We start from the raw sequence: 62417 nt of genomic DNA on the forward strand, positions 1-62417 counted from the left end.
GTTAAAATTGATGAACATACGTCAACACATCATTATCATCCAAAGTGCAGAGTTTACCTTAAGGAGTAGTCTTGGTATTGTGCATTCTGTGGATTGAGACAAATGCATAATAACATGTATCCATCATTATAGTATCATACAGAGTATTTTCACTGGCCTAAAAGTCCTTTGTGCTCTGCCTATTCCTTCCTCCCTGTGTGCTCCCACCCCTTTGCACCTACTGATCTTATTACCATCTCCATAGGTTTTCCTTTTCCAAAGTGTCATATAGTTTGAATCACATAATATTTAGCTTTTCAGATTGAATACTTTCATTTAGTGATAGGCATTTAAGTTCCCCCCCCCCATGTCTTCTCATGTCTTGATAGCTCATCTCTTTTTAGCACTGAAAAAAAAAGAGGTTAGAATGGGAGAGAGCCAAAGCATAAGAGACTGTTAAAAACTGAGAACAAACTGAGGGTTGATGGGGGGTGGGAGGGAGGAGAGGGTGGGTGATGGGTATTGAGGAGGGCACCTTTTGGGATGAGCACTGGGTGTTTTATGGAAACCAATTTGACAATAAATTTCATATATTATAAAAAAAAAGACATCTTGGTTTCTTGCAAGTTTTGGCAATTATGAATAAAGCTACTATAAATATCCACGTGCGGGTTTTCGTGTGGATATAATTTTCAATTCCTTTGGGTAAATACCAAAGAGCATGAATACTGTACTGTATTGTAAAAGTATGTTTAGTTTAATAAGAAATTTTCTTTTCTAATACATGTATTCCATGTTTTAAGTTTCCCTTTAAGAATTTGTTTTACTGCATCCCACAAATTTTGACAAGCTGTTTTTGTTTTCGTTTGGTTCAAGTTATTTTTCAATGTCTCCTGAAATTTCTATGGCCCATGGGTTATTTATAAGTGTGTTGTATAATATATGTTTCCATATATTTTGGGATTTTTCAGTTATCTTTCTGTTACTGATTTATAGTTTAATTCCATAGTGGTCTGAGAGCAGACATTATATGATTTCTATTCTTTTAAATTGTTATGGTGTATTTTATGGCCCAGATTGTGGTCTAGCTTGGTGAATTTTCCTATGTAACCCTGATAAAAATGTGTATTTTGATGTTGGATGAAATAGTCTGTAGATGTCCATTGTATACAGCTGATTGATAGTGTTGTTGAGTTCAACTATGTCCTTGTTGATTTTCTGACTGTTGGGTCTGTCCCTTTCTAATAAGGTATGTTGAAGTCTCCAACTATGATAGTGAATTCATCTATTTCTCTTTGCAGTTCGATCAGTTTTGCTTCACATATTTTATGCACTGTGGTTACGCACATACGCATTAAGTTATATCTTCTTGGAGGAGTGACCCCTTTTACATGTAATGTCCTACTTTATCCTTGATAATATTTCTTGTTTAGAGTCTGCTTTGCCTAAAATTGATTTAGCTACTTCTGCTTTTTTTTTTTTTAATTGAAGTGTAGCTGACAGACAATGTTACATTGGTTTCAGGTGTATGACATAGTGATTCAACAAGTTTGTACATTATGCCATGCTCACGGTAAGTGTAACTGTTATCTGTCACCATACAAGGTATTATAATATCACTGACTATATTCCCTATGCTGTGTCTTATTTCCGTGACTTATGTATTCCATAACTAGAAGGCTGTATCGCCCACTTGCTTCCACCCATTTTGCCTATCCTCCACACCCCCAGGCATCCATTTATATTTAATTAATATGTGTCTTTATAGCTAAGGTGGGTTTCTTACAGACAGTTAGTTGGGTCTTGTGTTTTCATCCAGTTGTACCATCTCTTTTTTACATTTAGACCATTGAAGTTCAAAGTGATTAGTGATATAGTTGTATTTATATTGACCATATTTGTTACTGGTTTCTATTTGTTTGCCCTTATTCTTTGTCCCTATTTTTGTCTTCCATTTCTGCCTTTGGTGCTCATAACTGAGATTTTTATATGATTCCATTTTTTCTCCTTTCTTAGCCTATCAGTTAAAATTCTTTCCTTCTTTTTTTAGTGGTTACTCTAGAGTTTGCAATATACATTTACTACTAAATATAGTCCACTTTCAAGTAACAGTATATACTATTTCATGAATAGTATGAATGCCTTATAAGAAAATAATTCTGAATTCTACTTTTTATTCCTCGTATCACTGTTTTTATTCATTTTACCTATATAAAGCATACTTAAGTGTGTATATATACATAAACAATAACAAAATATTAGCAACAATGTATTTGATTAGGTATGCTCATGTATTACATATGTATAAAATACTTATATATACTTACAAGTTTTATATATATATATATATACACACACACACACACACACATACACACACACACACACACCTGTGTGTGTGTGTGTGTGTATGTGTGTGTGTATAACATAAGCATTCCTAATCAAGTACATTGTAGCCACAATTATTCTGTGGTTTTTAAAAAACTTTTTATTTAAATTCTAGTTAACATACAGTGTAATATTAGTTTCAGGTATATAATAGTATACAATATAGTGATTAGATACTTCCATACATCACCCGGTGCTCACCACAAGCACATTTCTTAGTCCCAATCAGCTATTTCACCCATTCCCCACCCACCCACCATCCCCCTCATTTTGTTGTCTGTAGTTAAGAGTCTGCTTTTTGGTTTGCTTCTCTTTTTCCACTTGATCATTTGTTTTGTTTCTTAAATTCCATATTTGGTTAAAATTGTATGGTATTTCTCTCTGACTTATTTTGCTTACTGTAATAATCAAATACATTGTTGCCATTATTATTTTGAACAAACTCTTGTCAGATCGATTAAGAATAAGTAAGTGCTCTTTATGTATATGTGAGTGTTTGGCCTATATTACTTTCCTTCTCCTCTGAAGAAGTTCTTTTAACATTTCTTGCAAGGCAGGTCAACTGGAAATAAATTCCCCCAATTTTTGTTTGTCTGAGAAAGTCTTTTTGTCTCTCTCCTTCACCTTTGAAAGATAATTTCACAGAGTATAGAATTCTAATTTGGTGGTTTTATTCTCTCAACGTTTCAAATGTTACCCTCCACTCTCTTCTTATTTGCATGGTTTCTGAGGAGAAATTAATGATATTCTTATATTTGGTCCTCTATAGGTAAGGTTTTTTTGTTTTTTTTTTTTCACCCCCTCTGGAGTCCTTTAATTTTCTGTCATTTGAGAATGATATGCCTAGGTGTTGATTTTGGCAATTATCCTGTTTTCTGTTCTGTTACCGTCCTGGATCTTTGGCTTGGTGTCTGGTATTAATTTGTATAAATTCTCGATCATTACTGCTTCAAATATGTCTTTTGTTTCTTTCTTCTGTGATTTCCATTATGCATACACTACCTTTTGTAGTTGTCCCATAGTCCTTGGATACTAAGTTCTGTTTTTTTCAGTCTTTGTACTTTTTGCCTCTCAGTTTTGGAGGTTTCTACTGAGATATCCTCAGGTTGAGATTCTTTCCTTAGCGGTGCCTAGCCTCTAATGAGCCCATCAAAGGCAACCTTCATTTCTATTATAGTATTTTTGATCTCAGCTTTTCTTTTTGGTTGTTTGTTTGGAGTTCTGTCTCTGTGCTCACATTGCCCATCTGTTTTCATATGCTGTCTACTTTATCCATTGAAAAGTCTGAGCATATTAACATAGTTTTTTTTTTTTTTTTTAATTTCCAGTTGGGTATTTCTAACAGCCCTGGTATATCTGATTCTGATGCTTTGTCTCTTAAACTGTATGTTTTACTTTTTAGCAGGCCATGTAATTTTTTCTTGATATCTAGGCATGACGTACCAGGTAAAGGGAACTACTGTAAATATGTCTTTAGTAATGTGGTGATAGATATGGGGAGGAAGGGAAGCATTCTGTAGTTGTATGATCAGCTCTCTGTTTTAGTGAGCCTGGGCCTCTGAACTGTAAACCTTATAATGTTTTCAGGGTTTTTCTTTTCTCTCCCTAGGTGGGACAGGATGACTAGAGTGGGCTGGAGTTAGGTATATTCCTTCTCTTACATGGAAGACTAGAGCTAATTGTTGGTTAGTTTCCTTCCTATGAGTCAGTTAGGCTCTGATTATATCCCAGCAGGTTAGGGTCTCCTTAACTCGTTGCCCCTGAAGGCAGGCCTTATTAAGAAGAACAATGTGCTCTGGTCTCTTTCAAAATGGTTTCTTTCCCTTTCTGATGCCAAAACAACAGTGGGTTTTTCATGGATGTTTACTATGGGAACATGGTCAAGCTTCTGGAGATCTTACAATATTGTGGAATCCTCCCTATGACTACCTCTCCCTGGAGTTTTTCAACGTTTTTTTTTTTATTTTTTTATTTTTTTTATTTTTTATTTTTGGGACAGAGAGAGACAGAGCATGAACGGGGGAGGGGCAGAGAGAGAGGGAGACACAGAATCGGAAACAGGCTCCAGGCTCTGAGCGGTCAGCACAGAGCCTGACGCGGGGCTCGAACTCACGGACCGCGAGATCGTGACCTGGCTGAAGTCGGACGCTTAACCGACTGCGCCACCCAGGCGCCCCTCCCTGGAGTTTTTAACTTTTAGATTTGCCCACCCTGAGCCTTCAGCAGTTCGTCAATTAGAGTTTAGGTTTTCCTCCCTGAGCACTGGTTCTTCGGGGTGGTTTCCACTTAGGAGTCTCTGCTCCGGAAAGCTGTGGCTCACTGTATTCACTTGTCAGCTTCTATGATTTGGGGGCAGGAGTTTGCCCTGTGTCCTCTCCTCTCATATGGATCCAAGAAGAATTGGTGAGTTTTTAGGCTTTTCAGCTTTTTACTTATTGTTAGGATGGAGTGGCCCCTTATATGTAGAACCTGAAATTGGAAGTCCTCCCATATGTTTATTGATTTTTAAGAGTCTTTTGATTATTTAAAATTCACATAATTTAAGTACATTTATGAGGAGTCAATTAATTAGAAGGATATTATGAAAAAGTAATTATATTGTAGATCTATGAACTGGAGTGGATTTCAAGGGACCATCTGCCATACGAATGATTATTTCCAATATACTAAAAGATTCAAGTATGGAGAAGTGAAGGAAAATAGGAGGAGGGGCAGAGAAGTTGATATGATGAAAAAGAGTATCAATGGAAAGATAAGAGAAAATGAGAGGAGTTAAGAGACAAGAGCAGTAAGAAAGGTGTTCTTTTTGTATCCTGGGAATTGTGAAATCAGAATGTTAATCTAAATTCTCTACAGAAGCAAAAAATTAAAAAAGTAATGGAATATATTCTTTCTAGCCCAAATAGGAGAAATTAAAGATCCCTATTCATGTTCCTTCGTCTTCACTCGCTCATAGTGTTGGGAGGTCCCAAGCCGACTTCTCTTTCCTTGGCCTCACGCTGTTCATCAAACTGCTGACCTCATTACCTTTGAGAAAAATTATATGATGTCCTATTCATTTCGTTTCAGATCTTAAAAAATGATAAAAAAAACACCACAGTTGACTTGGGACGAATAAAATCACTTCTTCTAGATGATTATCAGTTCAGTTATATTTATCATTGTGTTTTTGCCCAATGTTTCATGTGGTTTTGTCCATCTTATGCTGTTATAATCAGTTTTATTTCTATCCTAATTTTTACATGTCCAAGTTATTTTAGTGATTACTGTCATCCACTTAACATTAATTAAGTACTATTATTGACTTATTAGATTATTTTAATCTTGCATAAATCTATCGGGTCCTTGATTATTTCTGTTCTTCTCTGAATAACCTTCAATTTGTAAACTATATCTGTATCTTTGATATATAGCATTATAACTTTTACCATAATAGCATGGCTTTTGCTTATAATAATTATAATTTAATAAAGTAATTTTAATGTGGTAACTCCTTGAAAGCTTTTAAGGTCTTTTTCGTATAGACTTTTAGAGTTGGGCATGGTTTGCATTAGAAAAAAAAAAAAAAATATATATATATATATATATATATATATATATGTATATATTATTGCCAAAATGTAGGTCAAAATATCTTCCTCTCCCACATTCATCATATAATAGATTTGCTACCTGAAAAACAAAAATTTAGGACTAATATTTAATAATGTTACTGACTATATTACAATGTAGTAATAAAAAGTGAGGATAACGTTTACTGTAAACACTGTTTCATCTTACAAAATAATTCCTTCATTTTTACTTCAGACATCATACAGTATTTCTCTGATATCATTTACTAATCTAATAGATGACCAGTTGATGATTAAAACTATTATTAGACCTCCCTTGGCCCTCCCATACATGTGTTTTATCTGTTTTTTGGTTTTGGTTTTTAAAACACTAACCTAAATCTTGCTACTGGTTGAAGAGTTTCTTAGGATCTTTGAGAAACTTATTAAATGTTTATAAAAATGTTATAGTAACTTTAAGATTTACCCCAGAAATCTTAGGCATTTTGTGAGAAAGTTAACATAGTAACTTCCTAAAGGTGAGTCTCCACCCTAAGAGAACGTTAACTGATCTACATTATTTGGCCATCACAGTGAACAAAATTTGATTGTAGTCACACAGTCCAGAGCATGCCATTGCTTTTCAAAAGATTATCTTTACCTCAAAAATTCCTCTCTAGGGAATGGAAGAATATGGATACCACCTGTTAATCATATTTGTAGCCCTCTGTATACTTAACATAAAACTTGCAATTAGTACCTTTAATACACTATTTTTAACGTGTTAAAAATAAAAATTACAAAATCTTTTCTCTCATTGGAGTTTTCCATCTACTTTAGTTAGTTTGTTACAAAATGGGGAAAGAAAGGGGAAAAAGATATTTACAAGGGAAGTTGTTATATTTTCAAATTACTGAAGAAATTAAGACCCATTCACATCTAGATGAGAGTTATTATAAGCCCACATGTTTCCCCCAAATAGTGAGTATGCTACACACTCACAAATGTGACTTCACAGTGCCCAAATATGGCAGGATAGTCACTAAACTTGACTCAAATGAGGAAGAAGGAGGAAAAGCTGACAGTCATATCAGTTGTGGATACCTATTAGAAATCCGAGCAACTTTTTACTATAAACAATATTTTAAAGACTGCTTAAACAATGCAACAAGTTTACTTACTTAATCTAAGTCAAATCCTTACAATAACCAGTCTCTAACAATAGTAAAGGGCTCTTTGGTTGCAAGAACCAAATTTGAATCTCATTAAGGGTACAAATTAAAAGGATGTTTATCATAAAGAGGAGAATATTCTCATGGCAACCAACAGCAGGAAATGTAGGTAGGCCTTACATGAAGTAGAAATTTGGCTGGCAGACAATCTCTCAAATGCTACCCTTCTGGGAGTAATCTGTCTTCTCACAGAAAACCAGCTCTTTGTAATGTCCTAATTTTTGCTTTTCAGTAATTGTATCTTGCACCAGAATCCACCTGATTATTTTTCTGACATTATTTCTACTCTCCATGAATTTACAGCTCCAGTCTCCACTGAATATGCTGATTTAGTCTCTATTTCTATATTCCACAGTCTTCAGAAAGATACATTGATTTCAGTTTGGATCATTGTCCATCCCTGATCGAATCAACATGGCTAGAAAACAAAGGCCTGCCCTTATTGGAATTGTGGGTCAAACCTGACTAGGTTAAAGAGGGTGCACATGGGAAGAGAGAAACTTCATTTCTAGTTATACTTTTTTTTTTTTTTTTTTTGAGAGAGAGAGAGAGGGAGAGAGAGCATGTGCGTGTGTGTGCAAGAACGTGGGGAAGGGCAGAGGTAGAGATAATCTTAAGCAGGCTCCACGCCTAGCATGGATCCCCATATGGGGCCCGATCTCATGACTGTGAGATCATGACCTGAGCTGAAATCAAGAGTTGGACACTTACCCACTGAGTCACTCAGGTGCCCCCCTTTCTAGTTATACTTAAGGTACATTTCTCTTATCACTTATTTGCAATAGGATATTAAGTTGCATATTCATCTCCTTATTCTGTTAAGTCATCTAGTTTCAATGCAAACTGTCAGACTAGGTATTTTCACAGACTTTTAAGTATTATACATGTCTGTGCTTTCAAAGAAAGCATAGGCAATCATTTAAATTCACTGGAAGATAAAATACCAAAAAAAAAAATAAATAAATAAATAACATCTGGAAGCTACTACATCAATATTAAACAGAAGGAATGCTATTTGATCTTATTATGATATACAAGTTAAAAACCTATGAATATTTCTTTTGTAATTTGAAACTAAAACAGATAAGGCATATTTAATGTGACACTTAATATTTTAAATATACTTCCCAATTACAGGTCCTCATTTATCCTTGATATCATTGATATTCAAATAATTATTAAGCAAACACCATTAACTGCTTCAAAGTAATTTCTTTAGATTATTGGCCAAGATTAAGTGATGTCAAAGATGCAAAGATGTAAAAGGAAAAATTGACTGTCTCTGAACTCATCATATGTCATTTTCAACTTGCTCACTCTGCTATAGCCACATAGGTATCCTGGGGCTGGAAAACTTTCAGAAATATGAAATCCAGGATACTTTTCCTATCTTTAGGCCTCTTCAGTGACTATGCCCCAACTCTGAAATTCTCTACTTCTGGATTCCCTCATCTTTAGATTCTAATTTCACCTTCTAATGATACTTTAATTCACTATCCTATTTAAAATTGCACTTATAATTGTTTTTTAAATTTCATTGATTGTTTTCCTCATCTCTAGTTGGTTCTTTATCTCTTTGTTAAGTGTCTCACTAGTGCCCTCTACTCTTTGCTCAAGTCCAGTGAGTATATTATGACCATTACTTTAAATTCTCTATCAGGCATATTACTTATCTCAGTTTCACTTAGGTCTCTTGATATAGTTTTGTCCTGTTCTTTCATTTGGGACATATTTATTTGTCTCTTCATTTTGTCTAATTCTTTGTGCTTCTGTGTGTTATGAAACTATGCTATATCTCTTGCTCTCAAAAGTAGTGGCCTTACAAAAAAGAGGTCCTATAGTACCCTGAAATGCAATGTCCACCTGTTTACCAGAAACTGGGGCTTCAGGAGTATCTCCTAGATGTATTGTGGGTGCCCTGTTGTGTCTGAGCCATGTTTTCCTTCAGTCCAGTTGTCCGCAGTGGCTCACTTTGCTTTTGTGGGGAGGGTTTTGTCCCTGTTGTGTTGGTGGGCCAGTCTGGGGCCACCTTAGGCTTGGGGTGAGATAGACCAAGCATTTCCCAGAGATGGAGTGGCACAGAACTGCATGGTGCTTTCCATGTGTTGTCCCCTGAGAAGCTTCATTGGTGGGCAGGACCTGCAATCAGATCAACCCACTGCTGGAAACACATTCTGACTGGTTTGTGTGGTTACCTTTCCTTCATGTGCCTCCTCCAGGGCAGGAGTCATGTTGGAGTAGTGGGAGCTACTTGGGGCTGTTTGCACACTGACAGGCTTGTGGACCTGGCTTGAGTGGACTCTGGCCAAGAATAGTATCGGAGGGGGGCAGATCGGCAAAGTGTGTGGGGATGCAACCCACGGATTTGTATATCCATTTGCAAGCCAGTCCTCAGTGAGAGGAGACCCACTGCTGCCAGGACCCAGGACCCACAAATACAGGTCAGCAGTCAGGGTTGTGGTAGGATTTGAGTTGTCCTCTGGGAGAGGGCACACATGGTGCTGAGACTGAGGCAGGCCTGGGTGAAAGGGGTGGATCCCCAAGCTCCAGAGGACAGGGCAGAATGTAAGCAAGTTAGACAGTGAATGTCCACAGTGCTGCTTCCTCCAGGTGGCCTTGTGTTTATATGAGGGAGCTGGGAGTAAAATGGCACCTTCTAGCTCCTTTGTTTTTGGAGGAGTCTCCCAGGATCTCTGTCCTTCCGGGGCACACTCTGACATGAGTAAATCATTCTCCATTGTGCCCCAACTGTTTTTCAAACTGCTGCTTCCATGCTATATCTCCATGGGCTGTTTGTTCTGCTGTCTCTTTAAGGGCAGGGTCTCAGCTTTCTCTGGCCCTCTGGGCTTTCCAGAGCCAAGCCCACTGATTTTTAAAATTCCAAGCTTTAAGTCCTGCTAGTTGTAAACAACAACAACAACAACAACAACAACAAAAACAAACATGAAATTCGGCCTCTCTGGTTTTCAAAGCCAAATGTTAAAGGGATCTAGCTTCCTTCTGTGGGCTTCCTGGTATGATAATGTTTCTTTCTCTCCCTTCTCTGTGCCTCAAGGTCCCTCCCTCCCTTAGACAGTCCCAAGGTCCTTTTTGCTCCCCACTGTGTCTCTGCCCTTCCTACCCTCTTCCATATGGCCTTTTGTCTACATTTACTTGTGGAGTTTATTCTACCAGTCTTGGGGCATTTGCTGCATTATTTATACTGATGTGAATGTTATCTAGTTGTATCCCTGGGACAAGGTGAGCTTAGGGTCCTCCTACTCCATCATCTTCCCAGCAATGACTTCTTTTGTTTTTTGAATGTGTCAGCAGTACGGGTTTTCCATATTTTGAAATAATTTGAACTCAAATGCTCAAATGTAGAGACAGTTAACAAATGAACCCAGATCTAGGTGTGTGTACTTATTCTTTCTTCCCCCATCACATGTGTATTGGTAAAATATACAGAATCTCCAACATTCAGCTGGATGAAAACAATACCTCTCTGGACTTGTCTTTAATCTGACTACACCCACAAAGGCACTTTGGCAGCCCCCTTTATTTTTTCATTTGTTTTTCTTGTGGTGTGCCAGCACCACAAGCCACAGCCTCAAGGGCAATGAACACAGAATCAAACAAATGAATGGGAAGAATAGAATAAACGCACTGTCCCAGGGATGGCTATAATTAATGAGTGATTTTAAAAATAAATGGTTTCTTTCTCTTTTAAAAGAATTTTTTTTTGAAAGGAGGAAATGAATGGGCCATGTATTTCATAGATTAAATACAAACTTCCAGTACTGTATCGTAATAAATTTGTAAATAAATTTGTAAATGTCTCTGCTAATCCTTCCACCACTTATGACCCCTTGTGATGACTAGGATGTTACTTTTGAGCTATAAAAACAGAACCTTTATCGTCTCAAAGCTAAATGTTCCCAACTTGACTGATTCATTTATCAATAGCCTAAGCCATCTGTTGGTAGATTCAGATACTAATAATACATGGGTTAGGATCATTCTATGACTCTTGAATGTTGCTATTTCTATCCCATGCCTTTTTCACTGAACAAAAGATGTCATTCAGTCAGGAACTCTGTGGGGAAAGAAACAATACAAAAAGAAAATTTTACCATTTCAAAATGCTTATTAAGATAAAAATATTATGTCTATTGGGTACCAGATATAGAAGTCACCTTTTGGGATATCTGCCAGATAACAGTGATCCCCTTTTGGGAGGACTTGTTTGTACAAGTCTTCACAAGTTGTAATAAATTCTCACAAGTCAGGATGGCAGGCAGCCATGTTAGTACTCCCAGCAGTGGACACCAGCTCCCACCTGGGCCAGATTCTTTCCCCTGAGAATTTGCTATTGGGACTGAGGGCCAAGAATCACTCTCTGTATGGTTGGGGCTGTAAAATGTTTGTAGAGAAGGTCTGTGAGTGATCAAAACTCTTGGTACTGTGCAGTAACTTCGAATCTTTCTTGAGGTCCAGCTTCATACTTGTCTTGGAATTCCTACAGCAATGCTGAACTCATATAACAACTCTCACTTTTCTTTAAGCTTAAGTAAATTATAGTAGGCTTCATTTACTTGGGAATAATTATAAATGATGGGCTTATGGGGAGAGAAATCTATATATTGCTTGTGAAGTTCTTGTGAATTTTTTGCTGCAACAGAGCCTGTCAAGGTGGAAAATGTTAATTTGATGGGACAAGACAATGTGGGTCTGAAAAACAAAGCAAGAGAAAACATGTTGTTATTGGCATAGAGCTCTACAGAGAAGAGCAAAGCTGAATTGTATCATATTAAAGTAGACTTAAGTGCTTTTCTCTCCTAAGGGTAGATTACTTGGACCCTTAAAAAGAACATTAAAAAAGAACAAACAAAAATTCTGCCCATTGGATCTCCTGGACTGAAAGAATACACTTGGCTCCATGGCTGTCTTTTATATCTCTATAATAATTCAGCTTCAGTAGTTAGAGGTTACAAGGAATGGAATTGGAGTGTAATTTTTTCACTCATTTGACAAATCTGTATTTAGTGTCTCCTGTGTGATCAGCAGTGTACTATATGAAATTCAAAGGCAATGTTTCTGCTCTCCTGGAAAGGGAGAGGGAGAAGAGAGAGAGATTTCTTGGTTTGTCGGCTGCAGACGTTCAAGAAGATGTTTCTGACTTTAGGTTGACTGGTTGTAGGCATTCAGATTATTGTAACTTCTCTCCATCTCTTTGGCTCTGTTGTCCTGTTTTCCTAAAAATAGGTTAATTCCACATCATGGTCAAAATAGTTACCATCACCTTTAGAACCTAATAGCTAGGGATCTGTATTACTCAGCTCCACCACAAACAGGCACTTAAGCACAGTTAAACATGCAAGGATTTTGTTAGGGAAAATGCCTGAGAGAAAGAGAGAATTGGAGGGAACTGGGGAAGACAGGGTAAGCTGTCAAACCGCAATGCAAGTCTGACAGAGAAGGAAATAGAGAGGTAAGGAAAGTTAGGTAGAGATGTTCTAGGTTGCTGTGTGTTCTAAAGGTGGCTCATAGAAGGTCAATTAGGGAGTCCTCAAGTCAAAGCCTCAGGGAAGTCCTGTGCCTCCCAGGAATGACTGTCTTACATTCATGTTACCATGCCATCAGTGCCAGTAGTAGAGAGCATGGCCTTGTGTAAATGTTGTATGGATTTCAGAGTGCAGCAGCTAGGGCAGTTAGCTAATAAAGCTCCCTGTTTGGGAGGTCTGTGATGTCTATTCCCAAGGAGGTTGAATGATCTCCAAGATAAGAAAACAAGCTTCTCTCCTACAGTTTCAAAATTAGTACTCCCAAAGCTCACTGGTCATTTGCTTCATCAGTTGGTTATTTTGTAAACCATAATTGCTGGGATGGGGTCACATGGAGCCCCAATATTGGGTCCCATGATTTCATAACCCCATGTTAATCCATGGAGTAGAGGAGAGGTGTTTTCTAAAAGGGATATGATACAGAAAAATTAGTAGATCTCCACTAGTATCTGTGAATGTATATATGTGTGCATATAATGACCAAGACGTTAGCACTTTATTTGACATTCAGTTTTAAAATAAATGACATAAACAGTAAGCAACTTGAAGAAAAGTTTTCTAAAGGTGAATCCATAAAATAAAAAATATTAGTTAAGTTTGATACTAAAGTTGAGATCATGGGTGCTATAATATGAAAATATCCCTGTATACATCTGTATATATTATATCAAATTGTAGTGATATATAGTATATGTATAAAATATGTAAAGGATATAAATTTGCCTTGTCTTTGAGAAGAAGTGATGTCAAGAGACAGTTTTCCACAGGTCTCTTGCATTTTTGCACGTCTTGTGACCAAGAGTCACCAGCTTCTGGGTCCAGACTAACTTTTCAAAGTTAGATATAGCTAAAGCCATGGAAAGTAAAAAGTGTCTTCCTTCATGTCAGAGGCCATGTTGGTTTGCTGTCCACTGTAATAATAACATCTCCCTCTGGGGCAAAGGTTGGGCAAGTGTGCCTGCAGCCATTATAAATGCTTAGAGTCCCTAAGCATAGGATTTCTTAGCTGTAACACAAGCTTGCTTCAGGCACAACATCTATTACAGGACCTCAGCATTGTCTTCAGGGGACTGGCAGGGCAAAAGGAACTGACAAAACAAGAAGCTCAAGCTTCTTGGTGTGCCATGAATAGTCAAAGTCCCATGTTCCTCACCTGAGAGTCTCATGTTAATGCCAGCATTCCATGAAACTATGGCAGATCAACTTGTTAGCTTGCAAGTAGGTTGAAATGTCACTCCTCACTGTTCTTAACAGATTCAAGTAAAGGAATGAGATTCCAGGTATGTAATAAACTATTTGAGATATACAGCAGTACACATGACATTTAGGGTTTTAAACTGAAAGAAATATTTAGATCATCCAGCCCCCAACAGAATGTTATCATTGTGCACCAAAAAGAACACACACTGGAGAGGTAAGCAAAATTGTTCAAAGTAACAAATTGATAAGAATCCGTTAAATTCACAATCACGTTGGCTTTATTCCACCCACCCCCCCCCCCATGGGTTAGCCACTGTCATTTAACATGCCAGTATTAAAAGTAATAAATAAAAAATTGGGTATAAATATCTGAGAACACTAGGCACTGAGGACTGTATTCTTTCAGGATTCATATGCATGAATACTAACAGACAAAATATATCTTGTGATGCCTATAAGAATCTTCTTTCACTGGTTATCTGGCCTACGGTTAGTCAGAAAGACATTAGAATTAACAAAATACAGTGGGATGCAGAATTAGCAGGAATTTCTTTCATGTATTAGACACACTGTGTTTAGATTTCTTTCCTTCCTAATCTCATAAATCTCTAGGTAATTTTATTTACTAACACACTAATGTTAAATTATGAATCATGGTCCTCTTTCATGGATCTATTACCTTGTATTTTCAACGGTTTACAAGACAAAAATGGGTAAGGTATTTCATTCGTCCTGGTTTTCCTTTGGGTCAGTATGTACCAGAGCATTTTCTATTTATGTCAAGTGAATGTGGAACTAGTTACCTACAACTATACACACTGCAGCTTATTTGCTATTGAACTCTTGGCTGCAAATTGGTATTTGTTGATTCTGCCTCTATTCTTAATTATTCCAATTTTATAACTTACTAAATATTTACCCTACTATAAAATTTTAAAATTCAAGTTACCAAAATAATGTAAGTAAGTGGGAACAGGTTTATCAGTCTAATGCCCGAGGAAAGGCAACTGGGCTTTAAGATGATCCAATGTACTAAATATTTATATGAAAGAAGACAAAACATAACATGAAGTTATTTACTGCTGCCAGGACAGAGGTTTGAGAGAGAAAACAGTTTAGACCACATATTTGAACATCTTTGTTTTTAGTAAGGAGAGCCAATAACACACTGAGTTCAACATTTATTACATTTTCCATGAATTACTCGAAAGAAATGCCAAAAAACGTCAGATCATGTACAGAGGTATCCATTACATTTTAGTTTTGTTCTCACTGAACAGTATATTAAGACTATTTTTAAAGTGATTTGTGTACTTGCAAAAAGATATATTTTCTTTTCAGTGCCTAAAGAATATTTTTAAAAAACTGACCATTGGGCTCCAAAGAAAATCTCAATTTCCAAAAGTAGAAATCAGAGCTTAACTTTGAAGGCCACAGTGCAAAAAACAGCTAGAAACTTGGGGAGGGGGGAGAAAAAAACTAACAATAAACATCATCAACACAGAAACTCTTAGAAATTTTAACAATACCCGTCTACATAAATCTTGGATCAAGTAATTCAGAGATATGTGGGTGTTAACGAACAGTAAGATCGTCTCGGATACATAACGAGAGTGAAATCACAGGAAGATTTTAGGGTCAGATGCTTCCATTAAAAAAAGGATACAGTTTGAAATTAAATAGGAACTAAGAATCTAAGGACCCAAGAAAACAAAAAGTAGACTGAAACTCAGGATTTAGAAAAGACAAAACAGAAACTGGCAAATTTGGTAAATAAAACCAGTGGTAATTTAAGAAGGCAAATAACATACACAAGACTTTGGCATATCTTGCCTCACAGAAGGCTAGTGTATAAAATTACTTTATTTTTTAAATCTTCCATCAAGACTTTTATTTTTCTGAAAGTGTGGTGAAGTTTTGGTATCCTGTGGATTTTTTTTTTTAATTGAAGTATAATTAACATACAGTGCTATATTAGTTTCAGGTATACAATATAATGGTTTAACAATTCTATACATTACTCAGTGCTCATCATGATAAGAGTATTCTTAATCCCATTTATGTATTTCACTTATCCCCTCACCCACTAACTCTCTGACAGCCACCAGTTCTCTGTATTTAAGAGTCTAATTTTTTTGTTTGTCCCTTTTTTTTGTTTGTTGTTTTGTTTCCTAAATTCCACACGAGTGAAATCATATGGTGTTTTCCCTAGTGTTTTATTTCACTTAGCATCATACCCTTTATGTTGTTGGAAATGGCAAGATCTCATTGTTTTTTAAGGATGAGTATAATTCTAATGTATGTACATACCACTTCTTTATCCATTCATACATTATTGGACACTTGGGTTGCTTCCATATTTTGGTTACTGTAAATAATACTGTAATAAACATAGGGGTGCATATATCTTTTCATATTAGTGTTTTCTTTGGATAAATACATAATAGTAGAATTACTGGATCATATGGCAATTCTATTTTTAATTATTTGAGAAATTTCCATACAGTTTCTACAGTGGCTGCACCAGTTTGCATTCCCACAATAGTGCACCAGGCTTTCTTTGTCTCCACGTTCTCACCAACATTTGTTCCTTGTTTTTTATTTTCACCATTATGACCAGTGTAATACCTCACTGTGGTTTTGATTTCCATTTCCCAGATGACTAGTGATGTTGAGCATCTTTCCGTGAGTCTGCTGGCAAGCCATCTATATGTTTGGGAAAATGTCTATTCAGGTCCTCTGCCCATTTTTTAATCAGATTTTTTTTTTCTTAGCATTGAGTGAGTTTTTTAAATAGTTTGGATATTAACTCCGTATCTGTTATATTATTTGCAAATAGCTCCTCCCATGCATTAGCTTGCCTTTTTGTTTCATTGATGGCTTCTTTCACTGTGCAAAAGCCTTTCATTTTCACGTGGTCCCACTAGTTCAATTTTGCTTTGTTTCCCTTGCCTGAAGAGACATCCCTAGAAAAATGTTGATATGGCCAACATCAAAAATCACTGACTGTGTTTTCTTACAGGAGTTTTACGGCTTTAGGTCTCACATTTGAGTCATTTTTGTGTATGGTTTAAGAAACTGGTTCAGTTTCATTTGTTCGTATGTAGCTCTCCAGTTTTCTCAGCACTGTTTGTTGAAGAGACGGTCTTTTCCTCATTGTATACTCTTGGCTTCTTTGACACATATTACTTGACCATGTAAGCATGAGGTTATTACTGGGCTCCCTGTTCTGCTCTGTTGATCTAAATGTATATTTTTATGCCAGCACTATACTGTTTTAATACACCTTTGTATATCTTGAAATCTGGGATTTTGACAACTCCAGGTTCTTCTTTCTCAAGATTTCTTTGGCTGTACAGAGTCTTTTGTTGTTTTATACAAATCTTAGGATTATTTGTTGTAGCTCTCTGAAAAATGTTGCATTTTGTTAGGGATTGCATTAAATCTGTAGATTGTTCTGGGTAGTATGGACATTTTAAAAGGCGAAAGATTTATACGATCTGAAGAGAAACCAGAGTATTATGGACATTTTAACAATACTGGTCCTTCCAGTCCATGAGCATGGAATAGCTTGTGTCATCTTCACTTGCTTTTATGAAAATTTTATAGTTTTTGGAGTACAACTCTTTCACCTCCTGGGTTAAGTTTATTCCTAGATATTGTATTATTTTGGTGCAATTGTAAATGAGATTTTAATTCCTCTTTCTGCTACTTCACTAGTGGTGTATAGACATGCAACAGATTTCTGTATATTAATTTTGTATCCTGTGACTTTACGGAATGAATTTATCAATTCTGGTAGTTTTTCACTAGATATTTAGAATTTTCTATATAATGTATCATATAATCTGCAAGTAGTGAAAGTTTTACTTCTTCCTTGCCAGTTTGGATGCCTTTTCTTCTTATCTGAAGCTGTTGCTAGGATTTCCAGTACTGTGTTGAACAGAAATGGTTTAAGTGTACATTCTTATCTTGTTCTTGATCTTAGAGGAAAAGCTCTCAGGTTTTCACCATTATGATGGTAGCTATATGTTTTTCATATATGGCCTTTATTACATTGAGGTTTGTTCTCTCTAAACTTACACTGTTGAGAGTTCTTATTAATGGATGTTGCATTTGTCAAATGATTTTCCTGCATCTATTGAGATAATCATATCGTATTTACCCTTCCTTTCCTTTTTTTTTTTTAAGTTTTTATTTTGAAAGGGGGAGGGGGAGGGAGGGAGGGACAGAGGGTAGAAGAGAGAGAGATTCCCAAGCAGGCTCTGCACTGTCAGCACAGAGCCTAATGTGGAGCTCGAACTTGGAAAACCACAAGATCATGACTTGAGCTGAAGTCAGATGCTTAACTGACTGAACCACCCAGGTGCCCCTATCCTTTCCTAATGTGATGTATCACATTGACTGATTTTGCAATCCTGGAATAAATCCCTCTTGATTGTGGTGAATGATTTTTTTTTTTTTAATGTACTGTTGGATTTGGTTTGCTAATACTTTGTTGAGTACTTTTGATTTTGGTTATCAGAAATATTAGCCTTTATTTATTTTTTTTTTGAGGTGTCTTTTTTCTAGTTTTGGTATCATGGTATTTATTACTGGCCTCATAGAATGAATTTGGAAGCTTTCCTTCCTCCTTTATTTTTTGGGGTGGGTTTAGAATAGGTATTAACTCTTCTTTAAATGTTTGATACATTTCACCTGAGAAGCCATATGGTCCTGGACTTTTGCTTTCTTGGGAGTTTTTTGATTACTGATTCACTTTCATTGCTAGTAGTCCGTCTATTCAAATTTTTTTATTCCTCATTGTTTTGGAAAGTTAAATGTTTCTAAGAATGTATCCATTTCTTCTAGGTTGTCCAATTTCTTGGCAAATAATTTTTCATAATAGTCTCTTATAATCCTTTGCATTTCTTTGGTGTCAGTTACTATTTCTTCTCCTTCACTTCTGAATTTGAGTCCTCTCTCCTCTTTTTGGATAAGTCTGGCCAAAGGTTTGTTAATTTTGTTGATCTTTTCAGAGAAGGAGCTCCTGCTGTCATTGATCTTTCTACTGTTTTTTTAAGTTTCTGTGCCATTTATTTCTGCTTTAATCTTTATTATTTCCTTCCTTCTATTGGCTTTTGGCTTTGTTTATTCTTTGTTTATTCTTTACCTCCCTCTCTCATAGGTATAAGGTTAGGTTGTTGGGTCTTTTTCTTGAGGTAGGCCTATGTTCTAAACTTGCCTCTTAGAACCACTTTTGCTGCATACCAATGGTTTTGAACAGCTGTGTTTTCATTTGTCTTCATGTATTTTTTTTTCATTTCCTCTTTGATTTTGCAGTTGACTCATTCATTATTTAGTAGCATGTTATTTAAACTCCATGCTATTTGTGTTCTTTGCAGATTATTTTCTTGTGATTGAACTCTAGTTTCATGCCACTGTGGTCAGAAAAGGTGCATGTTATCATTTGAATCTTTTAAAAATTTGCTGATATTTGTGATCTAACATGGAACCTATTCTGGAGAATGTTTCATGTGCACTTGAAAAAAAATGTGTATTCTGTTGTTTTATTTTTTAATGTTTATTCATTCTGAGAGAGAGAGATGATGAGTAGAGGATGGGCAAAGAGAGAGGAGAGAGAATCCCAAGTAGCCTCCGTGCTGACAGCAAGGAGCCCAGCATGGGGCATCCCACAAACTGTGAGATCATGACCTGAACCAAAATTAAGAGTTGGACACTTAATAGATTGAGTACCCCTCTACTGTTTTAAGAATGTAATGTTCTGAATATATCTGTTAAATTCATCTGGTCCAGTCGTCATTCAAAGCTGCTGTTACCTTGTTGATTTTCTGTTTAGATCATATGTTTGTTGATTTAAGTGTGGTGTTAAAATCCCCTATTATTATTGTATTAATGATTAGTTCCTTTATGTTTGTTACTGTTTTATTTGCTTGGGTCATCCCATATTAAGTGCATATTTACAATTATTGTACCTTCCTGTTGTGTTGTCCTCTTTATTATATTGTGTCCATTCTCTTATTACAGTCTTTGTTTTAAAGTCTATTTTGTCTAAGTATTGCCACTCTGGCTTTCTTTTGACATCCATTTGTATGATAGATGCTTTTCCATTCCCTCTTTGAATCTGCAGGTGTCTTTAGGTATAAAATGAGTTTGCTGTAGGCAGCAAGTAGATGGGTCTTACTTTTAATACATTGTGTCATTTTATTACCTGTTTTGTGGTGGTTTCTGAAGATTTTCTCTGAAACTTTCTTATCTTTCTTTCATGGTTTGCTGGTTTGCTCTAGTGATATATTTGGATTTCTTTATTCTTTGCATGTGTGTTAGTGGTTTTGATATATGGTTACCATTATATGTGTATATAACCTCTTCTGTATATAGCAATCTATATTAAGTTGATGGTCATTTAAGTTTAAACCCATTCTTTACTCCCCACATATTAGATACATGTTGTCATATTCCACATTCTTTTATTTTGAGACTTCCTTAACTGGTTTTTTATAGAAATAAGAATTTTTACTGCTCTTGTTCCTGCCTTCATGCTGTCATTTTTGGTCTTTGCTTTCCACTCACAGTCCCCTTTAGTATTTCTTGGAGGGCTGGTTTAGTGGTCTTGAACGCCGTTAGTTTTTGTCTGAGAAACTCTTTATGTCTCCTTGTATTCTGAATGATAGCCTTGCTGGCTAGCGTATTCTTGGCTCCAGATTTCTTCCTTTCAGCACTCTGAATATATCGTGCTAGTCCTTTATAGCTTGAAGTGTCTGCTGAAACATCCACTGATAGCCTTATGGGGTGTCTGTTGTATGTAACTCAGTCCAGAGAGTATCCTTAGGATCATTGCTTAAATACTCCCTCAGGCACGTTACTTCTATCTGTTTCACTTTGATCGCTGGCTGTGGCTTTATCCCGTTCTTTTACTTGGGACACATTTCTCGGTCTTCTCACTTTGCCTAAGTCTCTGTGCCTGTTTTTGTGTGTTAAGAAAGTCAGCTATGTCTCCTGTTCTTGAGGGTAATGGCCTTATGAAGAAGAGGTCCTACAGTGTCCTGCTGTGTAGTGTCTCCTGTTCCCCAGGGCCTGGTGCTTCTGAGTGTCTCCAACGTGTGCTGTGTGTGCTCTGCTGTTTTTTCTTGGCTGCTTTGTCATGCCAGTCTGCAGAGGCTGTCTTTGCCTGTTGTGGGCAGTGTTTGGTCTCTGGCCTGAATGTGGTACATTGTAACTAGGTGGACTCTGGTCTGCCAACAGAACTGAGGTCCTGAAAACTCTTGGGTCAGGAAATGTGGTGTTGGCAGAGGTTTGGGCCAGTCCTCTGGGGGAGGGGGCCTGCCCTGCTGGGACTGAGGCATGTGTGATTGGGAAGGGCAGTTCAACCAGACCGTGGGAAGGCGGGGCTTGGTGTAATCAAGTTTGGTAGCAATGTTGGTGCTGTCCTGGTTCCCGTAAGTGGCCTGTGCTTATACTGAGTGGTAGGTAGGAGAGGGAAATGGCACCTGCCAGTTTATTCTGAGGGATCTCTCTATTAATGCCTCTCTGGGACACACTGTGACATAAGCAAATAAACTCCCTACTGTGTGCCCCAGGTACTCTTTGGATCACTGTTTCCACACTGTAGGTCTGTGGACTGTCTGTCCTGCCTTCTCTCCAAGAGCAGTACACTGCCCTCTGGGCTCTGTCCAAGTAAAGCCACTGACCTTTAGAACTCCAGGCTTTAAGCCCTGCCTATTGCAAGAAGTCAGGAAATTCAGCCCCTTAGAGGCTTTCCAAACGAATTGCTATGGGGCTTCCTCTTCTTGGTGTACTCCCCTGTATGCTAGTCTGTCTCCCCCACCCCCTCCCCTGTGACTGTAACTCCCTCCCCACTGCAGCAGCCACGATCCATTTCTCTTCCAAACCACATCTCTGTATGTCCTTATTTGCTACCTTCTTTGGTGAGGCCTCTTGTCTACCTTTAGTTATGGAGCTTGTTTTACCAGTCTTCAGGTCAGTTTCTGGGGTATTTATGATGATGTGATAGTTACCTAGTTGTATTCTTGGCAAGAGGTGAGCCTGGGGTCCTTTCTCTACTGCCATCTGCTCTCCTGGATTCTTTTCTTTTTCTTTGCGCATGTGTTACAGGTTTTTAATTTTGGTTACCATTAGGTTCATAGATATCTTAGGTGTATAGCAGTCTATATTAAATTAATGGCTAGCTTAAGTTTTAACCCATTCTAAAAGCATTTTTACTTTGATCTCTCACATTTTAGTACATGATATCATACTTTTCATCCTCTTATTTTGTCAAACACTTGACTGATTTTCATAGATGATTTTCCTAAGTGCTTTGACCTCCATTCTCGTTTTATAAGAGATTAATATACTCGTTTGCATTTATCTGTGAAATTTTTGCTTTCATAATTTTGATTATGGCTTTTTCTTTCCAAAGAATTCCCTTTAACATTTCTTGTAAGGCTGGTTTATTGATAAATTCCTTTAATTTTTGTTGGTCTGGGAAACTATCTCTCTGTCTATTCCAATATATAACCTTGCTGAGTAGTGTGTTTTTGGTTGCAGATTTTTTTCTTTTCAGTACTTGGAATATTTCATGGCACTCCCTAGCGTCTAGAGTTTCTGCTGAAAACTTATTGCTAACTTTATGGGCTTCCCTTTGTATGTAACTTTCTCATACTGCTTTAAAATTCTCTTTTATCAGTACTTTTTGCCATTTTAATTACTGTCTTGGTGTGTACCTCTGATTGGGGTTCTCTGTGACTCCTGGATCCAGATGTCTGCTTTCGTCTCCAGATTAGGGAAGTTTTCAGCTATTATTTCTTCAAATTTTACTGCCTATATCTCTCTCTCTTTTTCTGAGATCTCTATAACGCAAATGTATTAGGCTTGATGATGTTGCCAAGACCCCTTCATCTCATTTTTTTTTTCTTTTTGTTTAGCTTGGTTGCTTTCCATTACTCTCTCTTCCGTATCACTGATCCATTCTGATTCCTGTAGTCTACTATTGATTTATTCTTTCTAGTGTGTGTGTGTGTGTGTGTGTGTGTATACACATCCATCTATCCATCCACCCATCTATCCATCTATCTATTCACTTCTGAGAGACAGAAAAAGCAAGTGGAGGAGGGGCAAAGAGAGAGGGAGAAAGAGAATCCCAATGCTGTCAGCACAGAGCCCAAGGCAGGGCTCACACTCATGAACTGTGAGATCATGACCTGAACCAGTATCAAGAGTTGGATGCTTAAGTGACTGAGCCACCCTGGCACCCCTGGTCTATTTTTAATTTCAGTTATTGAGTTCATCATCTCTGGTTCCTTTTTGTGTTTTCTATCTCTTTGTCAAAGCTCTCAATGAGATCCTCCACTCTCACATCAAGTCCACTGAGTGGCTTTTTGACTATTAGGTCAAATTCTTTATTGGGAATTACTGTCTCAAATTAATTTAGCCCTTTGGCTGTGATTTTGCACTGTTCTTTCATTTGGCTCATAGTCTCCTTTTGTCTGGTTTTAAGAATTAGGGAAGTGAGCTACATCTCCTGCTCTTGAAAGTAGTGGCCTTAGGAAGAAGAGTTCCAGGTATGCCCTATAGTGCAATACCTCCCATTCACCAGGACCAGGTGCTTCAGAGCTATTTCCTATGTGGGCTGTTTGTGCTGTACTGTTGTTGGTGACACACGTTCGCCTTCAGTCTAGTCAGTTGCAAGAGGCTACTTTGCCTGTTGGGGGTGCAATGGGCAGGGTTTGGACCCTGTACTGTTAAGGGGCCGGTGTGGGGGTCACCATGGTCCTAGAGTTGGGTCGTATCAGTGGTCAGACCAGATGCCTACCCTCAGCTCATCTACCAGGGCTGTACTCCATGCATAGGCAAAGCATTCTCACTTGCTTATTCCCTTGGAGGCTTCTGTTGATAGGTCGAGGCTTGTGGTGGGGCCCAATGCCTGCTCCCAGTCCTTCTGCTGAGGCTGCAATTCCACTGATGAGCAGGGCATTCTCTGTGCTGCCAGCTGTAAGAGCTGCTGGGTATGTGGGCACACTGGTGTGTGTGGTTATTTTCCCCTATCCCCAGGGCAGGAGTCACTTTGGAGTGGTGCCAGTTCCTACTGGGGCTGCTTGCAGGGTGTATTGGGACAGGAGCTACTTTGGAGACACCTGCCAAATGGGGTGAGTTGGATGGGGAAAATATGCAGAACATGCAGATGGAGCAGGAGATCTTAGCAAGATAGTGTGTGTGTGGGTTCTAACAAATGTTTGCTATCTGACCTAGGGATGGGGAGAAATGGTACCTGTCAAATATTTTGTTCTTGGAGGAGTCTTCTAAAGGTCCCTGCCTCTCCAGAACACCTTGAGATTAGCAAATAAATCTTCACATTTATCCTACACACTTATTACACTGCTGTGTCAGCCATGTTAGGGGCCTTTAAGGGCAGGGACTCAGTTTCCTATGGCCCTCAGGCTCTCCTGGAGTTAAGTATGCTGATTTTTAAAGTACTCCATGTTATGCCCTGATGATTGTAAAACTCACAAAGTGCCACTGGGTTTCAAAGACACATGTTAAGGGGACTCGTCTTCCTTGTGCAGGTCCCTGGTGCCTCATGTGAGGTCTGATACTCTTGATTCTCCATGCTTGTAGGGGTCTCTCCCATTACTGGTTAAGTCTCACCAAGGGCTTGATTCCCAACCATGTTTCCACCTCTTCTACCCTTTTAGATGTGGCCTCTTCTCTATGATTAACAGTAGGAAGTCTATTCTGCTAGATTTCCGGTCATTTTCTGAATTAGCTGCACTGATGTGGTTATCTTGGTGTGTGTGTTGGGAAAGTTGAGCTTATGATCTTCCACCATCTTCCTAGAAGTCCGTGTCTATTTTTTTCTTCCACGTTTATTTATTATTAAGAGACACAGCATGAGCAGGGGAGGGGCAGAGAGAGAGGGAGACACAGAATCGGAAGCAGGCTCCAGGCTCTAAGCTGTCAGCACAGAGCCCAACGCAGGGCTCGAACTGACAAACCGCAAGATCATGACCTGAGCTGAAGTTGGACGCTCAACTGACTGAGCCACCCAGGCGCCCCGCCCCGTGTCTATTTTTAATTTTGAGAAACCTTCATAAAATTTCCATAATGGCTACACCAGTTTGCATTCCCAAAATAGTGCACCAGGGTTCCCTTTTCTCCACATCCTCACCAACACTTGTTGGTGTCTTTTTTTGTTTCTTGTCTTTTTTATTCTAACCAGTGTAAGGTGATGTCTCATGGTTTTGATTTGCATTTCCCTGATGATTACTGATGTTGAGCATCTTTTCATGTGTCTGTTGGCCATCTATATGTCTCCTTTGGAAAAATGTCTATTCAGGTCCTCTGCCCATTTTTTATTTATATATTTTGGATATTAACTCCTAATTAGATATAGCACTTGCAAATACCTTCTCCCATGCAGTAGCTTGCCTTGTTTTATTGATGGTTTCCTTTGCTTTACAAAAGCCTTTCATTTTCCTGTAGTCTGACTGGTTTTATTTTGCTTATTTCCTTTGCCTGAGGAGGCATCCCTAGAAAACTGTTGCTATGAACAATATCAAAAATTAGTGCCTGTGTTTTCTTCCAGAAATTTTATGGTTTTAGGTCCCAAATTTAGGTCTTTACTAAACCATCTTGAATTTTTGTATGGTATAAGACAGTGAGGACTTCAGTACTATGTTGAATAGAAGTGGTGAAAGGGGACATCTTCGTTCCTGATCTTAGAGGGGAAAAAACCTCAATCTTTCACCAATGAGTATGATGTTAGCTGTGGGTTTTTCATAGATGGTCTTTATTATGTTGAGGTATGTAGCCTCTAAACCTACAATGTTAAAAGAGTTTTTATTATGAAGTGATTTTTCTGCCTCCCCTGAGAAGATCATATGGTTTTTATCCTTTCTCTTAATGTGATGTATAATGTGACTGACTTGCATATATTGGAACACACTTACATCCCTGGAATAAATCCCTTGATTGTGGTGAATGATTTGTTGTAATGTATTAGATTTTTTTTTTTTGACAATATTTTGTTGAGAATTACCCTGACACCAAAATCATATAAAGACACTACCAAAAACAACAAAAAAAAACTATAGACCAGTATCTCTGATGACCCTAAATGCAAAAATCCTAAACAAAATAGCTTCACCTACAATTTTTAATCTTCTAGCCAGAAAATGAAAAAAAGCTAGATATAACATTATTTAACACACTATACCAAAAATTGAATTTCACCAATATAAAACTGAGATAATTTACATTCTTTGTACATCTTCAAAATCTTGTATTTTATACTGATAGCAGGTCAATTTGCATTAGCCATATTTTAAGGGCTCAATACCCACACTAAACTGTAGAAAAAGAAATTGGCCTGGTCCATTGTCTGGTCTTAATTTAATTAAGAACAAGCGTGTGAACGTATGTTACTCTCCAAACTCTGTATTCTATTACTATAGATTTGGATCAAGATACACTTTCTGCAGAATTTATATATTAGTAAAATTTAATAGTGTGAGACCAGTACTACATCTGATATTAGATAAACGGCAACAAAATGGTTGCCACTTGAAATTCATTTCAACCATTCATCCATTTACAGATATTAACACAATTAACATTCATTAGACACTCTTGTTTTTAGTACTTCCCAGAATTACTGCCTTTCTGTATTTTACTTATATATATTGTGCATGTGTGCATCTGTTTCTCCTATGACACTACATAAGGGAAGGGACTACAATCATTATACATCTGTTCCTTAGTAGAATGTTTTACACACAGCAAAGTGGTCAGGTACTGTTAAATCAATGAATGTGGCCATGCATTGATTATCAGCCTGAACCAGCTTGTCATTTCATCAGTGTTTTCCAGTAGTTAACACACAGTCCACATTTCGCAGTGCAATTTTCTCTTAAGAATCATTTTTAATACCTTAACCCAATTATAAAGTAGTTGAGAAATTTCCTACTAGTAAGAATGGCATTTACAGCTGAGGCACACATAAACAAGTACAAGAGAAGAGCCCTCTACATCAACCTCTTATACAAAAAAAAAACAAAAACAGAAACAAAAACCAACATACATCTGGAAGGGAAGAACAGTGAACAATGTTTCCTACCACTGTCAATAGTGGCATGGTTCTAATGAGCTCTGGAGACTTCAGAGCTCCTTTGGCAAACCATTCTAAATTGAACCAGAGAAGAGAAAATCTAAAAATCTCATATAATATTATGACTGAAGGTCAAACCTACTAAAAAATACACAAGCTCAAAACCATTCGGTAATGATACAAATAACACTCTATTACAAAGTCCTTTACCAGTCTTCAGATGACAGAAATAATTTTATGTAGCATGTAAAAACTGGAAAAATGCAAGACTTGAGAGAGGTCTTATCCTCTTATTCTGTATACAATAAAATGGCAGTTTGATAATATTGGTATTTCCAAAAGTAATTACCACTTTAATAATTTTAGCACCAAAAATTCCTACTAATGAAATGTTTCCTGTTTTGCAGACTACTGGAATACACAAGCATTTCATATGATTCCCACATTTATTCGTCTACTGTATGTAAATCAATCTTCAAAAAACTGAGTAAAATGCACTAAAGGAATTACTTTTCCCTTTTCTTTTTAGATGAGTGTTCCAAAAGTGGGGTAAATTCAGCTTCCTCACTGTGTTTTCTTTTCTTTTTTCTCTTTTTATGGTCACTCTGATAACCACTGGAGTCACTACCTTGGAAAACAGGATCCTGGTCCTCCTGGTGCCTTTTCTTCTTCTTCTTCTTTGGCTCTTCGTTCTGGAAGCCATTCGTATTATTAATCTGCAGGTTTGTCTCTTCTTTCACAGTGACATCTGCAAAATCTGCTAGTTCTCTGTTATCACTCTCCACTTCATATGGCTCTGGGTCTGTCTTCTTTTTCTTTTTCTTCTTCAGAGGTTTTTCTACAATTTCTTCAGTGCCAGTTTCTGTTACTTCTTCAGAAACTGTAGAGCACTTGGTTTGTAAACTAAAATAACAGTTAAAAAAAAATTACAGAGCAATAAACAAAAATAATAAAATGAGATCAAGAATATACTAAATGTTAATCTTTCTTCTAAATAATGACAGTAGTACAAGATACAGAAGTATGGCATAAATATCTATAAATATTCTATTCTATTATCCCTCAGCTCATTAAAATGTCTTGGTAAATTTTTTCCAAAGTCCTTCCAGACTGTTTTCATACATAAAAATTACATAAAAAATGTTTATCAAAATGTACTTTATAAATTTTGTTTTGATTCAAAAAAATTTGCTCACTGTGCATGAAACATCACAATACTCAGGCTTAGTAGCCAAACAACTGACGAGTGATAAAAAATACACGTGTACTGTCTACCAAAATTAATGGAGTTTCCCATCTATGAATCCTTGTTTCAAATTATTCATTTTTTTCAAAGTTGTGAGTTAACACTAAAAAAAAAAAAAAAAAAAAAACCAAGGATCAGTGAAGTAGCCCTCTCTACTGGATGCAGAGTCCCATCCAGTAGCACTAGCTACATCTAACTAAGTAATTTCAATGAGCTAACAGAAAAATACAGAAATTATCTACCTGGCATAGTGACATTAATCAAATATGATTAAGCTTTCAGCAGTTTCAAGCTCAAGGATCAACTTTTTAAAAAATTAACCAAACTAGAAAATAGGAAGATTGAGTTAGTAAACTACAGATCCATTAGCTAGAAGTGCCGGCCTTTGGAATATTCAATATGCTGTCAAAGCACTTAAGATTCCAATTTACATTGACTTTATGGCATATTCTAAATTACTTTCCGAAAGAGGGACTTATGTTCTCTAAATTCAGAATTAAACAGAAAGGACTACCAAAATTAAAATAATGTGATGAGGAACTGACCTAGAGGTATTTAATTTTCCCCGAATGCAGAATACTCCAGCAGCATCTGAGTCCAAACGAAATACTTCAAATTCTAGTTCATCACCCACATTTATCTCTAGGATCTGCCACTGCTCAGCTGGCATCTGCTCAGGTTTAGGGATGGAGGCATTGAAACACCCATGTACTAAACAGCCAATGTGGCTAGAAGACACTTTGTTAACTGTACCCTGGGAAGAAAGAAAAAAAAGCATCAAGCTATCTAAAGAGTTTAAAAGGTAAATAAAACTTTATAAGCTTCAAACTGATCTTAAAGAGAAAACATTGAAATAATGGAATAATTTCATATGGAAAAAGATTTTCAATTAAAATTTACATGTTATACTAAACCATTTTAAAACACTGTAGAGTTTTTAGAAGGCTGGAAATTTGGTAAACTGCATGCATATCAATTGCCTAACTGGATAAACAACTCTTACACCTCTAAAAAAAAAAAAAAAAAAACCAAAACAACCTACCTCAGCTCCTGCTACAGGACTCCCTGGGGAGTAGATTATAACCATATTGAAACCAAGCAGAAAATACTGTTTGATATTACCTAAATGTGAAAAGACCTCAAGCCAGGAAGCATATGTTTTTTTATAACTAGGATCCACATTATATTTCCATAAACAGTCTGAATTTCAAAGCTTAAAAAGCATTGTTGGAAGGCATGGTCACTTAAGTGCCTGACTTCGGCTCAGGTCATGATTTCAAGGTTTGTGGGTTCCAGCCCCGCATCAGGCTCTGTGCTGATAACTGGGAGTCTGGAGCCTGCTTTGGATTCTGTGTCTCCATCTCTCCCTACCCTTCCCCCATTCACATTCTGTTTCTCTCAGAAATAAACATAAAAAAAATTATTTAACAATTAACTTTAGTAGGATATAATAAGCACTGTATTTGAAGACAACTTATCCTTCATCAGTAGATCTTGAGCATGGCTACTCTGAATCACAAAAACATTTTTAGAAGCTTTAAAGCTAAAAAGTATGAAGTTTATAAACAGAACTACTAAACCTCCGTAACACAAAAGTCCAGCTAAAAATGGGCAAAGCACTTAAACAGGCCTTTCTTATTGAAACACAAGAAAAATCTCACGAAGGAAAACACAAATTAAGGAGAACCTAGTATTATCCATCAGTTTAATTAAAAGACTAACAAAACCAGATGCTGGCAAGGACACAGAGCAACTAATAGTGTTGAATGTTTAATTTTATGAAAAACAGGCTGATTCCTCAAACACCTACCCTCTGACTTACAATACAGCTTCCAGTTCCTACCTAGGAGAAATGAAAATACACATTCACACAGCTTCATTCATAATAGCTCCAGACTGGAAACCAAAATGTCCATCAATGAAGATGAACAATCAAATTGTAATACACTCATATAACCGAATTCTATGAACAAAGAGGAATAAAACTACCAATACACCATCAAACAGCATGGATGAAGTGTAAAAACATGTTGAACAAAAGAGGTCAGATTTTCATCAAAGAGTGTATAATGAAAATTTCCACTAATATAAAATGAGAAGCTTAAGCAAAACTAATGTATGATAAACAGAAGCAGAATAGTGGTTGGATCTAGAAGAGAGGATTGACCAGGAAAGGGCATGACGGTCATTCTCAAATAAAATGGTATATATGCACTTGTCAGAATTCATTGAACTGAACACTATGATCTATGCATTTTGTCGTATATAATTTAGATCTCTTATTTTATTGTATGTAAATTATACAATGTTTAAAATTAAAAATTGGAAAAAACTGCCCAGATGTATTTGAAGACTGGATCTCATTGTGGGGAATAGAGTAAAAGGAATAATTTTATTCTTAGTTTCATACTTTCTGTACAGTATGTTATTTCCATGTTTATATCTATGGTAACTTACACAAAGCAGATGAGTTAAGTGTCGGAATTTTTTTAAGTACAAATCTGCCAACTTTAATAGTATGGAGGCTAGCTGTATAACCCAACTTTGGCAGGCCCAGGATACTATTTCTACCAGTTTAACCGACACTGTAAAATTTTTTTTTAATTAGAAATGCCTTGTAGAATTTGTCAGTGAAATTTGATCAGTATATTCATTAACAATAAAGGTTAATCTTATAAGAACCATTAATAAAAAATTTTATAGGAAGTACTTAAAAAAACATACAAACATATGTATGAATACACACACACACACACATCAACAAATACACTCAAAACTGCTGGTAGAAGACAGTCAATTTCACATCCATCTGTATATCTAGATTGTCTTAAAAAACCTTCCCAACAGGGCCTTCATTACCATGGCACCTGATGGGTGCCCTAACCTCATTGTTCATTCACTTTCATTACCTGCCTGGTCCCACAACTATTTGAATTTTCAACTCCTATTTGAAACACTACTACAAGGTTTGAATCTTTTAAATATTTTTTTAACGTTTGAGACAGAGAGAGAGGGGGAGAGACAGAGTGCGTGCGCATGAGCGGGGGAGGGGCAGAGAGAGACAGAGAGAAGCAGAATCTGAAGCAGGCCCCAGGCTCTGACCTGTCAGCACAGTCTGACATGGGACTCGAACTCACAAACTGTGAGATCATGACCTGAGCTGCATTAGGAAGCTCAACTGACAGAGCCATCCAGGAGCCCCTAGCCCCTGTTTAAATCCTTTATAAAGAAACTATTGGTATATAATTGAGAAGAAACTAGTGATTTTTTTTTATCACTTAAGATCGTTCTGGTGCTATACAAAGAAGAGAATAAATTGTATGACACACATACTCTGCATATACAGGTGAGTTCTAGAAGAATGGAGTTTAAAAACTTACCAAGGTTGAATTGACTTTTTTTCTTTGAAAATAATTTTTAGGGGTGTCTAGGTGGCTTAGTCAGTTAAGTATCTGACTTGGGCTCACGGCATGATCTCACAGTTCATCAGTTAGAGCTCCATGTTGGGCTCTCTGCTGTCAGCGCAGAGCCTGCTTTAGATCCTCTGCCCGCCTCTCTCTGCCCCTCCCCTGCTTTCTCTTTCAAAAATAAACATTAAAAAAAATAACTTTTAGCTACCCACAATAGCAAGCCATTTACTTCTCGAGGTGTATAGTCTTAAAAATCTTCCAAATTATATCATTATACAATTATACAAAGAAAGCTTTAAATATATATACATACCATAAGCTTTTGCCCTGGTTCAGGGCAGAAAATAACAAAATCTGCTTCAATGTTAAGATGAATGTGTCCTTGATCATCATAAATATCTCCCAGTTCACCTACCACTTTGATGTTATCATATGCAATGGGGACACCTAAAAGGCTGTTAAAAAAAAAAAAAAAAAGAAAAAATGATATGTTTTATTCTCTTTCAAAATAGTCCAATGTCCTGATTAAACTGGCCGAGTCCAAAAATTATACATCTATCTCTTAAATATAAGCACACATGCCAAAATACAATAGCATTATCATTAGTCCATAATGACTTGAGTAATTCAACTTGACCAAAAGCTTCCAATATACTAAATTTAAAAGGATTATTCAACATAAGTACCCAGAAACAAAATGTCCAATTATGCATGAGCAGGTTGACCTTTCTTCTCTAATAGCTATGCACTGGAATTATAGTCATTCTCCAATGAGAGAAAGAAAAAAAAAAGAGAAAAATGTCTCTAATTTCTGAGTATAACTGAATGAAGGCAATTTTGGTATTACCCACCATTACTAGATTTCTGTACTAGATGGCCCATAGCAAGATCAGTATTAAAGGTGAAGGCCCTGAATATTAAAGCCAATGACTTATGGGAGAAAAATCCTCAAATTATAACTGTTAATAGTAAATAGAAATGTTATTAAATACAACTACATATTTCATTTATTAGGAACTGAGTGGCTCAAGCAGTAAGGCTCTGACTCCTGACTTTGGCTCAGGTCATGATCTCAAAGTGAAGAAATCAAGCTCCACATCAGGCTCACACTGGGCATGAAGCCTGCTTAAGATTCTCTTTCCCAATCCCTCTGTCCCTACTCTGCTTGTGCACTTGTGTATATGCATGCATGCACCCGCTCATTCTCTCTCTCTCAAAAACAAAACTGATTTTGCCAATTTAGTCTACATAGTATGAAAGGATTAGGGGACAACTACTATTTCAAAAGGTCATTTCCAAGTACTTAAGGAATTTTAACTACTAAAGAGGCAAACCTGGTGACTTCACTAGCACACCCACTACTTACTCACAAAAACTTCACTGACTCCCCAGGAAAGGCTTAAATCACTCCTCTTCCACTCCTAGAAGACTCCATGGCACAGCATCGCATCCTAAGTGTGCTTGATCTCGGTTTACTGACTCTAGCTCTGTGTATGTTTGCATTCCACACACTACTCAAAAACCCTTGAGAAGACAGAACGCTTTGTAGAACTCTACTAAATTCCTAAAAGTATTCACATAGTATAAGAGAAAGAATTTACCTAAATAGCTGTTGCTTAATAAAACAGCCAGGAGCCACTGGAAAGGAACTTTAGTAACTATCAAATCAAGAAGATCCTAAATTTAGAGATTTACTCCAGAAAGCCCTTTTTGAACTGTTAATTTCTCAATGTGTTTTCCCAAGCAGGAACTACACCATCACAGAAACCCAGAAGTCCACCAGACTTGTCAATGAGGGAACAAACCTATTTATAAATAGCTGGACACAAAATCTAATTCTAAATATATATATGTATACATATACACATACATAAATACATACATATCAGCATAAAATCATGTTTGCATGGTTTCAATATACATAAAAATGTCCAGGAAGGACACCTGGGTCAATCTGTTGGTTAAGCGTCCAACTCTTGGTTTTCACTCAGGTCATGATCTTACGGTTCTTGAGTTCAAGCCACGAGTTGAGCTCTACACTGCTGTAGACCCTACCTGGGATTCTCTCTCTGCCCCTTCCTGCTCGCTCACTCTCTCACTCAAAATAAAATTAAAATTCAAGGGTAGATTATTAAGTATGGAAGTATGGAAGTATTAAGTATTACTGAGAAGTACTCCTTACTTCAGAAAAGCATTTTGCCATTGGAGACACTGTATGTGTTCTCTGAGTTGTCAATTCAAAACCGCTGCATCAATCTACCTTTCTAGACACATTCATGATTCTAGGTATCAGTGCATATGTCATCCAACTATTTCAGTCTTCCCAGGTAGTCATGCTTGAGTATTCTCACACGGAAGTATATTGTATTGTATTGTATTACAGCACTTACAGATTTTTGTTTTTTTTCCAAATGTGTAAGTAGCTTGTATTACCTTTAAGTTTCAATTCACAATAAAGATGTGTTTTCATGATAGTAAAGGTAGTACTGCAAAATATTTCCCATAAGAAAGAGGTACTGGGTTATGTAGGGTTCAAAATTGGTAACTAGGGAATGTAACCATAGAGCCCTAAACCCAAATAGATTTGTGTAAATCCATCAAACCCGAGAAACCCTTTATTGACATCAAATTGTTTTCCAAATAAAATACTAAAACAGTGATTACTAAATATAGGTTTTATCTACTTTTGTCTTGAGAAAGTAAATTTGGATTTGTTCATAAAGATGTTTTATGCTTATTGAAAGACTGTACCATCAAGTGGGACTGACCTTGAGAGGGAGTGCCTCCACGGGCACAGAGAGGGGAAAGGAGAGGACTCTGCCCCAGGCACTCCAGGTTGAGAGGTTGCCCTGAGAAGACAAATCCCTGTAACATTTGGCTTTGAAAACCAGAGGTCCAGAAGCTTCTCAGTTTTGTCCCCTCCCCACCTCCACAATCAGAAGGGCTTCACACCTTGAACTCTGAAAATCAACAGGCTCAATAGATTAAGAGGCAGGAGGGTAACAGAAAACTGAGTCTCTGCCCTTAAAGTACAGCACAACAAACAGCTCCACTTAGATACAGCACAGAAGCAACAGTTTGAAAAATGCCGCGGGTGTACAGGAAAGAGATTTAATGGTCTCAGAGCATGTGCTGGAGAGGCAGGGAAATCTGAGAGATTTCTCCAAGAACAAAAGAACTGATGGGTGCTACTTCCCTCCCCCACTCCCCATCCCCAGCCTAAATACACGGACACCTGTGGGAACAAGCACATTGCAATGATCACCTAACCTGCGAAAAGTGCACCCCAGCCACATACTTCCGTGAATACACTCCCTTCAACCCTCTGCCTGGGCAGAAGTTTTCCCAGGCTGCTTTAGCTCCATTCCACAGCAGCCCAGTGCAGACGCTGCGGGCGTGATGTGCAGCACACCCAGCCCCCATGTTCTCCTGTAGGCCTTGGATGAGCCTATCCCAAGCAGTGCGGCAAGGCTTGTGGTGTGCAAGCAGCCCCAATAGGGGCGAGCACCACTCCAAAGTGACTCTTGCCCCTGAGAGAGGGAAAGTAACAGCATACCTCAGTCCAACTACAGCCCCAGCAGTAGGCTGGTCAGACACCTGGCTGAACTGCAGGCCTAGCCCACCAACAAGTTTCTCTAGTGACAACATGCAGAAAGCACCCTTGAGTTTGGAGCTACCATAGCTCTGGCAAATGCCTGTTCTGGTTCACTTTAAACCCAAGGTAGCCCCAGACTGGTCCACTAAAAACACAAGGACCAAACCTTGCCCACAACAGCAAAGAGACCCATTGCAGATAACTGGAATGAAGGAAAACATGGCTCAGCCACAAAATTGGGGCACTTGCAAAACACAAAGGAGACACCCCTGAAGCGCCAGGTTATGGTAAATAGGAGACACTGCACTGCAGGGCATTACAAGACCTCTTGTACATAAAGGCACTGCTTTCAAGAGCACGTGACTTCCCTAACACTCAGAAAAAGACAGACAAAATGAGAAGGAATATGTCCCAAATGAAAAAAAAAAAAAAAAAAGGACAAATTCAAAAGAAGAGAGCTAAACAAAAGGGAGATAAGTAACATACCTAATAAAGAAAGTAATGATCATAAAGATAATCACTGGATTTGAAATGAGTGGAGAACATCAGTCCTAATCGTAGTCCTTATCTTACACTCAAAGGAGCTAGAAACAAAGGTAAAAAACATAAAAAAGAGAAGAAGTGTTGAAGCTGAAGGACTCTGAACCCCAAGAGTCTGGGAGGAAAAGAGACAGCCGGCTTCCAGGGACCCACTGGGACAACCTGAGGGGCCGTAGGTGTGTGACTGCAAACTGGGAGAGAGAAAAGGAACAGAGAGGAGGGATCCCCTTTTGTGGAGAGACAAAAGGAAGAGAAAAAGAGAAAAGGAAGCATAGGCCTGTATCTGGACAAGAGAAAAACTTCAGTCCAGGAGAGATAAAGATCAATCTAACTGTGGGCTTTCTCTGGTCTAGGGACGGCTGCCCCTGGATCACGTACCTGGGGAGGAGGGGAGCCAGCCCCAGGTTCGGTGGCTAGGTCAGGGGTGCAGTCCGCAGAAGGAGAAAGCGATTCCCTCCCTGGAGTGCTGTGGGACAGGACAAAGCATGCCTGTGCCTGCCAGCCAGGGACCACATATCGGGAGGCGTGGAGCCGCTCTTCCCCAGTACGGGGCATGCGGAGCTAGGCACAGGAGTCAGTGGAGTGGACAAACTGCCTCATTTGCACCCGTGGCACAATGAGGATGGCTCAAACAGAGTGGTCTGGGACACCCGGTCCGCGAGAGACTGGGGGTCGCCATTTTTCTCCCCACCACCACCAAGGTGGGGCCTCAAGGACCGGACAGTAGGGCCCAGCAGGGCCCACGGTGGAGGCAGGATCCGCCTATACCAAACCACGCCCCTCTGCACCTGGTAACTGCACAGCTACAGGAGAAGGATTGACAGTGAGGAAACAGACGACCTCCAGACAGGCACTGCTGCATTGCCTGATTAATTCTCAGACAATTCTTATTATATATATTCTTCCTTCCTTTTCTCATTCTTATCTCTGGTTGTTAGTTTGTTTAAGCAGACATATTTAATCCATTCTCTTAATACGTGTTCCACACCTCCTCCTTTATTCTCCATTCTCTCTGCATTAAGCCTTATAGTTTCTCTGTCTGCATACCTTTCTTTTCTTTTTTCTTTTTCCCCATCCCCTTCTCTATTTCCCTTTCTTTCTCTCTGGATTAAGCCGTATAGATTCTCTGGTCAATTTTTATTCTTTCTTTGTCCCTGCCCCTGTCATTTCTCTCTTTGTCAGGATAAGGCCTCTTCCATCAGTACTGCGCCCACCCTGTTTACTTGTAGCTGTTGTTTCTGGGTTTTTTTGGTTGTTTGCCTGTTTTTGTTTTCTATTTTTTTGCTTACTTGTTTTCCTTTCCAAGGCTACTTGAACAAACAAATCAAACCACACCTGGTGGAGGGTCCAAAACATCACTACGAGTAGGGAGATAAAGTAACCAGAGTCACAACAACAGAGAGCAAGTAACACTCTCCAAAAAACATTTCCTGAAGGGCCAGGTCCTGGACAGTGTATGACCTCTCTTTAATATAGTAGTGCTCACAGGTGCAGGGCACATAACAAGCTTTTAAAACACATAAGAGACAGAAGACTAGGCAAAATGACGAAACAGAAGAATTCACAAAAGAAATTCCAGGAAAGGTAAGAGCTAAAGAAGTGATCAAAAGAGTTGTAAACAATATAGTGGAACAAGAATTTAGAATAATAGTCGTAAGATTAATCGCTGGGCTTGAAAAAAGCGTAGAGGACAGCAGAGAATCTACTGCCCAAGAGATCAAGGAACTAAAAATTAGTAATGATGCATTAAAAAATGCTGTAGATGAGGTGCAAAATAAAACAGAGGCAGTCATAGCGAGGACTGAAGAAGCAGAGGGGAGAATGGGTGAAATATAAGATAAAATTATGGAAAAAGAGGAAGCTGAGAAAATGATAAAAAAATTCTGGATCACGAGGGGAGAATTAGAGAACTAAGTGATTCCATGAAACGGAACAATATCCATATCATAGTAGTTCCAGAAGAAGGAGAAAGAAAGGGGCCGAAGGTATACTTGAACAAATCATAGCTAAGAACCTCCCCCGTCTGGGGAAGGCACAGAGAACTCCCTTCAGAGGTAACTTGAATTGGTCTTCTGAATGACATATCATAGTGAAACTGGAAAAATACAAGGATAAAGAGAGAATTCTGAAAGCAGCTGGGAATACACGGGCCTCAACATACAACGAAAGACACATACGGGTAGTAGCAGCTCTATCTACTGAAACGTGGCAGACCAGAAAGGAGTGGCAGGAAATTTTCAATGTAATGAACAGGAAGAATATGCAGCCAAGAATCCTTTATCCAGCAAGCCTGTCATTCAGAATAGAAGGAGAGATAAAGATTTTCCCAAACAAAAACTGAAAGAATTCATCACCAATAAACCAGCCCTATAAGAGATCCTAAGGGGGATTCTGTGAGTGAAATGTTGCAAAGACCACAAAGGACAAGAGACACCACTACAAGTATGAAACCTACAGATAACCTACACAAGGACTGTAAACCCGTATCTTTCAATAATAACATTGCATGTAAATGGACTAAATGGTCCAATCAAAAGACATAGGGTATCAGGATGGATTAAAATAACAAGACCCATCTATTTGCTGTCTACTAGAGACCCATTTTAGATCCAAGGACACCTTCAGATTAAAAGTGAGGAGGGGCGCCTGGGTGGCGCAGTCGGTTAAGCGTCCAACTTCAGCCAGGTCACGATCTCGCGGTCCGTGAGTTTGAGCCCCGCGTCGGGCTCTGGGCTGATGGCTCAGAGCCTGGAGCCTGTTTCCGATTCTGTGTCTCCCTCTCTCTCTGCCCCTCCCCCGTTCATGCTCTGTTTCTCTCTGTCCCAAAAATAAAATAAACGTTGAAAAAAAAAAAAATTAAAAATAAATAAATAAATAAATAAATAAATAAATAAATAAAAGTGAGGAGATGGAGAACCATCTAACATGCTACTAGAAGTCAAAAGAAAGCTGGAGTAGCCATACTTATATCAGACAAACTAGATTTTAAACTAAAGGCTGTAACAAGAGATGAAAAAGGGCATTATGTAATGGGGTCTATCCATCAAGAAGAGCTAACAATTATAAATGTCTATGCACTGGATTTGGAAACACCCAAATATATGAAACAATTAATCACAAACATAAGCAATCTTATTGGTAAGAATGTGGTAACTGCAGGGGACTTCAAAACTCCACTTACAACAATGGGCAGATCATCTAGGCAGATAATCAATAAAGAAACAATGGCCCTGAACAATACACTGGACCAGATGGACTTGACAGATATATTTAGAAATTTTCATCCTAAAGGAGCAGAATATACATTCTTCTTGAGTGCACATCGAACATTCTCCAAGACAGATCACATTTGAATCACAAAAAAGCCCTCAATAAATATAAAAGAACTGAGATCATATCATGCACACTTTCAGATCACAATGCTATGAAACCTGAAATCAACCATAGGAAAAAGTTTAGAAAACCTCCAAATGCATGGAGGTTAAAGAATATCCTACTAAGGAATGAAAGGGTCAACCAGGCAATTAAAGAAGAAATTTAAAAATACATGGAAACAAATGAAAATGAAAACACAACAATCCAAACCCTTTGGGATGCAGCAAAAGCAGTCCTGAGAGGAAAATACATTGCAATCCAGGCCTATTTCGAGAAACAAGAAATATCCCAAATACAAAATCTAACAGCACACCTAAGGAACTAGAAGCAGAACAGCAAAGACACTCCAAACTCAGCAGAAGAAGAGAAATAATAAAGATCAGAGAAGAAACAAATATAGAATCCAAAAAAAAAAAAAAACCCAAAATAAAACAAAACAAAACAGAACAGATGAACGAAACTAAGAGTTTTGTTGTTTTTTTTTTTTTTTTTTTGAAAAAATAAAATTGATAAACCTCTAGACAGGCTTCTCAAAAAAAAAAAAAAAAAGAGAGGACCCAAATAGAAAAAATCATGAATGAAAGTGTATTTATTATAACCAATCCCTCAGAAATACAAGAAATTATCAGAGAATACTATGAAATACTACATGCCAACAAACTGGACAACCTGGAAGAAATGGACAAATTCCTACATACTCATACACTACCAAAACTAAAATGGGAAGAAATAGAAAATTGGAACAGACCCATAACTAGTAATGAAATTGAATCAGTTATCAAAAATCTCCCAGCAAAGAAGAGTCCTGGGCCAGATGGCTTCCCATGGGGAATTCTACCAGACATTTAAAGCAGAGTTAATACCTATCCATCTCAAGGAATTCCAAAAAAATAGAAACAGAAGGAAAACTTCTGGGCCTATTCTACGAAGCCAACATTACCTTGATTCCCAAACCAGACAGAGACACCACAAAAAAGGAGAATTAGAGGCCAATATCCCTGATGAACACGGATGCAAAAATTCTCAACAAGATACTAGCAAATAGAATTCAACAACATATAAAAAGGATTATTCACCACTATGAAGTGGGTTTCATTCCTGGGATGCAGGGCTGGTTCAATATTCACAAATCAGTGTGATACATCACATTCATAAAAGAAAGGATAAGAACCATATGATCATGTCAGTGGATGCAGAAAAACCATTTTGACAAAACACAGCATCCTTTCTTAATAAAAACCTTCAAGAAAGTTGGGATAGAAGGAACATACTTAAACATCATAAAAGCCATGTATGAAAAGCCCACAGCTAATATCATCCTCAATGGTGAAAAACTAAGAGCTTTCCCCCAGAGATCAGGAACACGACAGGGATGTCCACTCTCACCGCTGTTGTTTAACGTAGTGTTGTAAGTCCTAGCATCAGCAATCAGAAAACAAAATGAAATAAAAGGGATCAAAACTGGCAAAGAAGTCAAACTTTTACTTTTCACAGATGACATGATACTCTACATGGAAAACCCGAAAGACTCCACCAAAAGACTGCTAGAACTGATACAGGAATTCAACAGAGTCACAGGGTACAAAATCAACGTATGGAAATCGGCTGCATTTTTATACACCAATAAGAAGCAACAGAAAGAGAAATCAAGAAACTGATCCCATTTACAATTGCACCAAGAACCATAAAATACCTAGGAATAAACCTAACCAAAGATGTAAAAGATCTGTATGTTGAAAACTATAGAAAGCTTATGAAGGAAACTGAATAAGACACAAAGATATGGAAAAACATTCCATGCTCACGGATTGAAAGAATAAATATTGTTAAAAGGTCAATAATACCCAAAGCAATTTACACATTCAATGCAATCCCAATAAAAATTGCACTGGTATTCTTCTCAAAGCTAGAACAAACAATCCTAAAATTTGTATGGAACCAAAAAAGACCCCAAATAGCCAAAGTAAACCTGAAGAAGACAACCAAAGCAGGAGGCATCACAATCCCAGACTTTAGCCTCTACTATGAAGCTGTAATCATCAAGACAGTATGGTATTGGCACAAAAAAAAGATACAGAGACCAATGGAATAGAATACAGAACCCAGATTGGACCCACAGAAGTATGGCCAACTAATCTTTGACAAAGCAGCAAAGAGGATCCAATGGAAAAAAGACGGTCTCTTTAGCACATAGTGCTGGGAGAACTGGAAAGCAACATGCAGAAGAATGAAACTAGACCACCTGCTTACACCATACACAAAAATAAACTCAAAATGGATCAAAGACCTAAATATGCGACAGGAAATCATCAAAACCCTGGAGGAGAAGGCAGGCAACAACCTCTCTGACCTCAGTCACAGCAGTTTCTTACTTAAGGCATCTCCAAAGGCAAGGGAATTAAAAGCAAAAATGAACTATTGGGACCTCATCAAGATAAAAAGCTTCTGCACTGCAAAGAAAACAACAAAACTTAAAGGCAGTTGACAGAATGGGAAAAGATATTTGCAAATGACATACTGGATAAAGGGCTAGTATCCAAAATCTATAAAGAACTCACCAAACTCCACACCTGAAAAACAAATAATCCAGTGAAGAAGTGGGCAGAAGATATGAATAGACACTTTTCCAAAGAAGACATCCAGAAGGCCAACAGACACATGAAACGATGCTCAATGTCACTCATCACCAGGAAAATACAAATCAAAGCCACACTGAGATACCACCTCACACTGGTCAGAGTGGCTAAAATCAACAAATCAGGAAACTACAGATGCTGCCGAGGATGTGGAGAAATGGGAACCCTCTTGCACTGTTGGTAGGAATGCAAACTGGTGCAGCTGCTCTGGAAAACAGTGTGGAGGTTCCTCAAAAAAAATAAAAATAGCACTACCCTATGACCCAGCAATAGCACTGCTAAGAACTTACCCAAGGGATACAGGAGTGCTGATGTATTGGGGCACATGTACCCCAATGTTTATAGCAGCACTTTCGACAATAGCCAAATTATGGAAAGAACCCAAATGTCCATCAACTGATGAATGGCTAAAGAAGATGTGGTTTATATACACAATGGAATACTACTTAGCAATGACAAGGAATGAAATCATGCCATTTGCAGCAACATGGATGGAACTGGAAGTATTATGCTAAGTGAAATAAGTCAGAGAAAGACAGATACCATATGTTTTCACTCAAATGTGGATCTTGAGAAACTCAACAGAAGACCATGGAGGAAGGGAAGGGGAAAAAAATAGTTATAAACAGAGAGGGAGGGAGGCAAACCATAAGAAACTCTTAGTTACAGAGAATAAACTGAGGGTTGATGGGGGGTGGGGAGAGGGGAAAGTAGGTGATGGGCATTGAGGAGGGCACTTGTTGGGATGAGCACTGGGTGTTGTATGTAAGCCAATTTGACAATAATATTTCAAAAAAAAAATAAAAAAACAATTAGACATGAAGAACTCAGTAACTAAAATTAAAAATACATTACAGGGAATAAATAACAGCTAGAGAAAATAGAATGGGTCAGTGATCTACAGGAAAGCATGATGGAAAGCCATCAAGATGGAACAGGAGTGAAATGGATAATAAAAACTGAAAATAGATTAAAGGAACTCAGGACACTATCAAGCATAATAACATTTGCATTGTAAGGATCCCAGAAGAAGTGAGACATAGGGAGCAAAAAGAAGTAATAGCTGAAAACTTTCTGAATCTGGGGAAGGAAACAGACAACCAGATCCAGGAGGCAGAGAGAGCCCGTAACAAAAGCAAACCAAAGATGTCCATACCAAGACACGCAGTAATTAAAATGGCAAAAAGTAATGATAAAGAGAGAATGTAAAAAGCAGCAAGAGAAAAGAAAAGTTATACACAAGAAACTTCATAAGGCTAACAGAGGGTTTTTCAGCAGAAACCCTTTAGACCAGAAGGGAGTGGCTTGATACATTAAAAATGCTGTTAAGAGAAAACCTGCAACAAGGATACTCTATCCAGCAAGGCTATCATTCCGAATAAAAGGAGAGATAGACTTTCCCAACCTAAGTGAAAGAAATTCATCACCACTAAACATAATAACAAACATAAAGGAAGTAATCAATAGTAATATAATAATACGATAATTGTAGAGGTCTTTACCACCCCACCTCCATTATCCAAACAGAAAATCAACAAGAAAACAGTGGCTCTGAATGACACATTAGAACAGATATATCTTTTGGATCTATTCAGAACATTCAATCCTGTAACAGGGAATACACATTCTTTTCAAATGCACACGGAGAGTTCTCCAAAAGAGATATGTTAGCCCACAAAACAAGACTCAACAAATTAAAAAAGACTGAAGTCACATTATGAATCTTTTCCAACCTTAATGCTATCAAAGTAGAAATCAACCACAAGAAAAAACCTAAAAAGAACACAAATGCATGGAAACTACATAAGAGGCTACTAAACTGTGAATGGGTCAGCCAAGAAATCAAAGAAATAAAAAAATACATGGAGATCAATTAAAATGAAAATACAACGGTCCAAAACGTTTTTGGATGCTGTAAAAGGTGTTCTAAGAGAGAAGTTTATAGAAATACAGGCCTACCTCAAGAAACAAGAAAAAAATCTCAAACAACCTAATCTTAAACCCAAAGGAGCTAGAAAAAAAACAAACATAACCCCAAACTGGTAGCAGGAAGGAAATAATAAAGTTTAGAGCAAAAACAAACAAAAGAGAAATTAAAAAAAAAATGGAACAAATGAAACCGAGACCTGGTTCATTAACAGGATCAACAAAATTGATAAACCTTTAGCCACACTCATCAAGAGAGAGACAAAAAGAGAACTCAAAATCAGAATTGAAAGGGAAATACCAACATCACAGAAATACAAAAGATTTTAAGAGATTACTTAAAACTGTATGCCAACAAATTAGACAACCTAGAAGAAATAGGTAACCTCCTAGAAACATATAACTGCCCAAAACTCAACAAAGAAGTAGAAAATTTGAACAGATTGATTACCAGCAATGAAACTGAATGAATAATCTAAAAAACTCCCAACAAACGAAAGTCCAGGACCAAATGGCTTCACAGGTGAATTCCATCAAACATTTAAAGAAGACAAAAATGCAAAATCCCTCAACAAAATATTAGCAAAGTGAATACATCAATACTTTTAAAAAATTTATTCACCATGGGGCGCCTGGGTGGCGCAGTCGGTTAGGCGTCCGACTTCAGCCAGGTCACGATCTCGCGGTCCGTGAGTTCGAGCCCCGCGTCAGGCTCTGGGCTGATGGCTCAGAGCCTGGAGCCTGTTTCCGATTCTGTGTCTCCCTCTCTCTCTGCCACTCCCCCGTTCATGCTCTGTCTCTCTCTGTCCCCCAAAAAATAAATAAACGTTGAAAAAAAAAAATTAAAAAAAAAAAAAAATTTATTCACCACGATCAAAAGATTCAGTATTTACAAGTCAGTGTGATAACCCCATCAAAAAGAGGAAGGATAAAAATGCTATCATTTCAAATAATGCAGAAAAGGCATTTAACAAAGTGCCACATCCACGCATGAGGAAAAACCCGAACAAAGTAGGTTAGAGGGAACATACCTTAACATAACAAAGGCCATATAAGAAAAACCCACAGCTAACATCATACTTAATGGTGAAAAACCAAGAACTTTCCCACTAAGATCAGGAACAAGACAAAGATGTCTGCTATCACTACTTTGTTCTGGAAGTGCTAGCCATAGCAATCAGACAATGAAAAGAAATAAAAGGCATCCAAATTGGTAAGAAAGAGGCAAAAATTTCACCATTTGTACATGATACTATATACAGAAAACCTGAAACACTCCACCAAAAACCTACTAGAACTGATAAATGAATTTAGTAAGGTCACAGTATACAAAATCAATATATAGAACCTGTTTTGTTTCCATACACTAATAATGAAGTAACATAAAGACATTAAGAAAACAATCCCACTTATGATTGCACCATAAATAATGAATAAACTAGGAATAAACTTAACCAAGGAGATGAAATACCTGTACTCTGAAGACTATAAAACATTGATGAAAGGGGAGCCTGGGTGGTTCAATCGGTTAAGTGTCCAACTTTGGCTCAGGTCATAATCTCACAGTTTGTGAGTTTGAGCCCTGCATTGGGCTCTGTGCTGACAACTCAGAGCCTGGAGCTTGCTTCGGATTCTGTCTCCCTCTCTCTCTGCCCCACTCCTGCTTGCACTTTGTTTCTATCAAAAATAAACATTAAAAAAAAAATTTTTTTAATAAAAACATTGATGAAAGAAATTGAAGCCAACACAAGTGGAAAGACATTCCACGCTCACAGACTGAAAGAATCAATATTGTTAAAATGTCCATAGTATCCAAAGCAATCTATAAATTTAATGCAATCCCTATCAAAATCCCAACAGAATTTTTTTACAGAACTATAACAAACAATTCTAAAATTTCCATGGAATCACAAATGACCCCAAACAGCCAAAGCAATCTTGAAAAAGAAAAACACAACTGGAGGTACCACAATCCTAGATTTCAAGTTATACTACAAAACTACAGTAATCAAAACAGTATGGTAGTGGCACAAAAAAACACACACCCATAAGATCAAAGGAACAGAATAGATACCCTAGAAACAAACTCATGATAATATGGTCAATTAATCTTAAATAAAGGAGGCAAAAATATACAATGGGGAAAAAAAACAGTCTCTTCAACAAATGGTGTTGGGAAAACCAGACAACTACATGTGAAACAATGAAATTGGTCCACTTTCTTAAACCATACACACAAACTCAAAATGGATTAAGGACCAAAATGTGAGACTTGAAACCATAAAAATCCTAGAGAAGTGCACAGGGAGTCATTTTTCAGGCATCAACCCTAGCAACATTTTTCTCTATATGTCTCCCAAGGCAAGGCAAACAAAAGCAAAAATAAACTACTGAGACTACATCAAACTCAAAAGCTTCCGCATTCTATATTGTTTATTTCTGCTCTGATCTTTATTATTTCTCTTCTTCTGCTGGGTTTAGGCTGTCTTTGCTGTTCTGCTTCTATTTCCTTTAGGTGTGCCGTTAGATTTAGTATTTGGGATTTTTCTTGTTTCTTGAGATAGGCCTGGATTGCAATGTATTTTCCTCTCAGGACTGCCTTCGCTGCATCCCAAAGCGTTTGGATTGTTGTATTTTCATTTTCATTTGTTTCCATATATTTTTTAATTTCTTCTCTAATTGCCTGGTTGACCCACTCATTCTTTAGTAGGGTGTTCTTTAACCTCCATGCTTTTGGAGGTTTTCCAGATTTTTTCTTGTGGTTGATTTCAAGCTTCATAGCATTGTGGTCTTAAAGTATGCATGGTATGATCTCAATTCTTGTATAATTATGAAGGGCTATTTTGTGACCCAGTATGCGATCTATCTTGGAGAATGTTCCATGTGCACTCGAGAGGAAAGTATAGTCTGTTGCTTTGGGATGCAGAGTTCTAAATATATCTGTCAAGTCCATCTGATCCAATGTCTCATTCAGGGCCCTTGTTTCTTTAATGACCGTGTGTCTAGATGATCTATCCATTTCTGTAAGTGGGGTGTTAAAGTCCCCTGCAATGACCACATTCTTATCAATAAGGTTGCTTATGTTTGTAATTGTTTTATGTATTTGGAGGCTCCCGTATTCAGCATATAGACATTTATAATTGTTAGCTCTTCCTGATGGATAGGCCCTGTAATTATTATATAATGTCCTCCTTCATCTCTTGTTACAGCCTTTAATTTAAAGTCTAGTTTGTCTGATATAGGTATGGCCACTCCAGCTCTCTTTTGACTTCCAGTAGCATGATAAATAGTTCTCCATCCCCTCACTTTCAATCTGAAGGTGTCCTTAGGTCTAAAATGAGTCTCCTGTAGACAGCAAATAGACGGGTCTTGTTTTTTTATCCATTCTGATACCCTACGTCTTTTGGTTGGTGCATTTAGTCCATTTACATTCAGTGTTATTATAGAAAGATATGAGTTTAGAGTCACCGTGATGTCTGTAGGTTCCGTGCTTGTAGTGATGTCTCTGGTACTTTGTCTCACAGGATCCCCCTTAGGATCTCTTGTAGGGCTGGTTTAGTGGTGACGAATTCCTTTAGTTTTTGTTTGTTTGGGAAGACCTTTATCTCTCCTTCTATTCTAAATGACAAACGTGCTGGGTAAAGGATTCTCGGCTGCATATTTTTTCTGCTCATCACATTGAAGATTTCCTGCCATTCCTTTCTGGCCTGCCAAGAAGTTTCAGTAGAGAGATCGGTCAGGAGTCTTATTGGTCTCCCCTTATATGTTAGAGCATGTTTATCCCTAGCTGCTTTCAGAATTTTCTCTTTATCCTTGCATTTTGCCAGTTTCATTATGATATGTCATGCAGAATATCGATTCAAGTTACGTCTGAAGGGAGTTCTCTGTGCCTCTTGGATTTCAGTGCCTTTTTCCTCCCCCAGATCAGGGAAGTTCTCAGCTATTATTCCTTCAAGTACATCTTCAGCACCTTTCCCTCTGTCTTCCTCCTCTGGAATACCAATTATGCGTAGATTATTTCTCTTTAGTGCATCACTTAGTTCTCTAATTTTCCCCTCATACTACTGGATTTTTTTTCTCAGCTTCCTCTTTCCATAATTTTATCTTCTAGTTCACCTATTCTCTCCTCTGCCTCTTCAATCTGAGCTGTGGTTGTCTCCATTTTATTTTGCAGCTCACTTATAGCATTTTTTAGCTCCTCCTGTCTGTTCCTTAGTCCCTTGATCTCTGTAGCAATAGATTTTCTGCTGTCCTCTCTAAAAAACTGTAGAGCAGATCAATGAAACCAGAGTTGGTTTTTTGAAAAAATAAACAAAATTGATAAACCTCTAGCCAGGCTTCTCAAAAAGAAAAGAAAGATGACCCAAATAGATAAAATCATGAATGAAAATGGAATTATTACAACCAACCCATCAGAGATACAAGCAATTATCAGGGAATACTATGAAAAATTATATGCTAACAAACTGGACAACCTGGAAGAAATGGACAAATTGCTAAACACCCACACGCTTCCAAAACTCAACCAGGAGGAAATAGAAAGCCTGAACAGACCCATAACCAGCGAAGAAATTGAATCAGTCATCAAAAATCTCCCAACAAATAAGACTCCAGGACCAGAAGGCTTCCCAAGGGAGTTCTACCAGACGTTTAAAGCAGAGATAATACCTATCCTTCTCAAGTTATTCCAAAAAATAGAAAGGGAAAGAAAACTTCCAGACTCATTCTATGAAGCCAGTATTACTTTGATTCCTAAACCAGACAGAGACCCAGTAAAAAAAGGGAACTACAGACCAATATCCCTGATGAATATGGATGCAAAAATTCTCAATAAGATACTAGCAAATTGAATTCAACAGCATATAAAAAGAATTATTCACCATGATCAAGTGGGATTCATTCCTGGGATGCAGGGCTGGTTCAACATTCGCAAATCAATCAACGTGATACATCACATTAACAAAAAAAAAAGAGAAGAACCATATGATCCTGTCAATCGATGCAGAAAAAGCATTTGACAAAATTCAGCAACTTTCTTAACAAAAACCCTCAAGAAAGTCGGGATAGAAGGAACATAGTTAAACATCATAAAAGCCATTTATGAAAAGCCCACAGCTAACATCATCCTCAATGGGGAAAAACTGAGAGCTTTTTCCCTGAGATCAGGAACATGACAGGGATGTCCACTCTCACCACTGTTGTTTAACATAGTGTTGGAAGTTCTAGCATCAGCAGTCAGACAACAAAAGGAAATCAAAGGAATCAAAATTGGCAAAGATGAAGTCAAGCTTTCACTTTTTGCAGATGACATGGTATTATACATGGAAAACTCGACAGACTCCACCAAAAGTCTGCTAGAACTGATACATGAATTCAGCAAAGTTGCAGGATACAAAATCAATGTACAGAAATCAGTTGCATTCTTATACACTAATAATGAAGCAACAGAAAGACAAATAAAGAAACTGATCCCATTCACAATTGCACCAAGAGGCATAAAATACCTAGGAATAAATCTAACCAAAGATGTAAAAGATCTGTATGCTGAAAACTATAGAAAGCTTATGAAGGAAATTGAAGAAGTTATAATGAAATGGAAAACATTCCGTGCTCATGGGTTGAAAAAATAAATATTGTCAAAATGTCAATACTACCCAAAGCTATCTACACATTCAATGCAATCCCAATCACAATTTCACCAGCATTCTTCTCGAAGCTAGAACAAGCAATTCTAAAATTCATATGGAACCACAAAAGGCCCCGAATAGCCAAAGTAATTTTGAAGAAGACCAAAGCAGGAGGCATCACAATCCCAGACTTTAGCCTCTACTACAAAGCTATAATCATCAAGACAGCATGATATTGGCACAAAAACAGACACATAGACCAAGGGAATAGAATAGAAACCACAGAACTAGACCCACAAATGTATGACCAACTAATCTTTGACAAAGCAGGAAAGAATATCCAATGGAAAAAAGACAGTCTCTTTAACAAATGGTGCTGGGAGAACTGGACAGCAACATGCAGAAGGATGAAACTAGACCACTTTCTTACACCATTCACAAAAATAAACTCAAAATGGATAAAGGACCTGAATGTGAGACAGGAAACCATCAAAACCCTAGAGGAGAAAGCAGGAAAAGACCTCTCTGACCTCAGCCGTAGCAATTTCTTACTCGGCACATCCCCAAAGGCAAGGGAATTAAAAGCAAAAATGAACTATTGGGACCTCATGAAGATAAAAAGCTTCTGCACAGCAAAGGAAACAATCAACAAAACTAAAAGGCAACCAATGGAATGAGAAAATATTTGCAAATGACATATCAGACAAAGGGGTAGTATCCAAAATCTATAAAGAGCTCACACCCGAAAAACAAATAATCCAGTAAAGAAATGGGCAGAAAACATGAATAGACACTTCTCTAAAGAAGACATCCGGATGGCTAACAGGCACATGAAAAGATGCTCAACGTCGCTCCTCATCAGGGAAATACAAATCAAAACGACACTCAGATATCACCTCATGCCAGTCAGAGTGGCCAAAATGAACAAATCAGGAGACTATAGATGCTGGAGAGGATGTGGAGAAACGGGAACCCTCTTGCACTGTTGGTGGGAATGCAAACTGGTGCAGATGCTCTGGAAAACATTGTGGAGGTTCCTCAAAAATTTAAAAATAGACCTACCCTATGACCCAGCAGTAGCACTGCTAGGAATTTACCCAAGGGATACAGGAGTACTGATGCATGGGGACACTTGTACCCCAATGTTTATAGCAGCACTCTCAACAACAGCCAAATTATGGAAAGAGCCTAAATGTCCATCAATTGATGAATGGATAAAGAAATTGGGGTTTATATACACAATGGAGTACTACGTGGCAATGAGAAAGAATGAAATATGGCCCTTTGTAGCAACGTGGATGGAACTGGAAAGTGTGATGCTAAGTAAAATAAGCCATACAGAGAAAGACAGATACCATGTGTTCACTCTTATGTAGATCCTGAGAAACTTAACAGGAACCTGTGGGGGAGGGGAAGGAAAAAAAAAAAAGAGGTTAGAGTGGGAGAGAACCAAAGCATAATAGACTCTTAAAAACTGAGAATAAACTGAGGGCTGATGGGGGGTGGGAGGGAGGGGAGGGTGGGTGATGGGTATTGAAGAGGGCATCTTTTGGGATGAACACTAGGTGTTGTATGGAAACCAATTTGACAATAAATTTCATATATTAAAAAAAAAAAGCTTCTGCAGAGCAAGGGAAACAATCAACAAAACTAAAGCCAATCTATGGAATGGGAAAAGTTATTTGCTAATGGCATACCAGATGAAGGGTTCATATCCAAAATACATAAAGAATTTATATAACTTTACATAAAAAAGACAAATAATCCAATTAAAAAATGGGAAGAAGGTATGAAGAGACATTTTTCCAAAGAAGATACAGAGATGGCCAACAGACACATAAAAATATGCTCAACATCACTCATCATCAAGGAAATGCAAATCAAACCAACAGTAGCATATCACTTCACACTTGTCATCCCAACGGCCATAATAAAAAATATAGGAAACAAGTGTTGGATAGGATGTGGAAGAAAAGGAACCCTCACACACCTTTGTTGGAAATCAAACTGGTGCAGCCACTATGGAAAACAGTATGGAAGTTGCTTAAAAATTTAAAAACAGAATTACGACATGATTTGGTATTTCTACCAATGGGTGTTTACCCAAAGAATACAAAAACAGTAATGTGAAAAGATACATGCACCCATGTGTTTACTGCATCATGACTGATGACAGCCAAATTGCGCAAGTAGTCTTGAGTGTTCACCAATAGGTAAACTGTTAAAGAAGTGGTATATATACTCAATGGAGTATTATTCAGCCACGAAAAAGAATGAAATCTTGCCACTTGCAACAACATGGATAGATCTAGAGAGGATAATGGTAAGTGAAATAAGTTAGAGAGAGACAAATACCATATGATTTCACTCATATGCAGAATTTGAGAAACAAATGAACAAAGAAGAAAAGAGACAGACCAAAAAACAGACTCAACTACTGAGAACTGACGGTTACCACAGGGGAGGTAGGTGAAGGGGATGGGTGAAATAGATAAAGGGAATTAAGAGTGAACTTATCAGGATGAGTATTTAGTAATATGTAGACCTCTCAAATCACTATGGTAAACCTGAAACTAATATTGCTTACTATTTAGTTTTCACTAGAAAGTAGTTTCTAAGCATTAAGAATTCTAACAAATGTCATTAAGACTACTGGAAATAATGAAGGAAGCACCCTGTGCGCAAGGAAAATAAGATATGTGTTTTTGTTAAGAAAATTCTGAGAAATGGGAATACATTTTTGTTGAGGGAAAAGAAAGGAATTTGACCTAAAATGAGACTGGTTTAGAAAGGGAAAACTGGAGAAAATATGAATGTTTAAAAAAAAAAAAGTTGTATAAAGTCTGTGAAAAAGAAATCTTTGCTAAAGAATGTGTGGTCAGGACAAAGACTGGAATTAATGAGTTTTAAAAATATACTGGTTCATGATTGGAGTTTGGTTTTTCTCTCTGTTGAAATGAGGATTATCCTGGAATATTGGTCTGTTTTTGACAGAAAAAAGTACAAGGTTTTTCCTTTATCTGCCCTGAAAATACGAAGTTTGCTATCAGGTCTTTACTTAATAAATTTAAATCTCATCAATACTAAAAGAGCTAAGTTTTGCTAACAACTACGTAACCTTCTGTATATGCCTTTAGAATCTCTTATTGCCACCTAGGTTAAATAAGTTTTACGTTTTTAATGATTTGTGTTTCTTCTTAAGAGTGTGCTTTAAAAAAATATTTTTAATCATTTATTCATTTTTGAGAGAGAGAGAGAGAGAGAGAGAGAGAGAGAATGAGAGGGGGAGGGGCAGAGAGAGAGGGAGACACAGAATCCAAAGCAGGCTCCAGTCTCTGAGCTGTGAACAGAGCCCAACACAGGGCTAGACCTCATGAACCGTGAGACCGTGACCTGAGCCACAGTTGGACGCTTAACCAACTGAGCCACCCAGCACCCCTGTTTATTTATTTTTGAGAGAGAGAGAGAGAGAGAGAGAGAGAGAGAGAGACAGAGCATGGGCAAGGGAGGGGTAGAGAGAGAGGGAGACATGGAATCCAAAGCACGCTCCAGGCTCTTAGCTGTCAGCACAGAGCCTGACGCAGGGCTTGAACTCAGGAACCTGACGGAGATCATAACCCGAGCCAAAGTCAGACATTTAACCAACTGAGCCACCCAGGCGCACCATTCGGCATGTGCTTTAAAACTTTGATATTTTTAACAAATTTCCCAAAATTCAAATTCTAAATTAAGTCTTTTTAACTAATCAGGCTTATTTATTATGGTATGTTAAACTACATGGGAAGCATTGTCAGAAACCTTTTAAGGTTCTACTGCATAAGTGAATGCCATGAAATCCCCAAATCCCAATAATCATTGCTTGTAATTCTAAGTATTGAAGTATTGTCTATCCCAGAAGTAACCAAATTTCCTTATCAACTATAATGTTCATTACACTATAATGAACTCTCATCACATCTTTAACCATGCTCATTTTTGAGCCCTTTGTTATTTACAGTTACTGTTCTGATTTGTACTCCTACAAATGTGTTTCACCTTCAAGGACATTCATAGAGAGGACTCTTGACAAACACAGGTTTGTGATACCCTTAAGATAATAAAACTAAGCCAAATAAGAATTTCTGGGAACGGGAAAACCATACTCAAACTGAACAAGAATAACATGACTAAAGGAATCAAGGAAGATTATTACAGTTTTTATGACTCGTTTGAAACATCACTGGTTATCTAATGTTTGCTCTTCGGGATTTTAAAAAACATTTTATCTTTTTCCCCCTACCTGATCCCTCCTGAATTCACAAACTCTTGGTGAGTATTCTTACCCTCATGGCACTTAAGTTATTTGCATAAATTCAGTAAGAATTTCTTGTAACAGGTCACCATTAGAGAAATTGATTCTATTACCATGGCTTTGACTAGAATGTCACATTTGAGAAAGACATGCAGACTCAGATATGACCAGAAAGCTAAGGAACTAGGGTTGACTTTATGGTGCCAAGAAAGCCCCCTAGAATAACTGCCCTGGCTGGTACCATGCTTACAAGGTTCCTGGAGCCTTACGAGGTTAAGGAAGGTCACTTCCTGGCAGGCTCAGGAACCTCAGGATATTTGGGGGACCCCGAAAAGCGAGGGAGTATTTCATTTCTTTAGTTATTACAAGCGAGTCTGATGGCAAGTATTTGGTTTGGCTCTTTGCCTTGAAAGGCTTTCAAAAGCTCGATCTGAAATTCCTTATGAAAAAAAAGTTCCAGCAAAGCAGATCTGAGAGAACATGTAAGGCCAGTTACTATTCTTGCTGTACTTACAAAAATATTTGGGCCAAATTTGTGAAAAATGGACTTGTTTTACAAACATATTAGTCTTATTTTGGCTATTGTTGATGGAAATGAGGGTGATTTTGGAGAGAAAAAACTATGTTTCAGTAACATACCTCTATGGGTGTAAGATTCTAGTTGTAATTGTCCTTGCGTGTTTCTTGTTTACCATACTAGCTGGATCCTGACTTCTAATGATTTCCTTGATTATTTGGATAATTTTCTGCCTGACTACTTACACACTATAGGCCTGACTGAAAGCCATGAGACAACTGTTTAACTGAACTGACCTGATTTACTTCATTATGAAATGTGTAATAAGAAGCGAAGACTACACATTAGAGTTCCAAAAAAATGGCTCTATGAAGGATAAAGGGCTCAATGTAATACCAGGGGCTACCTATAACTGGATGAAAAACAGTTTCACTCCTTGAATCCTGATCTATGCCCCTTTCAGCAGGAAGTAGCTGGAGTCGTCCCTATCACTCAAGAGTGAGGAATGATGAAAAGTCAGGTTGCTATGGAGACCAAACGGCTACTGTGTTGTTGCTAAATGAAGATTTGCCATGTCTACTCACTTTGAAACATCTGTCCTACTGCCCCAGCCTGGCACTGCTGATGTCCCTCTGTCCCTGTTGCCTCAGGAAGCATCTCCCTCTTGTGAGCCATAACTTAAGGTCAAATTCACAATCACTTCGAGGCTGGGTCTTTGGAGAGGATCTCTTCTGGTGATACCTTCACTTGATGACTCACCTCTTTACCAAGTCACTGGGGAACTACTAAATGTTTTCTTTTATAGGTATATTAACCTCATGTGGCCATTTATATTACTGCTGTGACATAGGTATGCGAGCCAACTAACTCGCAACATCTTGCTCTTGGGCCATCATGGAAGAATGTCACGTAAAGACTGCACGGGCCATAAACATGTTGCGGGTAAAGCATACCAATGCTGACAATACTGACTCCAAGTTGGACCCTCCATCCTGTTCACGTCCAGGCCATCACCTCCCTCAGGGCTACATGTCCCGGGCCCCCTGGAGGTTTAGGTATGCCCTGACCAGAATATGGGAAGGCTTGTTGTGATCTTCCCTAAAGTTGTTTAGATAACTAGTAGAGATAATGTACTTTCCTCCCCCATCATTTGGAGTACATGTGGTGCCACAGGGTCTGTTAAGTGTTAAACCCTGTGACCTCACCACAGTGCCCTCTGCACACCCCTTCACACTCTATAAAATCTGTGGACTGAGGCCTAGACTTTGTGAAGAACAGCTGTGCAGCTACTTGGATCATCACCTGCCCAATCCCCCGGGTCAGTAAGTTACCCTGAATAAAACTCTGTGTAAACTGTATGGAGTCACCTGCTTCGTTTTCTAATCTCAAAGTGCCTTCTTAGTTTAGGGGATACTTTGTTGTGCATCCTCCACCTTCCAACACTCTCTTTTCCTTGTTTCTTACAAAAAGAGAAGCAAGTCCTCCTGATTCTATAGGATGGCCCCGAAATCTGTAAATCTAACTATACATAAGTGGTTGACTGACATTACAATTGTTGGTATGTTCCATGTTCTGTCCCTACTTAGAAATACACAGTTAATGTGTGCTGCTTTATCAGCACTGAGTAAGCCAGAGTCTTAACCACAGCCCACAAGTAACGGTGGGGGTGGGGGAGGAGGGTGTAGAGTGCGCAGTCTTGATCTGCTCAGAGCGCAACCTGCTCCACATCGTCACACTGTATCGTTTGGTTACAAAAATTATGTTCAACTGGTTCCTTGTATCTCTGGTATAAGGGCTCTGACAGGAGACACTTCAGGTGGCTTCCCCCTAGCCTGTCAAGTGGAGGCACTGATTGGTTACACTAAGTGGTAAAATACATCAAACAGTTGCCTCTTCCCAGATTTTATGACCATATTTATATCCTTAAGTCTCTCAAACCCATACTCTCTTATCATTTTTCTCTTGGACAACTGTAACAGTCTCTTAGTTGGTCTCCATGTCTACAGTCTCACCTTCCTTAAGCCATCAGCTAATGCTACCAAGTGTGGTTTCTTGAACTGTGTGTCTGATTATGTCCCGGAGATCACAGATTCGTACTACTGTCTCCAGACTGCACCAAGTTTCGGAGTTGGAGGGCACACTGAAAGGATGAAGTGCTAAGTCTGCTTAAGCAAACAGAAAAAGGTTAAAAAACAAAGACCTAGTAGACAGGAGGAAAAAAGCAAAATGGTCATCCTGAGTTGTCCCCCAAGCTGTCTTTGCCCTCCTCTCTCCAACTGCACACAATGTCCTTCCCCTAAAATAAACCTTACTCCAATTATATAGTACTTACAATTCTCTGACCAAACCAGTCTATTTTATATCTACTATCCATTTGTTTATGCCACACCTTTTCCCTTGAATACTACCATCACAAAGAACCTTTCTCCTATTAAGTTGTTCTCAAAAAAGGTCCTAATATCAAATTCACTACTCTTTCCGTATAATTTACTTTGTTTCTGGCAAATGTTAACACTTCATTGGATTTACCTGTCTTACATTTGTATCTTTACTAGAGATTACAGTTTCTTCAAACAGGGATCTTGGTTTTTTGTTTTTGTTTTTGTTTTTAATCCCAAGTCCCTTATGTACAAAATAGGCACAAAAGTGGGTGTGGGTGTAGGTGTAGGTGTTTGGAGTAAGCTGTACATTCTAGACCTGCTTGATTCCTTAACCTGTTCAGGATCCCTTGAGAAAGTGAACACTTTGGGTACTTTGCCCAAGAAAACTGAAAGGAAATTTCCCAGAAGGGAGGAGGGAGGGTCATGAAATTCCTTAAGAGCAACAAGGAATCCCTAGGGATTCCACTCACCCTAGTTTTAGAACCCTTGCTTTCGAGACAAAGTAGTCTTTAGTAGTATTAACGTACATATGCCCCCTCCCTCTGACCCTCCACTCTCGCAAATCCAAGAGTCTCCAAGTTTCTATTGAATATATTAACTTAAATGCACCACAAAGTTTTTTTTCACTCCAATTAAGACTTAATAAACTGCTCTTAAAAACAAAACAGAAATATTGCTTCTCTCATCCGTGATCAGGCCCACGAGAAGAGAACCCAAGGAAAATACCAGGGCCAAAATAAAAACCAGAAACTTCGTCACGGTTTACAAACAAAAGACTGTACTAATATGTACAATTTTCTACAGAATGAGAGACAATATGTTGAAGTAATGCATTCGAAACTCCCACTGTCAAATGGGAAAACACAGAACTGGCTTACCGGGTCTCCAGACCCCTGATCTATTCTTACCCATACACGCCAGTTCTAAAACAAGCTTCCCCACCGGCTCCGCCCGCACAATTCACGTCACCTTCACGCTTCCCTTCTTGTCCATGAAACGGTAAGAACAGATCCCGACTAGGCACACACTGGAAATTTCGGCTAGTTGGAAACTCCATAACGTCTCGAGTATAAGCTCGAGTGGCCGGCGCGTTCTCTCCCGTTCACCCCTTTTCTGCGACGCCATCAGCACGTCCACCAGCAACCCCCCCGCTCCCCGCGCCTAAAAGAAAGGGGGGCAAGCTACGTCATGGCGTTATCCGCTCCGCGGAGGAAAAGACGGAGAGACTGATACCTCTCGGAGTAGCGCAGGAGTTCCGCATCGAGCTGTTCTCGGATACCGGTGCGTTTCCTGTTAAGGTAGCGCGGCGAAAGCGCGATGTGTCTTCGGTGCGGCCCCGCCACCAGGCAGGAGTAGCGGCTATTCACCAGCGCACACGCGGCAGCGTAAGTTGGCAGCTCTAGGCAGGGCAGGACGCCGGCCGGTCCCGCCACTGGTCCCTCAGAGGCCGCCTTCGGCGGCGGAGCCTCTGAACAACCCGCAGCCATGCGGCCTGTCAGGTTTCCCGCGGCGCGCGCCGCTGACGCAGGCAAAACCGCCTATCTCCGGACGCCGGGTTTCTCCGTCATCCGCCAGCTGGCACGCCCCTAGGAAATTTCTCTCCTTCAGATGCATTACGCACTTGCGACCAGCAGAGGGCAACCGCTCTTTCGACTGGGTAGCTAGGAGCCTGAGCGAATTGGAACGTGCTCCAAGGCAGGGCTGGCAAACCTACGTTTTCGCGAATGTCCTCGGTAGAGTTAGTATGTAGGTATACCAGGGATTCACGCTTTGATAATTTCCCGTAGTAACGTGGTTTGGTAAATTTTATAAGCGTGGACAGTACAGTAATAAATTTTAATATATTTAGGGAGTATATTTTCTGCAGGACACTCAATCCTAAAAAGCAGCCCAGATGCCTCAAATACAATACATCTGAAAATAAAACCATCATCTCTCTCATCCCGCTTCTCTCTTCATTGTGTAATAACTAACTCAGGAAATCTTACCACCATTTTCCAAATGGCTCAGTCCAGCTGTCAACCTTGGAGCCTCTCTTGTACCCTCAAATATCAAATCAGCCCCAAGGCTTGTGGGGTCCAAAGTGGAAACATCAGTCTGTTGGGATACTTCTCTCCGCTCTCGCTTCCAAAACTACAGAAGTGCCTGTGGATGGTCAAGAGGACATTCAGAGCACCTTCTCCGAAACGAAAATGTAACCATGACTTGTCCCCATGCATGCCCCATTTTTCTAAGGATAATACAGATTCCTTAATATGGCTCTTAAGTTACTTACGAGACCACATTACGATCTGCTGTCAGCCCAGGAGTTAGATTTATCACACTTCCCATTTTACATTATCTGCTAGTCACCACCCATATTCATTCACTTTTAGCTTGCCCCCTCTCTTTTTCTCGGTTTCTGCTACCTGGTGGGAATACAGTAGTTTCTCTCATATGGGAAAACTCTAGCTTAGATTCTGCATTCTGTTCCTCTGCAGTTTACTACCACCCTACCTCTCCCTGCCCCCCACATAAGGATTAGTTAGGTCCCCCCATCTTTGTAAATTACTACCTTCAAGCACTTGTTTTTATGTTAATTTTATGTCAGTTGCCGGTTGGCCTTCCTTCAAAGACTCCAAGCTCACTAAGGCACGAACCATGATAACTGTCTTCTTCACCACTGCAACTCCCCTATGACTCAAAATAGCCAAAGCATAGGAAATAAATATGGGGTAGTTTTATAACCCTTTGCATGCTCGTAAGACATTTGCTTGTTTGATTTTGAAAATTGTTTTCTAGGGGCGCCTGGGTGGCTCAGTCCATTGAGCGTCCGACTTCGGCTCAGGCCATGATCTGGCGGCTCATGGGTTCGAGCCCCGCATCGCGCTCTGTGCTGACAGCTCAGAGCCTGGAGTCTGCTTCTGATTCTGCGTCTCCCTCTCTCTCTGCCCCAGCCCACTCGCATTCTGTCTCTGTCTCTCTCAAAAATAAATAAATATTTAAAAAAATAAAAAAAAAAAATTGTTTTCCACCTTTTAATTGTTTTTTTTTTTTTTAAGTCCTGTCTTGATTGTTGGTTGCTATCCACAATCTGCATGATTTGAAAGAGGGAGAAGGTGATCTAGCCTACACAAAAATGTTCACCATAATGGAGTTACTTTAGCAAATCCACCTGTTTCACCTACCATGCAGGGAGGAAGGAAACAAGTACAATGAGATTCCCCCCACCTATCTCCCATCTCACACAAATCCACAAACTTCGTTTGATCAAGGGCCTATAGATAGACTGTGCCTTTGTCTTTGGTCTAAAATTTGATCAAAGTGACATGGGAAGTCAGGCATTGGTGTTCCCTGTTTCATGAAAAGCCCTGTCAAGTCAAAGTCATCAAACATGTGCTAAGAAAACCCCTTTTCTATAAGGAGAAGAGAGAAGGTTAGATGTGACTTTGACTCTATGTCCACTGACCCCAAAGAAAAAGAGAAAAATGTCCCTGCAACTATCTTTTTTACCATTGACCTCTTCTTCTCTAACATGCGCACACACTCTATATTATGTTAGTTTCTATTCCTCAAAATCAGTGAATCCCTGGAGCAATATAAATGTGCAACAGTTGGTAGTTTGCTGAAATAAATTACAATGTAATTTGTGGCATATGCTCTGATTTTTATAGAAAATATGCACATTTATATGATTAGAAAAGAATCTGGATGTATAAATTCTGTGTTAGTTATCTGGAGGGTGAATTGCTTTTTAAAATTGTGTGAATTTTCACATATTATTGTAATGAGTGTGCATTGTTTTATATCTTTAAAAAGTAGAAAATCAAGAAAGGGTTCCCATTGTTGACGATTTTGGTTGTTACAAGATATACTCAATTTTTAAACAGTTTCATATAGTGCAACGCAAGGAGCCTTGGGTGATAAAGTTACACTGAGTCTGAGTCCTGGCTCTGCCGCTTACTAGATGTGTGGCATTGGGCAAGTTCTTCTTTTTTTTTTTTTTTAATAAAAAATCTGAAATTGTTAGAGTAGACTTTACTGAAGAAATGGAATTAGTAAGTTTGAACTATGTGTAAAGGTTTACATAAGGTAGTTTCATATAAAGGGCAATTCAGATAAAAATGCCTTTGCATCAGTTGGCTTTTGCTGCATAACAAACCATCCTCAAATTGGGTGGCTTTAATAACAATCACTAATTCAGTTCAACATTCTGTGAGTACAAATTTGGGCTGGGCTCAGCTGGACTCACTCAGGCGTCTGTAGTCAGCGGTGGGTGGTCCATGTGTCTCATCCTTCAACAGGCTAGAGTAGACTTGTTTGCCTGGCAGCTGTGTACTTTTTGGAGCAAGAGAGAGTGAAGGAATGCACCAGAGAAAACATGGCCTCTTGCACAATGCAGTCCAATGCATGAAATACTTATGATCTCAAGTACTTTGTCCTTTGCCTAAGAAAGGATCCAGGGCTACTTCTATCATATACCAGGTGTGCACGGGAAGTCCCTAAAAGTGCCCCCGCTTGTCATACAGTAATAACAGTCCTGACAAGAAGAGTTTCATCTCCCTTATGCATTAATTTTATGAAATTATTAGCATGAATGATGATTTCATCAACATCACCATGATCATCACCACAGCTAAACTTTATGACAAAACTGCCGGGCACTGTGGTAAGTGCCTTAAACTAATCACCACCACAGGATCTTTATGCACTTATTACCATTATTAACTATTTTTACAGATGAGGAGACTACAATCTAGGGAAGATTTTAAAATGTTGGCCCCATGAAGGTTGCAATCCTGTCTGTATTGTTAAAAGCTGAAGGCCTACTGCCTAGCACATGTTTCTTGAGTGAGCAAATGAATGAGTTTTCCAAGGATACACAGCTGCTAATCAAGGAAGCTAACCCAGGCATGACTCATTCCAGGCAAAGCTCACGCTTTGAATCCCTAAAAATCCTCACTTTTCCTATACACAGGGCCAAAGATGATAAAGGAAGAAATCTTAAGAGTCAAGAAAATGGTGGCTGATTTTAGTTAGCCTCTGCCTAAAAACAAATGGTAAAGTGGGAATCAGATCAAACTGGTAAATGATACCTTTTTAACAGGCTTGGCAAGATGTCAAAGAAGCACCACTTTGGGCTAAAGTGTGAGTGCTAGCTGTCTTGCAGACAGTAATTCAGACAATGTGGCACAGCGGGTAGGAAGGGTAGGAACCGAGTGCAAGAGTCTGCTGGTTTGGGTCTCAGTCCTGCCTCATTCACCCTGGACAACATGTCTACTCTTTTTAAACTTCAACTTCCCAGTCTGCAGTGTAGGAGTATAATGATAGGGAGAAGCTGCAAGGAGTAAATGAGATAATGACAGTGTGATACTGAACATGGTGACTGGCCTATAGTAAATGCTTAATAATATAGGCATGTTGGAGTCCATGAGCGACACTTCAGGTATAATATGCCTGGTGCAGCCTGATTAAGGCTGTAAAGCTGACTTTGTGAACAGGAGCTATGACTTCTTTGTATGAAGAGTGAGGCAGAGCTCTGGATCTAAGAGGAAAATTCATGTAACAGTATGAATAAACTGGAGAATAACTTGGCCCCATCTCCATGAATGAATTTTGTTTGTTTTGCTTTGGTGTTACTAGCATGATTAGTTTCAGCTCCTCATCAATGTACTTACCCCTTTAAACAATTTATATACATAAACATTTGATTCAGCTTAAAACAGAGTTCAAGATAATATCCTCTTAAAATATTTTACTGATAAAATTCACTGTAGATACGAACTATGTTTACTGAGATACCAATTTGCAATTTCCTTTGTCAGTAGGAAGAATAAAATAGCTTCAGTACAAACACACTGTTTGAAATAAAAATGTGTTTTGGGAAATAAGTTTT

General features: G+C 38.4%; 1 protein-coding gene across 1 annotated transcript; it reads right to left on the reverse strand.

Moving 5' to 3' along the window:
* Positions 1-26029: 26029 nt before the first annotated feature.
* POLR1F (RNA polymerase I subunit F) lies at positions 26030-58069 on the reverse strand. Its single transcript, XM_045495034.1, has 4 exons — positions 57776-58069; positions 31968-32109; positions 28790-28998; positions 26030-27901 (listed from the first exon to the last, which is right to left on the reverse strand). Exons 1-4 carry the CDS (start codon positions 58027-58029, stop codon positions 27505-27507), a joined length of 1002 nt encoding a protein of 333 aa, XP_045350990.1. The 5' UTR covers positions 58030-58069; the 3' UTR covers positions 26030-27504.
* Between the last annotated feature and the right edge of the window lie 4348 nt (positions 58070-62417).

The sequence above is a fragment of the Leopardus geoffroyi genome, chromosome A2 (genome assembly GCF_018350155.1).
Source record: "Leopardus geoffroyi isolate Oge1 chromosome A2, O.geoffroyi_Oge1_pat1.0, whole genome shotgun sequence".
Classification (NCBI taxonomy): domain Eukaryota; kingdom Metazoa; phylum Chordata; class Mammalia; order Carnivora; family Felidae; genus Leopardus; species Leopardus geoffroyi.

What these genes read in the sequence shown, in the direction of transcription:
- POLR1F (XM_045495034.1), bottom strand. Translation starts at nt 58,029, where the DNA reads ATGGCTGCGGGTTGTTCAGAGGCTCCGCCGCCGAAGGCGGCCTCTGAG. An exon ending in CTCCTGCGCTACTCCGAGAG is followed by an intron (nt 32,110 to 57,775) that starts GTATCAGTCTCT and finishes TTTTTTTAACAG; the next exon opens with CCTTTTAGGTGTCCCCATTG. An exon ending in GGAAAATTAAATACCTCTAG is followed by an intron (nt 27,902 to 28,789) that starts GTCAGTTCCTCA and finishes CTGTTATTTTAG; the next exon opens with TTTACAAACCAAGTGCTCTA.